The 72,089-nt window shown below is 42.4% G+C and overlaps 2 protein-coding genes and 3 pseudogenes across 5 annotated transcripts; 1 reads left to right on the plus strand and 4 right to left on the minus strand.

Annotated features, from left to right (window-relative positions):
- Positions 1-6,393: 6,393 nt before the first annotated feature.
- LOC130344029 (U2 spliceosomal RNA) lies at positions 6,394-6,502 on the plus strand (annotated as a pseudogene).
- Positions 6,503-16,140: 9,638 nt separating this feature from the next.
- LOC130343443 (U2 spliceosomal RNA) lies at positions 16,141-16,307 on the minus strand (annotated as a pseudogene).
- A 10,933-nt stretch (positions 16,308-27,240) lies between these two features.
- Positions 27,241-54,630, minus strand: MCIDAS (multiciliate differentiation and DNA synthesis associated cell cycle protein). 4 transcript variants are annotated; one of them, XM_056542374.1, is made up of 9 exons: positions 54,588-54,630; positions 50,814-50,964; positions 39,732-39,851; positions 39,578-39,656; positions 38,982-39,067; positions 34,307-34,379; positions 32,467-32,684; positions 32,248-32,358; positions 27,241-28,066 (listed from the first exon to the last, which is right to left on the minus strand). In XM_056542374.1, exons 3-9 carry the CDS (start codon positions 39,819-39,821, stop codon positions 27,599-27,601), a joined length of 1,125 nt encoding a protein of 374 aa, XP_056398349.1. In that variant the 5' UTR covers positions 39,822-39,851; positions 50,814-50,964; positions 54,588-54,630; the 3' UTR covers positions 27,241-27,598. The 4 variants fall into 4 exon arrangements, with proteins under 4 accessions (XP_056398349.1, XP_056398366.1, XP_056398375.1 ...); XM_056542391.1 differs by having other exon boundaries at positions 50,878-50,964; positions 54,602-54,621; XM_056542400.1 differs by having other exon boundaries at positions 50,878-50,964; positions 54,588-54,608.
- On the minus strand, positions 29,994-30,115 carry LOC130345136 (U2 spliceosomal RNA; annotated as a pseudogene).
- Positions 54,631-64,228: 9,598 nt separating the features above from the next.
- On the minus strand, positions 64,229-71,030 carry CCNO (cyclin O). Its single transcript, XM_056542414.1, has 3 exons — positions 70,451-71,030; positions 67,574-67,759; positions 64,229-64,840 (listed from the first exon to the last, which is right to left on the minus strand). The coding sequence occupies exons 1-3, from the start codon at positions 70,865-70,867 to the stop codon at positions 64,358-64,360; spliced, it is 1,086 nt and encodes a 361-aa protein (XP_056398389.1). The 5' UTR covers positions 70,868-71,030; the 3' UTR covers positions 64,229-64,357.
- Positions 71,031-72,089: the final 1,059 nt, after the last annotated feature.

Here is a 72,089-nt window from a genome sequence, read left to right on the forward strand (position 1 = left end):
TGGTGAACGGTGTAAACAAAAACAAAAAATTCTAAAATTGCTGCATTTTACATTTTATTCCCAAAAAAATTATGAAAAATGTATAAAAAGTTAAACCTAAGCAAAAGTGGTATTGATAAAAACTACAGATCATCGTGCAAAAAAATAGCCCTCATATCTCCCCAAATACAGAAAAATTTAAAAGTTATAGGTGGTCAAAATGGGGCAATTTCAAACATACTATTTTTCTTGTTAAAATAGTTTGAGATTTTTTTTTAAGCGGAAAATCGTATTGTATCGTAATCGTATTGACTCACAAAATAAAGAAAACATGTCATTTTTACCATAAAGTGTACACCGTGAAAACAAAACCTTCCAAAAAATTTAAAATTGCGGTTTTCTTCAATTTCTTCAATTTTCCCACAGAAATAATATTTTTTGGGTTGCACCGTACATTTTATTGTAAAACTGGTAAAAGTAAAATTGGTGATGCAAAAATTAAGCCCTCATATGGGTCTGTGGATGGAAATATAAAAGAGTTATGATTTTTAGAAGGCGAGGAGGAAAAAACGAAAATGCAAAAATATAATTGGCCTGGTCCTTAAGGGGTTAAATATGCTCTCCTCCTTTACCGTGTTGATTCCCTTTATGTATATAAAAGTTTCTAACATATCCCCTCTGTCTCGTCTTTCTTCTTTACAAGTTAAGGTCCTTTAACCTTTCCTGGTAAGTTTTATCCTGCAACCCATGTACTAGTTTAGTATCTTCTCTGAACTCTCTCTAGAGTATCTATATCCTTCTGGAGATACGTCCGCCAGTACTGCGCACAATACTCCAAGTGAGGTCTCACCAGCGGCATGAGCACTTCTCTCTTTCTACTGCTTATACCTCTCCCTATACATCCAAGCATTCTGCTAGCATTTCCTGCTGCTCTATTACATTGTCTTCCTACCTTTAAGTCTTCTGAAATAATTACTCCTAAATCCCTTTCCTCAGATAAAGAGGTCAGGATTGTGTCAAATATTCTATATTCTGCCCTTGTGTTTTTAAGCCCCAGGTGCATTATCTTGCTGAGTTCTGACCATTTTTCTAGTTTGCTTAAATCCTTTTCCATTTGATGTATCCCTCCAGGAACATCAACCCTGTTACACAACTTTGTGTCATCAGCAGCCGTTGGCTGTCCAGGTATGCTGGGAGTTGTAGTTTTGCAACAGCTGGAGGCATTCTGGATTGGAAACAGTGGCTCATGGAGTCCAATGGGCAGGTTACCTGCAGTAAACTCATCTTCCATATAATGTATTTTATGATGTTTACACAGAACTGCCGAGCTCTTCACAAAGATAACTAAGAACTAGGTAAAGGGATGAATGCAGTCGGCTAAAGTCAACATAGCTTAGCACTGTAAGTAGTAAAGGAAAAATTGTAACAGAGTGCGACAGATCTGAGCAAACAAATCACACCATGACTGTGCACTGATGTCAGGTTATATGCTTAGCTATGTACGAGACACCTGCTGAATACCAGAACTGAAAAGTACAGAGATCTTGCAAATATTTGACTTAATAGGTCAGTTTTGTTTGAAAATAAATGGTATGCAATATTTGATTATCCAATGTTAAGCACATTTTTTTATTGGAAGCAAACTATTTTTGGACATTTTGCCCCTCTAGGAATCAGGTCAGTTTTTATTCTTTTGACATGTAAATAAAACCTAAATTACTAAAAAAAAAAAAAAAAAAAAAACCTTATGCTCATATACAGTATTTTCTGTAGTAGATACCTGGCACAGTGCCACAATGACTCTTAGCACTTTATACAGATACCGGTGGAGGAGATCTAACAGTACCTGTTCAGAGAAAAAGTTGCCCAGTTGCCCATAGCAACCAATCAGATTGCTTCTTTCATTTTGCAGAGGCCTTGTTAAAAATGAAAGACACAATCTGATTGGTTGTTATGGGCAACTGGGCAACTTTTCCTCTGCATAAGTTTTGATAAATCTCCCCCACCATCTTTTCTGTTAAAAGTGTCAGGGCCTGTCCACACTGCTGGATTTCCTTTGGCAAAATTCTGCCACTTGCAGCAGAGTCCCATTGTGTTTAATGTGATTGTAGTGTCGAGGTGTGAGGTACAGGGTAGATGGAGGGCAGATGTTATGGCACAAGGGGCAGATGGTATTAACCCCTTCTTGTTGTGACGCCAGGGTGTGGTTTAGCCATAGTGGGACACCACATACTCCCTCACTTTAACAAAGTCGCCCTCGATGCCCAGTCCTGGAGGGCAGAGGAGCACAGGGGCCACATACAGTCCTGGGGCATTACACACAACGTCCATATCCAGGCTGAACTTGCTGTCCGTACATGCTCTGAACTTATAAAGACTACTGAAGGATATGACTATGACATTCTACACATGACTATGAAATTATATACACGACTATGACATTATGTATAACTTTAGACACAATTGTGACAGATTGGGTTGCCGGATGCTTTTTGCCCAATGCTTTGGCTACTGGGGTCCCTTAGCATAACACACTCCTCCCCAGAACACTAGATATATAGCTAGACTAGATATTTCTAGACAACAATTGACACTTGTTACCTTGACTTTTGGTACATGCGTAGTGGGTACAGGAATACCTTCTGGCCAGCAAAGTATCCTGAGCTCGTAAACACAAGAAGATATTAAACATTAGTTTTATGACAACTTAATGACATTTGAATGGACTGTTATGTAGTTAGTGCTAGAGCCCTATTGTAGTAACAGGTATGTGTACATGACTATATGTGTACTTAGTGACTAAGGGGGAGATTTATCATTGCTTTTAGAGCATTTTTTGTCTATGTTTTGGCGCAGTTCAGGCGCAAGCAGCATATTTAGCGACTTTTATAGACAGGTTCACTCTTTTTGCCTACCTGTAGAACTTTTTCTTTTTGACCATGCAGTGGTCACATATTTATCATTTGCGACTTTTGTCAAAAGCCACTATTTTGTGCGCAAAGGTACTTTTTTAGGTGCAAAACTACACCACCTGCCAGTAGGTGTGAGAATCACTTCTACCTTCCACAATTCAATTTTTAACCTCTTGTGGATGACAGCATCCCACTCCCCTACTATGACCCGCGCTCAGGAGCTGAGCGCGGGTCATAGCTGGGTTGTCCTGGCAGCTATCTGCCACCAGGACCCATCTCTAATGCCAGACATCACCGATCACGGTGATGCCCAGTTTTAACCCCTTAGACACCACAATCAAATTTGATTGTAGCATCTAGAATGCAAGTAAAAATGTCATGGCAACTCTGTGAAAGTAAGTAAAAGCACCTAACCTGCTAAATTCAGGACCCGAGAAAGTGTCTACTTCCCTTCCTCACAAGTGTCTAGAAAAAGTGTATGTGGTAGAGCTTTCATCATCCTGCGGCACCTTCTTGACAAATAAGATGCACGCTAGTCAAACCCACCACCCAAATAAACGTGGGAAAATAGCTCTACCATAGACATTCTTTGATAAATCTGGGCCTATGTGTAGTACATGACTTTACTTGATGTTTTATTCTTGGTGGCACCTTTACTGTATGTGGTACTGGTGGTGAGGTGGCAGTTTCATTTCTCCCGAACGGTCAGGATACCTCCTATAACAAATTGCCAGATACCAAGAAAACACTTTACACCTGGGCTTTTATGTACAACAAGTTATATACATTTTATTACATTATACTATAACAATTATAGTACAGGGCAAAAATATTCACTCATGCAAAATAGTGAGAAAAATATATTACTATGACAATATGTACACAAGTGTCCATGTATCGTTCAACAGTTCAGATACATTATAAAGTTCTTTTAGCAGGGAATCTAGGCTAAAAGCCTGGCACATACACTTCCGCAAAATGGTTGCAACAAAATGGTCTTGACAAGTTCGTCAGGCTCTATACTTGAATGTTGCTTGCAACCTGTAACAACAAAAGTGTTCTCACACAAAACACAGTTAGTCTTTTCGACCACAATGGTAAGTTACTTGACTGACAAGATGCTCCTTAATATGGCATCTTTCCATCCCAGCCTTGCCGCTCAGTTTGTTTTCTAGGTTGTGACATGAACCTAGGACCACGAGACTGGGCCCCCTCCATGGGGTTAATGTGAGTGTTCCAAGAGACCTGGGACAAACGGGACTCTGTGATGGTCGGGCTCACAGTGACCACCACCTGTACCGCAGCAGCTTGCGTCACTGGGGGATGAGCTGTCGGTGCCTGGGTGGCCGGCCAAACCTCTGCAACAGCTGGAGTAGGCCGAAGCACTTGTGTTGGTGTCCACTGGTTAGGCCAAACCTCCTCGACCATAGGAGTAGGCCTGGGCACATCGTCTGATGACTTGGGCATGTACTTTGGAGCCATAGCAGGCGCCTTGGGCAGATAGCCTTCCTCCTCTCGGACTGGGTCTCTGACTTGCAATGATAGTAATCCAAAATGATCTGCGTCCCAGCCATCCGATGGGAAGTAGGCAAATGGGATTTGTGTTGGATTCTTCGGACGGGTCGCGGCCCCCTCTCCTCTCATGTTCTGCACGGGCATGTACTCCACAATCTCTGTGTACCGCCCTCCGGTTCACTAAGTTGGTTCCCCCGTGGAGACAGTCCATAAGGGTGCCAAACCCCTAGACCTTGTAAAACTTTATCTCAGTTGCACGGCGGCGCTCCAGGGGTGGCTTACCCTCTCAGGGGTGCTCTAACTTCCTGATGTACAGGGCCTCCAACTTTTTAGTATCCTGCTGCTGCTCCTGTCGCACCTCAAACGGCAGCTGCTTAGGCCCATACCACTCCATCCTCTGAGCCCACAATTGCGGCAACTTCAGCATCTCTCTTGGTCCTTTCGGACTGGGCCAGAGGATCTGGGGGATGGGAAATCCCTGGTAGAGGAAAAAGGTGCTCCCTCATGTAATGGATTAAGTTGGGCTCATCCCCAAACAACCACCTAGGTAAGGGTTGTGACTGCTGACGTGCAGTAGACTCAACAGATTTTGGGGCCTGGGGGGTTTGCTCTGGGCTAGGGGTGGAAAGAGGGGTAGAAAACGCGGCCTCAGACAGGGTACTCACTTCTGATTCCTCTGTCTGGATTTCGGCGCAGGACCCCCAGGTCTGGTGATGAGGGGACAGCCTCACCACCGATGATACATCTGATGCTTCTGATGATTTGGAAGTTCCCCCTTCCGGGGTAGCTGGCCAGTCGTTGTCCTTCAGTAGCGGGATCAGGTGACAGGCCCCGAGGGACAACTGCTGCAATCGGTCAGCAAGATACTGAAATAGTTGTGCCGTGGCCGCAGCAACTTGCCGGGCCTCCTGTGCCATCTTAGTACTCTCCACACGTGCACTTGGCTGCTCCACCATTTTACTGTTCTCTGAGACTTCCGGCAAACTGAGGATCTTCGGCCCCATGGTCCCTTTTATATCGGGCTCCGGGAAAATGGCCGCCGGCTGGAAGGACGTCATCTGTGCAGCGCGGACTTCCGCTTCCCTGGCAACAAGGGGCGAATCTTCATAGTTCCACTTCAGCATGGACACAGCGAAATTACTTCCACGCCCAGGGGCAGGACGTTGACCAGTGCGGGACATTTTCGGGCGCTTCTCTGGTGCCTCTTTTACCCTTTCAGGTATCGGCACAGTGGAACTGCATAGCATGGCTTCGGTTCTGATTTTGCTGATTGTTGTAGTGACTTTCACAGTTTTCCAAACAGCAGGCAGCAAACTATTCTTCACCTCCCCCTTTATTTCACAAGTGCCTTTGTTAAAACACATTTACAGACATAGTCCTGTACACTTTTTCTGGTGCAAGTTCTGTCGCATGGACAAGCGATTTTTACTGACAGTTTCGTACACAGTTCAGACTAGGGGGAAGGGCTTGTGGTAAATGGCGCACACCTGTATCCGGTTCGTGATGCCAAAAAGATGTGGTGTTGGGGTGTGAGGTGCAGGGTAGATGCAGGGCAGATGTTATGGCCCAAGGGGCGGATGGTATTAACCCCTTCTTGTCGTGATGCCAGGGTGTGGTTGCAGTTCAGCCAAATATCCCGGGGAGGTGACCAGTGACTCAGGGGGACCTCGCAGGCTTGCTGGGACTACAGATGAAGACTACAGACTACAGATGAACTTGACAGAGATGGTGACTGACAATAAGATGACTTGACTTACTGATGACCGACTTGTGGCTGCAGGACTTTAGGCTTGAAGCCTCCAATGCTCTGGACACAGACACTGGAGCAACTTGACTGCACTGGACCTCAGTGGAAAGAGCATGGAAAGAGAGAGATTGCAGCCCCTCCCCTTATTATATAGGGTGGCTGTGCAAGGAGCCCATAGGTCACCTGGGGAGTCATCTGGTCACTATTGCCTCCTGGGCAACAATCACACGGTACAAACATATCGCTTCTCGGCCTTTTGGCTAAGGTCAAGTGTAGTATCTGTTCTTATCAGTTTCATGCCGGTGCCCGAATGATGCCGGTTTTGGGCTGGTGGGGATGGGTGCTGCATGGAGGGGGCGGGTGTACCAGGGCTTTCAAGGGCTGGTTCTGAGGAATAAGCTTGACGGCTGTATCGATGTGACCTGTTCCCTCCATGTCTCGCCATGAGGCTGAGAGGGTCTAGAGCCGAGGTACTTTTGTGCCTCGGGGAGTGGTGACCCCGAGGTGCCGAAACTCACTGGGAGGATGGACTCACTGAGTGGAAGCATGGGCACCATAATCTCTTCACGTTGTGGCACTCACCTCTTGATTCCCGGCCTTCTGGCTAGGATCAGAGAAATTTTTATAGATCCGGCCGGATGTCCGGGCAGTATATCTGCACACATTCATTTATTTATTTCTTTTTGTCTCACTGTGTCACTTTTTGCGTGTTGTGTGTCCACTGGATTTGTCAGGATACGGTAGCCCTTCTGGCGGTCTAGGGGAGGTGTGTGGCCATCAGGTTCCGCACCTCCCTGCAAACACCCCGGGTACTCCTGCTTTGGCAGGGTACCAACCGTTATCGGCTCTGCGGGCAGATACCATGGCTAACGCCAAGGGGGATGCCGGAATCATTTGTGGTCCCTTAGTAGCTTCGGCAAAAAGGGACATCGAACCTGGAACCTTGCAGGTACCTTTTGGTCCGGAGGTGAAGGGTAAGGTTTGTTGGGGGCCTATTGGAGAAGGGCTTGCGATAGACCGCATCCTCTGTGCACGTTTTTTTAGTGTAACACGTTTGCACTTTTTCTTGCACTTTGGGTGATTCGAGAGCACGTTCCTCGGCTCTTAGATAAAACAAACATTAAAGAAACAGTACACTTTTATAATGCAAACATATATACATTATGGTGATACTATAAGAGGGACTCTGCCTGACAGGGCAGGAGGACAGTATGGGGCCACACTATCCCGTTCTGGGACACCACATGATTCTGCTGCAGCGTTCACACTGTGGAACTTTCTGTAACGGAAAATTTCACAGGAAAATTCAAGATTCAGGACCTGCCAAAATAATTAACATATTCATTCTTTTAACGGAATTCTAATGGACTGCATTGCTGTCTATGAAGACAGCGCATGTCCAATCAGTCCTACCACCAATAATTTCATCAGCGCCCCATGCAGACAGAATCTCTGACCAGAATATCTCCAGGTGGAGAGTTAGCAGTGTGGAAGGCCCCTAATTTTTCCACAGTGCTCTCTGCTGACATCTCTGTCCATTTTAGGAACTGTCCGGAGCAGGATAGGCTTGCTATAGGGATTTGCTCATACTCTGGACAGTTCCTAAAATGGACAGAGGTGTCAGCAGAGAGCACTGTGGTCAGACAGAAAGGAAATTAAAAAAGAAAAGAACTTCCTCTGGAACATACAGCAGCTGATAAGTACTGGAAGGAATAAGATTTTTAAATTAAAGTAATTTACATATCTGTTTAACTTTCTGGAACCAGTTAATTAAAAAAATTTTTTTACTTTGGAGTACCCCTTTAAGCCAGCAGCAATTATCTGAGCACTTGCTTCATTGAGAACTGAGTGGTTGTGAAAGCCCAGTTGACAGACCAGGTTTCTCGGTTCAACACCATATTGAACCGCTGTGGAACGGTCTTTTCCCGGATTTACTACACATCTCTTAAGTTTTACCCTGTAACTCATTGATGTTTCAATAAAGAAGATTGGATTGCACACCCCAGTGCTGCTGTCTCTCTTTTACTAGCACTAAGCTCTATTAGAGGTCAGTTTTTGCTGTATATGGCATTAAAAGGCATGGGCTGTGCCCATTAAATGGAGCAGCTAATATGGGCATTATGTAGTGCCAACCACTCACATCTTTCAGTTAAACTCATACCTAGGTATACGGCCGTAATGAATGACCTATAATGGTGCATGGGGTCTGCATATATTTTTTGCGCCATACAAATGCATAGTTTTTTGTATGTCGCATCATGAAAATCTGCATCATGTTTTATTGAATGACATATTACAAGGAATTCTCCCATAGAAGCATTGCGTTAATGAAGCATTGTATGTTAGTATAATATGGATCCACAGGATGTGCTGTGTGCTGCTCTACAGACTTCTGCACACAGGAAAGTAGAGTACACAATGTTTTCAACCTACTGCACCTTTATCGAGTTACTATTCAAAGAATTCCACTGCAAAAACAAGCCGGTGACAACTTACTGAAGCCGGTGCTTTTGTTACTGTATATTTGAAAAATAAATGTTTTTTAATTGCTTCTTTATCAGGATCTTCAAGTATGAACACACAAGGCTCCTTATTCTACAGGAACACATGAGGTGTAGTGAGTAATCTTAGGGCATTAACCAGTTCTGATTTCTGGAGTATTTGGTTGATCAGAATAAAGCAAATATTGAAGCTAAACAGTCTTTAGCTATGAGAGTTTGAACAGGTGTCTAACACAAGGAAGGTTTAGCAGCTCTTCCTGGGATGCCTATGAAGTAGTTAATCCAAAGCAAACTACAACCTTCTTCAAACTTACTTTTGCTTTTTGTTGGAATTATAAATTGCAAAATGTAAATATCAGCCACTGACCAGAAGTAAGTCAATGTTTGGCCGACATGAAAGGCACTTTTCAGAACTGTCATTTCAAATCGGCCTTGATATATAATTTTAAGCGAAGAGCAGAAACCTGTTACTAACCTAATGCAGGAAAGTAACATAATTATTAAAATTATTTTCAATATTGAATTTGAATATTAAATATTATTTCCTTACTTTTGTTATTATTTTATTCTAAATATGTGTTGTTATTATTATCATTATTATTATTATTATTATCCCCTTTCCCCTGGATTTATTCTGGGCCATATTGATGAAGCTATTTATTTATTTATTTTTTATTATTTGTTTTCTTGGTGAGGGGAATTTTGTTAAATTATATTTTATTAAACTTAATTTTTTCCATTTTATTAGATCCACAAGGGGAGTTTGACAAGCAATCTTTAAATTGCTCATATATTGTACTGCACTGTTGATCATGAAATCAGGAATAACTAAGGCTGGAAGTCCCAGATATACACAGTGTAAAGCGGAATAGATGAGCTGCAATTGATCCACAATCCAATTACCTTTATTTACGGAAAATGGGGTCAAACAACACAGGTACGTTCCATTAAAAAGAGCAACGAGGTTTCACAGCGGCTTCTTCCGACTCTCTGTTCTGTTTCATATAACTAAGGTTGGGTTTACACACAGAGTTTGGGATTTTGCGGGAAAAAAAACCCTACCAACTCTCTATTTTACTCAGAAAACCTGGAAAGAGGGTGTGGCCATCAAGAAAGGGGAGCATGGTTGCCGATAAAGGGCTGTGTCTCTGACAGTTTCCAAAAATCCCAGCATATTTACATATGTTCCCACATAAAATGTGGTGGATTTGAGCTCTTGAAAAAACGCACGATCAGAGCAATTGAAACAAAACGTAGGGAAAAGCAAAATGTAGGGAAATATTAGTAAATACCGTGGAAAAATACCTGTCGGGAATCAAAACCCAAAAGAAAACTACACTCCACTCTTAGTAAATCAGGGACAGTATTTTGGTCAGTATTTAGGTCAGAACTGATACAGAGAAAAACTATAATGGACGTTTTTCTTTGTTTTGAACCCATTCCTGGTTTTGCCTAAAATGCTGACTAAAATACTATGAAAAAAAAGACGGGACAGGGTCAAAACCTATATATTTGTTAAAAAAGATTAAGAAGGGAAGTTCTTTTAATACAAAACTAAATAGAAGAACAAGGGAGGTTGATGAGAAGCAACATGAGAAAATATTATTTTACTGAAAGAGTAGTGGTTTCTTGGAACAAACTTTCAAATGAAATGTTATTTTTATTGTACAGGTTGTCGCAATTATTTTTAATTTTCTTCGGCTTTCATTTAATACAAACAGTTTTGAGTGAGAAAATGTTTTATTATTTTTAATTATTTCATTATTACATTGCATTTACCAAACTGTGAATAACTTTAATTTGTAACATATATTGCATTGTTCGTTTTTACTGTACAGTACAAGAAATAATATATAAATATTATTTCTTGTACTGTACAGTAAAAACGAACAGGCATCTGTTTTAACATAGCTCAGAAGATATGTAGTCTGCACAGTGTCTCAAAGACGAAGGACAGCCATTCCAAATATATTACTGCTAGAAGAAACAGATTGTGTCTGTATCAGATTGTATCTGTTGGATCTGATCATTTCCAACAACGCAGAGCTGGTTGGAAATGTAACTGTGCGGGAAAACCTTGGTAATAGCGACCACAATATAGTTACTTTTGACTTAAAATGTAGAAAACAAAGACAGGCGGGGAAGGCAAAAACATATAACTTTAAAAAGGCAAATTTCCCTGGGCTGAGAGCTGCACTACAGGACATAGACTGGGGGGAGGTGTTCTCAAATACTGATACAGAAGGTAAATGGGACATCTTTAAATCAACTCTAAATAACTATACAGCTAAATATATACCAAAGGGGAACAAATATAAACGATTAAAACTAAATCCTACATGGCTGACAAATGATGTTAAAAGAGCAATAAACAACAAAAAAATAGCTTTCAAAAAATTCAAATCTGATGGGTCAGCTATAACATTTAAACAGTACAAGGAGCTTAATAAAATCTGTAAAAATGTAATAAAAACAGCAAAAATTCAAAACGAGAGACAGGTGGCCAAAGAAAGCAAAACTAATCCTAAATATTTTTTTAGATATATAAATGCAAAAAAATCAAGGACAGAGCATGTAGGACCCCTTAATAATGATAATGGGGAGGTTGTCACAGGCGATCAAGAGAAGGCGGAGCTACTGAATGGGTTCTTTAGTTCTGTATACACTATGGAAAAAGGAGCTGACATTGGCCAGGTCAGTGCTGGTAACACATCATGTAATGTACTGAACTGGCTTAATGTAGAGATGGTACAAGGTAAGTTAAGTGATATAAATGTAAGCAAATCCCCAGGGCCGGATGGACTACACCCAAGAGTTCTTAGAGAGGTAAGTTCAGTAATATCTGTACCCCTGTTCATGATATTTAGAGATTCTCTGGTGTCTGGTATTGTGCCAATGGACTGGCGCAAGGCGAATGTGGTGCCAATCTTCAAAAAGGGCTCTAGGTCTTCCCCAGGAAACTATAGACCGGTAAGTTTAACGTGTATTGTGGGTAAATTGTTTGAAGGACTTATAAGGGATTACATACAGGAATACATAGGGGATAATTGTATTATAAGTGATAGCCAGCATGGGTTTACTAAGGATAGAAGTTGTCAAACCAATCTAATTTGCTTTTATGAAGAGGTGAGTAGAAGCCTTGACAGAGGAATGGCTGTGGATATAGTGTTTCTGGATTTTGCTAAAGCGTTTGATTCTGTCCCTCATAGACATCTGACAGGTAAGTTAAGGTCTTTGGGTTTGGAAATTTTAGTTTGTAACTGGATTGAACACTGGCTCATGGATCGTACCCAGAGAGTGGTGGTCAATGATTCGTACTCTGATTGGTCCCCGGTTATTAGTGGTGTACCCCAAGGTTCAGTACTGGGCCCGCTGTTGTTTAATTTATTTATCAATGATATAGAGGATGGTATTAACAGCTCTGTTTCTATCTTTGCAGATGACACCAAGCTTTGTAGCACGGTACAGTCTATAGAGGATGTGCATAAGTTACAAGATGACTTGGATAGACTAAGTGTCTGGGCATCCACTTGGCAAATGAGGTTCAATGTGGATAAATGTAAAGTTATGCATCTGGGTACTAATAACCTGCATGTATCGTATGTCTTAGGGGGGATTAAACTGGCAGAGTCACTGGTAGAGAAGGATCTGGGTGTACTTGTAGATCACAGACTACAGAATAGCATGCAATGTCAGGCTGCTGCTTCCAAAGCCGGCAGGATATTGTCATGTATCAAAAGAGGCATGGACTCAAGGGACAGGGACATAATACTCCCCCTTTATAAAGCATTGGTACGGCCTCACCTGGAATATGCTGTTCAGTTTTGGGCACCTGTCCATAAAAGGGACACTGCGGAGTTGGAAAGGGTGCAGAGACGCATGGGGCATGGAACATCTTAGCTATGAGGAGCGATTAAAGGAGTTACAATTGTTTAGTCTTGAGAAGAGACGTTTAAGGGGGGATATGATAAACGTATATAAGTGTATTAATGGCCCATACAAAAAATATGGAGAAAAACTGTTCCAGGTTAAACCCCCCCAAACGACGAGGGGGCACTCCCTCCATCTGGAGAAGAAAAAGTTTAGTCTCAAGGGGCGACACGCCTTCTTTACCGTGAGGACTGTGAATTTATGGAACTGTCTACCTCAGGAACTGGTCACAGCAGGAACAATTAACAGCTTTAAAACAGGATTAGATACATTCATGGAACAAAATAACATTAATGCTTATGAAGAAATATAAAATCCCATCCCTTCCCCAATATCGCGCCACACCCCTACCCCTTAATTCCCTGGTTGAACTTGATGGACATATGTCTTTTTTCGACCGTACTAACTATGTAACTATGTAAGAGGGTCCGGAAGAGTGTACAGATCTGGCTTCATGGAGGTGTGGTTTAGTATTGTTATAATGTTGAGCCTAAAGGGGTTGTCCAGTGAAAAATATTGTATCCCCTATCCACAGGATAGGGGATAAGTATCTGATCATGGGGTATCCGACCACTGGGACCTCCACAATATCCAGAATGGGGCCCAATCATCTCTGTCGTTCCAACAGAAATTAATGGAGCATGTGCCATCTACAGCACGCGCTTTCTCTCAGACAACCCCCTTAACTAATGGCATGCTTATGGTGGGGGGTTGTGTATGCAGACTCCTGCTAGCTGTAGCCCATTGGCATGTGTCCCATGTGTCCAGCGTGTCTGATGTTTGTTCTGGACTTGTCTGAGCTTTATGTCTGAAGTGTGTGTGTCCGTGTGTATTAATTGTACAATGTTTGTCACTTAAAGGGTACCTTTCATCAAAAAAAATTTTTTGATATATTATAGATTAATGTATGCAGAATAACTTTCCAATAGCATGTTATTAAAAAATATGCTTCTTTCTATTTAATTTTCCACTTTGAAAAAATGGCCACTAGAGGTCTCCCTACCAGTCCTTTTTTATAGATTTCAGACTCATGCAGGAGTCCTAAATCTCAGACTGCATTTGGAACACAGATAAACTCACCACTGCTCACTGCCAGGGAGCAGTGTTGAGCTTGTCTGTGTCCCGGCTGCAGTCTGACATTTAGGACTCCAGCACGAGTCTGAAATCTATAAAAAAAAGGACTGGTAGGGAGACCCCTAGTGGTCATTTTTTCAAGGTGGAAAATTAAATAGAAAGAAGCATATTTTTTAACAACATGCTATTGGAAAGTTATTCTGCATACATTAATCTATAATATATCAAAAGTTTTTTTGATGAAAGGTACCCTTTAAAGTGCAACTCCAACATTTGCTGGAAGTCCCATGCAAGTCTATGAAGCCATCAGCAATTCAGTAGACTACCCACATTATCAACAGACTACGGAGCTGGCTGCAGTTTTAAGGGTATATCCTGCCACCGCAACAAATTGACTTTAAAGGAAATGTGTCATCAGAGAATGGCCTTTTGTTTAAATCAAGTTTTTATGTTAAACCAGTGTCCTGGTACCATCTCCCAGCTGTTGTAGTCTAAGGTTGTTGTTTGGCCAAGTTACAAGGTTACAAGGACCGGATATGAGGTTGTGATACGAGGACTGGATATGAGATTGGGATGTGAGGACAGCATATGAGGATAGGATATGAAGACAGGAAGTGAGAGAAGGGATATAAGGTTGGGATATGAAGTCGGGATTTCAAGACACGAGCATCATTGTTGCTTTTCCTCTCCCACAAGGTTTATGTAGGAAGATTGGGCAATATCAGGTACTCAGCTAATGACCTATAAAGAAGGTGCTAAATGTTTCCAGGTGACCTTTAACACAAAAGCACATAACCTACAAAAAAAGATTACAACAAAGTTAGTTTTGACTCCTTTCGTAAGCAATATCTCTAAAACATTCATTCTCCCGTCTAAATCTAAAAATCTGTTAGTATAATCTGTTCTTGATGTCTTTATTGTTCAGTCTCCTCATTTTATGGTTATTTATACTTCTAGTAGAAGGTGAAACTTCTTCCATGTTCACTGATTCTCCTAAGTCGCCATAGTCATCAATATCATCAATACTCTTCACACCTCTTTAGTGTACATTACACTTGAGGATTTTTATTACACTTTTCATCCCGGTTCTAGCAAGTTTCATTTTGTGTCATACTTCTTGTGATTTTGTGTAACTCTAGTTTCATCAATACTCCCAGTGAAGCTTATCAGATCTAGGATGACAGCGGCACTAAGCCTGATCTGGTGTTTTTGTTTAAGTCCTTTCAAATATCTCACCCTCGTGATGTTTGCTTGAACAATATTGTTGTCAGAAGTGCGTGCTTTTTTCTTCCTCCACCCTCCCTATATACAATGTCTGGTAAGGATAAGTAATGTGAAGGGGAGGTAAGTAATCTTCACATTACAGAAAAAAAAGTAAAGTTTCAGATTTACGAGATAGCAGAACTGTTCATAATATTTATACCAATAAAGCTATGTTCATGATGTTTCTCTATTACTAAATTACTTATATTTAAAATTGTAATCCTTTCCAGTACATATTAGGCGCTGTATGCTCCAAGTTGTGTAGTTCTTTCCAGTCTGACCACAGTGCTCTCTGCTTACACCTCTGTCCGTGTCAGGAACTGTCCAGAGTAGAAGCAAATCCCTATAGCAAACATCTCCTGCTCTGGACAGTTCCTGACACGGACAGAGGTGAGCCTTCTGTGCAGATTCAAGTATATAACACAGACTTTTCAGCACAGATTGGAATTATACTTTTTTTTTTTTTAGAGTAGATCACTGTCCCTTTAAGAGTTGCTTTTGCAGCAGACATGCTGAATGGAAAGTCTCTGATGTGCTTTTCGCATGTGTAAGTGAAGTTACTACTGGAATACAGTTGCACAGAGGATATAGTCCAGTTATCCTGTATTCTAGTGCTAATGTAAAGACTGGGTGGTGCAAGTAATTTTTTTTTTCTTTTTTAAGAGCTGAGGCAAGTGCTTTCTATCACCCAAAGTGCAAGAAAAAGTGCACAAAGGATGCGGTCTATCACTAAGCTCTTCTCCTACAGGAGAGAGGCCCCCCAACAAACCTACCCTTCACCTCCGGGCCAAAAGGCAACTGCAAGGATCCAGGTTTGATGCCCCTTTTCGCCAAAGCTACTAAGGGGCCGAAAATCCTGGCTCCTTGCTTCAACCCAGGCGTTAGCCAAGGTATCAGCCGAGGAGCCGTATACTGATGGCATCTTGACCGAAGCCAAGATGCCCATGGGCGCAGTGACATACAAAAATAATAAATAAGTGAATAAGTGCAGATATACTGCCCGGTCATCCAGCCGGATCTATAAAAATTTCCCTGATCCTAGCCAGAAGGCCGGGATACCAAGGGTGAGGGCCAAAGGTGAAGAGTATGGTGCAGTGCGTTCACTCAGTGAGTTATAACACCCAGTAAGTTTTGGCACCTCAGGGTCACTACTCCCCGAGGCACAGAAGTACCTCGGCTCTACACCTCCCCCCCCAACCTCATGGCGAGACCCGGAGAAAACAGGTCACATCAGGACAGCCGTTGAGCTGGTTACCTGGCACCAGCCCCGGTAAACCTGCCTCCTCCATGCAGCACCCAGCCCCAGACTGGCGTGTCTCTCCACCAGCAGGAAACTGATAAGAACAGATACTACACTTGATCTTAGCCAAAAGGCCGAGAAGCGGTGGTTCAGGTAATAGTGTAGGGTGATTGAAAGAGCTTTATTGTCCGTTCAGTCATTACAAGTCATACAATAAATTACAATCACACAAAGCATGACAGTACAATACACAGCAAAGTTTCCCTAAGCTATACATCGCACATCATGCTACTCTAACACTCGGCTCAATCCTGTAATAGAGAAGCACAAAAGATCGAACAACAAAACAACACAATCTGTGATCGGGGTAGGGGTGTGGGCTACTATGTGGGGGTGGGGAGGGGGCGGATCACAGGGCCAAACTGCTGGGCTATATCTTCAGGGAGACATGGGAGAAGGAGAGGGGTCTTCACTCCTCTTCTTCCTTATCAACGGCCGGGCTGTCCAAGATAGAATAGTCTCTAAGCAGGCTCTTGTAGAACCTGCGGCAGTCCCGGACGGACATGTTTTCCCTGTTGATCACGAGGCGGTTCCTGGCAAGCCACACTGCGTCCTTAAAACAGTTCATAAGGCGCCAGGCCTCCTGGATGGCCTCCACGTCGTGGGTCCCAGGGAACAGACCGTAAAGCACCGAATGGTACGATAGGCAGCTCCTGGGTACAGAGTCTCTGAATTCATGTTCCAGGGCATCCAACAGACCCTGTGCAAAGGGGCACTGCCAAAACACGTGAAAAGATGTTTCCTCCATGTAGGGGCACCGGGGGCAGTACCGGGTTGTGCACAGGTTGTGGGCATGCATGAATGACCTGAGAGAGAGTCCTCCCTTGTCGGCCATCCACGACAAGTCCTTGTGTCCATTGATAAGCCGCTTTGAGGCCACATTAGTCCAAACTGTCTCTGCAGTGGCTGCGGGGAGTCCCGGAACCAGCTCGGTCAAGTCCTTAGCTCGGATAAGCTTGTAGATTGTCTTTGGCTTCCATAGGTCGGGTTTCAGTCCTTCCAGCTGGTGCTCCCTCACAAACCGGACAACATCCCCATAGAACCAGGGAGTGTTCCAGTTGTAAGGGATGGAGCTGTCCCACTTGTCCCAGCCCAGCTGTCTCCACAGGGGCATGAGAAACAAGCGAGACATGGACCTGCCCGCTGAGCCATTCTTTTCAACAAGAGTCCGCTGCACGGTGACACATGCAAAGGAGGCCCTCAGCAAAGTGGGGATATCGGGTATTCCCTTCCCACCCTTGCGGGGCTCCTTGTACATCACAGTCCTCTTGACTCTGTCCATTTTGCCCCAGATGAAGCAAAACACTGTCCGGGTGATGGCCTTGCAAACGGTGGTATGGGGAGGCCAGGCCTGTGCGGTGTACTGGAGCACAGGCAAAACTTCACTCCGCAGGACAAGTGCCTTGCCTTCAATCGAGAGCTTTCTGGAGCTCCACAGTCCGATCTTCGAGTTCATCTTTCCTAGTCGGTCTTGCCAAGACTTCCTTCCCGAACCACACTCCAAGAATTTGAATGAAGTCCAGCTTAACAGTAAAAGGGAAGGGGGCGGAAGAAGCCAGGTGCCATTTCCCGAAGAGCATGGCCTCCGACTTCCCGCAGTTGACTTTTGCCCCCGAAGCTCTGCCGAAGTCCTCGCAGGTCTGGACGAGTGCAGTCACCGAACGCAGGTCAGCGCAGAAGACGGTCACGTCGTCCATGTAGGGCGAGCACTTGACCTCGTAGCGATCTGGTCCTGGTGCGGTGATCCCTCTGATCTCTCCATTCTGCCGGATACTCTCAGCGAAGAGCTCTATAACACAAACAAAAAGAAGAGGTGAAAGAGGGCAGCCTTGTCTAACCCCGGAAAGGATGGGAAAGGGGTTAGTCTTCCAGCCATTCACCAACACCGTGCTGTAAATATCAAAATAAATGACGTTAACAAAAGAGCAAAACATCTTCCCCAGACCTAGCCTGCGCAAAGCCCTGTCCATGAATGCGTGGAAGACACGGTCAAACGCCTTCTCCTGATCTAAGCTGACCAGGGCGGCGCGGCCCCCACGGTCCTGGATGTAATGGACCGTGCCTCTCACAAGGACAAGGCTGTCAGCAATCCTGCGACCAGGAATGCCGCAGGTCTGGTCCGGATGGACGATCTGCCCCATGACAGGTTTCAGCCTGTTGGCCAGCACCTTGGCGAGGATCTTGTAGTCCACGTTCAGGAGAGAGATGGGACGACAGTTTTTCAGGTCACATCTCTCCCCCTTCCGCTTATACAAGATCGTGATCATCCCTTCCCTCAACGACGTAGGCAGGTAATAGTGTAGGGTCTGGTGGTATTAACCCTTTGTTGTCATGACACCAGGGTGCGGTTTCCTCAATGTAATGGTCCTACCGCCAACCGTCCCACAAACGGCAGGGAGAAATAACGGAATGCTCACAGCAGATTTTCTGAAGTAAACTTGAAGTAACTTTACTGTATATTTTATGCAACTGCAGATAACAGAACAGTCTTTGTATAGAGGACCATAGTTCAGGTTCCTCACAGGTTTGCTGGGACTTCTAAGTACAATGAGCTTTGATTTGCTAGGCACTGTGCTACTGATTTGAATATAATTGAGTTGCAGTAGTCACACAGGATTTTAGTAGTTTTGAGCTGGATGACTCACAGTTTAGTGGCTGTGGAAGATAAGGCGCCTAGCTTGAATTGATGATGAGATATGAGATGTGCTTTCTCTGATAGTCCAGAACAAGAGAGCGAATTAAGTGGCAGCAGCCCCTTATATATTAAGGGGGAGGGACAAAGTTCATTGGTCAGCAGAACCTGACCTCTGGGTACATCACATGACCCAAAGGTCCTTAAAAGAGTTCTCTAAGCTAAAACTTTTAACCCCCGCTGTGCCCGGACTGTAAAACTATACATAATAAACTTTCACTTACCTGCCTACGTTCCCCCGTGGTTCCGATATCGCCGTCCCGTTCTCTGGTCCCGGTCTCTTCCACTTCCTGCGGGTCGGTGACTTCACTCCGCGCTCAGCCTATCAGCGGCCGGTGCAATGTCCCATCACGGCCACTGATAGGCTGAGCGCAGAGTGAAGTCACCGACCCGCAGGAAGAGGAAGCTGACAGGGACCGGAGCACGGGTGGCGATATCGGAACAATGGGGGATCATAGGCAGGTAAGTGAAAGTTTATTATGTATAGTTTTACAGCCCGGGCACAGCGGGGGATAAAATATTTCAGTTGGAGAACTCCTTTAAACCATAGCATAACATAAATTAAAGGCACGTGACCTCTAAGGTCCTATATAGAGGTATCCTATATCAATTAAATATATAAATATATACATTACATATTAACATAGTGAGAGGCGACTAGGGGTTAGCACTTCAGGAGAGCCCATTAGCATGGAGGGACTCTGGCTGAGGGGACTCCAGACAAAGTGACAGGACCAGGTCCTGTACCGGGATACCACACTAAAAGCCCTCAAAGATTGGCTTACTGTATTGAAAATACTTGCACTTCTTATTCAAAGGTTTGTGGCATTGAAACATGTGATCTTGTGAAAGCATGAAAACTTATTGAGCACTGAGGACTAACTCAGACTGTAGGTCACTAAAGAGAGATTAGAATAGGTGGAGGGGCTCTTGTTCAGCTTTCTTCTTCTTTGATTAAGCAATGCTCCTTCTTGGAGGTGGAAACTTGAGTATGATTCTGTGGTGTCCCAGAGCCAGAGTGTGTCCTGTCAGGTAAAAATGACTTTAGGTGCCCTCGCTGGGCCCTGCTGCTCAGGTGATGCTTTGATACTTGTTATGGTCTTTGTCTGTTAATTTATATTGTTTTGCACTGTACCTTTAAGAAATGTACAGGATATCTGTAAGGAGGTATGATGCAGAGTACCCATATGACCCTGGTTGCCCAATGGGTGCCCCCCCCCCCTTCACAGTGCAGACTGGAGATGACATTTTGAGCAAAATCCTCCAAACTCCGTACAATGCCGTGATCTCTCTCTCTCTCTCTCTCTCTCTCTCTTTCTCGAGCTATAGCAAGGAGCTCCTAAAGGGCAGAACTTCATACGTAATGTAAACATGTAAGTTACATTTATTTTTACAGCTATTCACCAGCTGTCAGATTCTCTTTATAATAACGCCATATAATACCACATTTTCCCTGTAGTGGGTGCTGATCATCGCAGGTTCAGTTGATCATCTGAGCGGCTGCACTTTGATTTTCTCCATATATTCCATCACCTAGTTACATGATTTACCAAACACAAGTTATAGAAGAAATCTCTGACAGCATTAGATATGTAATTGTGTTGATTTTTAGCAGGGGAGATTTGTGCACCTGTCATGTAGAGTGACAGGTTCTGAGCAAACAAATGCAGCGGCGCATTCCTTTATACTTTGTAGTGTAACATTGCTCCATTAGATTAGCTTGTGTGATCTGCCCGTACAGCTATCGGTACTACCTATCATTCCATATAGACAAGAATGCTTCCAGATTACATATCCTGGAGCACTGCATGGATTGAGTAAAATTAAAGATAACCAAGAAATGAAACAAGCAGGACTTTACTTACAATACTGCCTGAACAATATTTAGGGTCCTATTAGATGCGCCCATGTGCTATGAAAACAATCGCTAATCCTGTAGATTGGTGCTTTGTTTACAGCCTATAACATAGACATTGCATGCAGAGGGATATACTGTATGATCGATCACTGGATTGCTTGTGCAGCCCCCTGCATCCATCATTTGTCTGCAAAAGATGTTAGCATACGGGAACAAAGCTAACAGCCAATGTGTTTTCTTGTTTTTCAGCTTATCACTGGCCCTATCACACAGGACGATATCAGCCTCCATGTAATAAATACCTTAGGCTATGGGTATTCTACAAAGTCAGAAGTCTTAAAGGGGTTGTCCACTTTTTACAATTCCATAGAAGGGCCTCAGTTGATGACAGGCAGTCCTGCTGTAGGAATCCCCTGTAATCTTTGTGTATTGTGGATCACCATTCTAGGGCTAACAAAACATTACACGGTTATTGTTGAAAGCAATAAGCTGGCTATATAATACACAAGAACTTGTTTTCTCCATAGAGAGATGCTTTTTATAGCTGCTCCCTGCTCTAGCTAATAGAGGTGCAGAATTTGGGACCGCTAGGGATTAGGAGGACCAGTCGGCAGGATTTTAGGGGTTTCCTCATTCAGAAAGAGCCCAGGTTCATCCTGCCCATATCCTGAGGCTGCTCGCCCATGCCCACCTGTGCTTAACCCCTTAAGGACTCAGCCCATTTTGGCCTTAAGGACTCAGACAATTTAATTTTTACGTTTTCATTTTTTCCTCCTCGCCTTCTAAAAATCATAACTCTTTTATATTTTCATCCACAGACTAGTATGAGGGCTTGTTTTTTGCGCGACCAGTTGTCCTTTGTAATGACATCACTCATTATATCATAAAATGTATGGCGCAACCAAAAAACACTATTTTTGTGGGGAAATTAAAACGAAAAACGCAATTTTGCTAATTTTGGAAGGTTTTGTTTTCACGCCGTACAATTTCTGGTAAAAATGACGTGTGTTCTTTATTCTGAGGGTCAATACGATTAAAATGATACCCATTATTATATACTTTTATATTATTGTTGCGCTTAAAAAAAATCACAAACTTTTTAACCAAATTAGTACGTTTATAATCCCTTTATTTTGATGACCTATAACTTTTTTATTTTTCCGTATAAGCGGCGGTATGGGGGCTCATTTTTTGCGCCATGATCTGTACTTTTTTTGATACCACATTTGTATATAAAAAACTTTTAATACATTTTTTATCATTTTTTTTTTAATAAAATGTATTAAAAAAGTAGGAATTTTGGACTTTTTTAATTTTTTTTCGTTCACGCCGTTCACCGTACGGGATAATTAACATCTTATTTTAATAGTTCGGACATTTACGCACGCGGCGATACCAAATATGTCTATAAAAAATGTTTTTTACGCTTTTTGGGGGTAAAATAGGAAAAAACGGACGTTTTACTTTTTTATTGGGGGAGGGGATTTTTCACTTTTTTTTTACTTTTACTTTTACATTTTTTTACATTTTTTTTTACACTTGAATAGTCCCCATAGGGGACTATTCATAGCAATACCATGATTGCTAATACTGATCTGTTCTATGTATAGGACATAGAACAGATCAGTATTATCGGTCATCTCCTGCTCTGGTCTGCTCGATCACAGACCAGAGCAGGAGACGCCGGGAGCCGCACGGAGGAAGGTGAGGGGACCTCCGTGCGGCGTTATGAATGATCGGATCCCCGCAGCAGCGCTGCGGGCGATCCGATCGTTCATTTTAATCGCGAACTGCCGCAGATGCCGGGATCTGTATTGATCCCGGCACCTGAGGGGTTAATGGCGGACGCCCGCGAGATCGCGGGCGTCGGCCATTGCCGGCGGGTCCCTGGCTGCGATCAGCAGCCGGGATCAGCCGCGCATGACACGGGCATCGCTCCGATGCCCGCGGTTATGCTTAGGACGTAAATGTACGTCCTGGTGCGTTAAGTACCACCTCACCAGGACGTACATTTACGTCCTGCGTCCTTAAGGGGTTAAAGAGTACCTGACAAATAAACTTTTCTAAACTAACTCAACCTATGTTCCATAACTACTCCTAACACCCCTCCCATCCTTCAAAAAAATTTCGGAGCTTTAAAAAGCTGTGTATCATACCTTTCTTCTTGCTCACAGTGCAATCTCCCAGCAGGAGAAAGTGGGCGTTTCCCAGCAGGCATGACATCACTGAAGCCTGCTGGGGGACAACTTCCACCCTCACATTGTTTCAGTGCTGTGATGAATAGAAGACCTCAAGCTTTGTGCAGCAGCTTTCAGTCTGTGCTTCTTTCAGTGAGGTTCTGTTCAGCTTTTATTCTGTACAGCTGCTTTCACTGAGGCTCTATGCATGTTTCACTCAGGCTCTATGCATGTTTCACTGAGAGGCTCTTTTGCAGCTGTCAATCAAGCTCATTGCAGAGAAACCTGAGTTTGGAGATCCTTTTGTGGCCAGAAGTATACAGCAGAAAAACTAACATAAAATGTTTTTTTTTATGGAAGGCAATTACAAAAGTTATTTATTTGGCATAAGGAATCAAATATTAAAAATCATGTTTAATGACAGTGCCCACAGCCTGTCTTCTTCACTTCACCTTTCCAGCTGTACCTAATGCAAGCACCATCCCAAGGTGGGGCAGTGCATGTACATTAATTAATTCTTTTCCTGGCGGCTTGAATGCTGTTCAGTGCTTGTGCAGTTCCCTAGTGCAGAACAGCGGGAGAAGACTACATTAATGCACATTACCCCTTAAATCCTGCTGACAGGTCCGCTGTAACTCAGAACCCTAATAGAGAACTATATTTTTTCTAAATCAGACAATTATAGCGTATAAAAGACCACTGATCTTCCACCAACATAGTTGCACAGAAAAATATCTGCCAATTTATGAACCATCTACATGTGTTATAACAGACCTTCCATGTTGTTTTACCTATTTACCTATTGGAATAGGTGAAGATGGAGGGCAAGAAAGCAAGCAACAGCATGTAACTCATGACGTTATCTTTACATGTTCCATTAGAACGGGAACAAACAGAGATTCCTGCATCATCTCCTTGGCCAGTGCGGATTTGTGATTTATCACTGAATATCACTTTTCTCCAATTCACACTCCTTGTTTTCCTCACTTTAAATACTAGTGCTAGTTTATGTTTGGCTAATATGTAATTCTACTTATCTAATTTAATTCACTTAATTTCTTGTAGTTCTTCCACCCAATTTTTTGTTTATTTACTTCGTGTATTTTCTTAGATTTTTTCTTAGCATATTGCTTTGAGTTTTCTACCCTGACAGTTTAACCCCTTAAAGGGGTACTCTTCCCCTAGACAACTTATCCCCTATCCAAAGGATAGGGGATAAGATGCCTGATCGCAGGGGTCTTGCCGCTGGGGACCCCCGCAATCTCTCCTGCAGTACCCGCTTGTCATCAGCTTCACGGAGTGAAGAAGCTGATGACTCACGATACATGGGCCGGAGTATGGTGACATCACTGCCCCGCCCCCTCGTGATGTCATGCCCCCTCCCATTGGCTTGCATTGAGGGGGCGAGGCCGTGACATCACGATACTCCGGCCCCTGTATCGTGAGTCATCAGCACGGAGCGATCTTTGCTTTGCGCAGCTGATGACAATTACTTTGTAATGAAATCAATCATTTCACCACTAAATCTATGGCGAAACCCCCAAGAAATTATTTGTGGGGCCACATAAAAATACACCATTTTGTAACTTTTGGGAGATTCCGCTTCTACGCAGTGCACTTTTAAGTGAAAATGACACCTTATCTTTAATCTGTAGGTCCAGGTCTGGAGATGAGAGAAGTTACAGTGATTCGATTCAACATGAACTTCTCAGCTTGGTAGTTGCTGACTTTATCCTGCATAAATTAGTTCAGCTTTCAGGTGCTTCGGTGGGCTGCAAAAGGTTAATACAGTCCTAGGAGAGAGTCTCCAGCCCACCGGAGCACCTGAAAGCTGAACTCATTTATGCAGGATAAAGTCAGCAACCGCCGAGCCGAGAAGTTCATGATGAATCAAATTACTGTAACTTCACTCATCTCTATCCAGGTCTATAAGGTTACAACGATTTATATATAATTATATAGGTTTGATTTTGTTTTACTTATTTTAAAAAATTATAACTTTTTGTATGAAAATTAGTATGTTTAAAATTGTCCTCTTCTGACCCCTATAAAAAAAAAATTCCGTATACGGGGATTTTTTTTATCTGTATTGTTTTTATGGGACTTTTTGATCGCTTTTTATAAATTTTTTTAGGGTATACAAAATGAGCAAAAATATGCAATTCTGGACTTTGGTATTTTTTTGGACTGGAAAGAACTACACAACTTCCTCTGTAGTATACAGCAGCTGATACTACAAGGATTAAGATTTTTTTATAGAAATAATTTACAAATCTGTTTAACTTTCTGGCACCAGTTGATTTGAAATTCTTTTTTTCCCCTTTAACTTGTTTGGTAAACTCATAAAGAGTCAAAAGCACGATGTTGTATATAAATACTTTTACTTGCAAAACGCATAAAAAATTAAACCATTTCATTGTCAAATCAATAACCTGTAAACAACTCCTTGTCAACTTTAAGTTACATTTACAATGGACACTGTTATCTTACATGGATATCAACATATTTACAAAATATAAGTTAACCTCTCTGCTGATACAATCACATCTCCTATGACACAGCAGCAGTTTTTTAGTTTTTTTGGCAATAATATTTTTTTTCCAATAATATTATTATAATTTTTTACATTAGTGTATAAATAACTCTTGAAATTAGCATCAGTGCAATGAATAAATGATTTCACTTGGATCCCTGTGGGGGGTATAGAATTTCCAGCCTGAAGTTTACAGGTATAATGTTGATAAGAACTTGATAAAATTCACATTGGCAGATGTGGTTGTGATGTTTAAATCAAGGCTGTCCAGGCATGCTGGGAGTTGAAGTTTTGCAACAGCTGGAGACACCCTGGTTAGAAAATGCTGTTCTAGCATGATCCTGCACCCAAAAAAAAATGCAGTAAAATATATATTCCCCATTCAAACAAAAGGCAGCAAGCTGAATATTTCCCCTAAATGTACGTTTACACGCTACAGATCTGCTGCAGATTTTCTGTATTCTTTATATACAATAAATACTGAAAATTCAGTGCTGTGTCAGCTCATTTAGTTACATTGATTTACACAGCATCAAGTCTTCAGAAGCAAATTCAAAGTGGGAATGCACCCTTAGGGTACGTTCACACGTGCAGATTTACAGCGTATTTTACGCTACAGATCCGCCGCTGAAGGACCTCTGTATGGTGCCCTTAAATGTGCCTGCTCGGAGCAGCAATACGCCGCTCTGAGCAGACACACACTGCAATGTGGGAGTTGCTGCGCATGCGCGGTGTACTCACACACATCACGGCCACTTCCCCTGCTCAATGAGCTAGGCCGAGAGCTGCCGCGATGTGCGAGTATACTGCACATGCGCGGCGACTCACACATCGCAGTGTGTCTGCTCGTAGCGGCGTATTGCTGCTCCGAGCAGGCACATATAAAGGCAGCATATAGGAGCTGCGAAAATCTGCACGTGTGAACGTACCCTTAGGGTGCATTTACATGTGGGTATTTTTGCTGCCCTTTGGCTTCAATGGGCAACAAAATCTGCTGAAGCAAATCTGCAGCAGAAAATACGCACATGTGAACGTACCCTTAGATTAAAAGCTGTGCTCAGTCATTAAGTTTACGTTGAAATCTGCAGCAGAAAATCCTGTGCATCAAATCTGTGTATGTGTAAAAGGGAAATTCTAAAGAGGGTAATCTCCGAGCAGTAGTAAATGCAACTATTGTGGGGGTTGAACCCCAATTTTTGTGTTTTACAGTCATTCTTCTAAATTCCAGATGTCTCTGCAATTTGACAGATTTTTTTCATTGGAATGTAATACTTGTACATGGTTCGTGTAGTCCATCCTGGTAGATCCTATTTGTCACTAGGAACACGAGTACATTTACACATATTGCTGTTTTATTGGGAAATGTGTAATTGTTTAAAGTGGTCCCCCCATCAGTTTGCTCCACCTCCAGTGTCCCCCTCTGATGCTCTGATGTTGCATACATTGTGCACATGGCACTGCAGCACTTCCAGCAAGGGAACCCAGAGCGGTGTCAAATTGATTTTTTTTTTTTTACCCCAATCCCAATTTATTTTATTATTTTTTTTAACTAATTGAAAACCCTTACACAATCCTTGTGTAAACTAGTGCACGGGGAATTATAACAGCAGCCCATAGATCCTATAGTCCAGTGTTTCCTAACCAGGTTGCCTCCAGCTGTTGCAAAACTACAATTCCCAGCATGTCCAGACCGGTTTGGCTGTCTGTGCATGCTGAGAGTTGTAGTTTTGCAACAACTAGAGACACTCTGGTTGGAAAACACTGCTATTGTACCATACAACACTGCATAAAAGAGGTATTCTCCCTACAACTACAACTCACAGCATGCCCAGACAGCCAAAGGCTTTTTCAACAGCTGGGAGAACCCTGGTTGAGAAACACTGCATTACAGTCTGGTCCCATAGACTTCTAGAAATACTGTATTACGGCTCTATACAACAGGTTAGAAAGAGCCCTAATACACCCATATGTAGCTATTTATTAGCTCAATAGTCCTTGTTATTAGGTTACAGTAGAATAACTGCTAGTGTTGCTCGCCCCCTGGTGGAATTCCTGATAACCAGCAGGGTGAGCAGAAAGAAATTCATGGAAGTGTAGTTAGCTGATTGCAGCCGGACTCAGTTGGGGACCCATCTAAACTTATATCCTCCTTCATTTGTCCTTATGGTGAAGGCATTTCCCTGGGGAAAAGCGAGAGTCCGAATGGTGCAGTGGTCTTTGATAGAGGTCCTGAAGGTAACGTCTTCTTCTAAATCGGTGTTACTCAAGCTCACCGAGCTGTGACCTGTGGAGGTCTTCAGTCCTTGAAATGCTCCGCACATTTTGATGGTGGTGGTGACCTCACCCTGGCCCTCTACGGGGTCCTCAGAAAACAGTTTAGGACGCTTGGCTTCACTGTGGGCACTCCCCATAAGGGCGGCCTTGCACTTCTCGGAAATTTCCCTTAATATTTCATCCACCTGGTTACATTCCTGTTCGGTGGTCTGTGGATAGAACTCCTCTAAACTTCTTTTTACCGGAGGCCGGCTCAGTAAGCCTTCAGAAGAAAGGCTGGGATTATCCGCGGACCGCTGGCTCATCAGCTCCTGTGTAGAAAAGAACAAATATTTTAGTTTAAAGAAACAAGAACCACAATGCCTATGTTATCTACATTTTTTTTGTTCAGGTGATATCGGCCATTTTGGCTACAAGAGGTTTGCTGTATATCAGAGGTCAAGTGTCTCCAGTTCTGAGGCCCTCCAGAGAAGGTGGCATTCATATATAGAAAAGATATTAGCAGGAAGAAGCTTTGCACAATTTAGGTTTATGGTAATTTCAACAACTAAGTGTTTTTTAGTGGCCTTATTCTACTGTATATGCATTTTTAGAACACAGCATAATAAGGCTGGGCTCACACATAGTATATTTTGCTCAGTATTTTTAACAAAAAACAGGAGTGGAATCAACACACAAAAAAAAAAAGGTACAAATCTTTCCATTAGAGTTTTTCTCTGTGTCGACTCCATTTCTTATTTTGGATAAAAAATATGATGCAAAATATGTGAACGCAGCCTAAATCCTGCAAGTGTGGGTGTTGAGGTGCTTGGGTGTCTTTTCATTACAGGAATACCCAATCCTGGCTGTTTAACCTCTTAGATTCTGCAGTCTATAGTGTTCTAAGGGAAAGAGATGTCATCATGGAGTGCACCAATGGGTTGATATCGCAAGACAGGGGACAATGTAACACTTTTCCAATGTATTAGAGAAACAGAGGGTCACCTGTTAAAAGTACACTATTGGAATTTAAAAAAGTAGAAAAAAAATAGTTCAAGAAAGTATTTTGTAAAATAAAAGAAGTTACAAGCAAATAAATCCTAAAAGATGTTCACTTTGCAAATGTGTTTTTTTTTTTTTTTAAACTACATGCATGTTGATTGACCTGAATTATAAAATATTATATTATAATATATTATGTTATTATGTGACTTATCCCACAAGGTGAATTACTGTCTAAAAAAAATATATATATAAGACTCATTAAAATAAATAAATAAAATTCCACATCGTGAATACTGTCTAAAAAAAAATAAGTAAAAAAAAAATTGAATAACTTTTTTTTTTTTTTTTGCTGATTCCACTTCCCAAGAGGCAGAATAAAAAGCAATCCAAAGGCTAGCAATGAAAACTACAAACTACTTGTAATCCTTCAAAAAATAAGCGCTCAACCAGTTCCATGGATGGAAAACTAAAAATTGCATGCGTCTTGGAACGCGGCAATGCAAAATCATTTTTTTTAAGGGTTTTTTTAAATTATTTTTTTTTTAATTGAAAGCCGAGGTACGTGCTCTCAAATCACCCAAGTGCAAGTGTTCACACAAAAAAAAACGTGCACGAGGATGCGGTCTATCGCAAGCCCTTCTCCGAAAGGAGAGAGGCCCCCCAACAAACCAAACCCTTCGCCTCCGGGACAAAAGGCACCTGCAAGGTTCCAGGTACGATGTCCCTTTTCGCCGAAGCTACTCAGGGACCGAAAGTGTTCCCGGCAGACAACTAGGCGTTAACCAGGTTGTCACCAAGGAACCAGTAAAACCGGTTTGGCATCCTGCCGAAACAGGATGCCACGGGGTATAGCAGGGAGGTGAGGAACCTAATGGCCACACACCTCCCCTAGACCGGCAGGAGGGACACCCAGAAGGGCTACTGCACCCTACCAAATCCTAGTGGACAAACGAACACAAAAAGTGGACACAGTGACAAAAAAGAAAAGAAATAAGTGGATGTGCGCAGTGTGTAATACTGCCCGGACATCCGACCGGATCTATAAAAATTCCCGGATCCTTGCCGGAAGGCCGGGATACTAAGGGTGAGTGCCCAAAAGAGTGAGAGAAAAAGTGCGTGCTATGTGCTTTCATTCAAATGGGGTTGCCAATCCCAAGTGAATTCCGGCACCCTGGGGGTCACCACTCCCAGGGCGCTTGTGCACCTCGGCCTTCACTCTACCCGGACCATAAGGCCAGATCCAGCAGGGAACAGGTCTCATCGGGGATGACTGCTGTGCTATACAGCCATCCCTGGTACACCCATCCTGCCAACTAATAGGAAAACTAACAGGAAAGGTACTACACTTGATCTTAGCCAAAAGGCCGAGAAGCGATTTTTTTAAGTGTTCTGACGGTGTAAAAATAGTTTAAAAAAAAAAATTATATTATAATAAATATATATATATTCTGGGCATTCTGGGTAAGGGAATATGCAAAGCAGCTCATTACATCACCTTTTCAGGTAATGTTCCCTGGTATCAGCTTAGCTCCTGTTAAGGAATATAAAAAGCTGATCGGGATTTTATGCCAAGCCAGACTACTCCCCAAAAGGGAAGTTTCTACCCATCTGCAGACAGCTGTTTCGTGGTTTTTGCCTGCTCTCAGGCCTCTTACCCCAGCCAAGCCAGATCACCCTGCCCTGTACTGACGAGTGGCAAAATCCACGAAACAGCTGTCTGCAGATGGGTAGAAACTTCCCTTTTGGGGACTAGTCTGGCTTGGCATAAAATCACGATCAGCTTTTTATATTCCTTAACCCCTTAACTATGCAGGACTTAAATGTATGTCCTGGTGATGTGGTACTTAACGCACCAGGACATACATTTACGTCCTGAGCATAACTGCGGGCATCGGAGCGATGCCGGCCTCATGTGCGGCAGGTCCCGGCTGTGGATCCCAGCCAGGGACCAGCTGGTAATGGCGGACACCCGCGATCCCACGGATGTCCGCCATTAACCCCTCAGATGCCGTGATCAATACAGATCACGGCATCTGCAGCATTGCAGTCACTTAACAAGATGATCCGATCATCCTGCACGGCAGACGGAGGTCTCCTCACCTGCCTCCACAGCCTTCCGGGAGTCTTCTGCTCTGATCTGCCTTCCTGCAGACCAGAGCAGAAGATGACCGATAATGCTGATCAGTGATGTGTCCTATACATAGCACTGAACAGCATTAGCAATCGAATGGTTGCTATAAATAGTCCCCTATGGGGACTATAAGAGTGTAAAAATAAAAGTAAAAAAAAGTAAAAAAAAATTTGAAAAAACCCTCCCCCAATAAAAACGTAAATTGTCCCATTTTCCCTATTTTACCCCCAAAAAGTGTAAAAAAATTATTTTATATACATATTTGGTATCCCCACGTGCGTAAATATCCGTACTATTAAAATAAAATGTAAATAATACCGTACGGTGAACGGCGTGAACGTTAAAAAAAAAAAAGACCAAAATAGCTGCTTTTTTATAACATTTTATTCCCAAAAAAATTAATAAAAAATGTAATAAAAGTTTTGTATAAACAAATATGGTATTAATAAAAAGTACAGATCACGGCGCAAAAAATTAGCCCTCATACCACCGCTTATACGGAAAATTGAAAAAGTCATAGGTCTTCAAAATAGGGGGATTTTAAACGTATTGATTTGGTTAAAAAGTTTGCGATTTTTTTTTAAGTGCAACAGTAATAGAAAAGTGTATAATCATGGGTATCATTTTAATCGTATTGACCCAGAGAATAAAAAACAGATGTCATTTTTACCGTAAATTGTACGGCGTGAAAGCAAAACCTTCCAAAATTTGCAAAATTGCGGTTTTCTTTTTCATTTCCCCCCACAAATAGTATTTTTTTGGTTGCACCATACATTTTATGGTAAAGTGAGTGATGGCATTACAACGGACAACTGGTCGCGCAAAAAACAAGCCCTCATACTAGTCTGTGGATGAAAATATAAAAGAGTTATGATTTTTTGAAGGGGAGGAGGAAAAAACGAAAACGTAAAAATAAAATTCTCTTAGTCCTTAAGGTCCAAATGGGCTGAGTCCTTAAGGGGTTAACAGGAGCTAAGCTGATACCAGGGAACATTACCTTAAAAGGTGATGTAATGAGCTGCTTTGCATATTCCTATATATATTTTTTTCTTTTTTTTTTTTTTTTAATAGCGCTCTTATTGTACTAATAGACTTAGAAATAGGTAAGAAAAGTCAACTTAAAAAAAATAATAAAATACAACTTATCAAAAATAAAGTAAAAATAAAAATATATATATATATATATATATATATATATATATATATATATATATATATATATATATATATATATATATATATATATATATATACTGCCTGCAATTTGGCAATGTAACAACAGCAGAAAAAAAAGTTGCGTGGTCACTTAAGGGTTAACACAATACTGCACTCAAGCTCCCCCTGTTGGCAAATCATAATATTACAGCCTCCACTTACATCAAGCACAGACGCCAAATGCTTTGCCTGGTTCGCGAGTTCTTTGAGCTGAACGTTTTTCTCTTTCAGGCAGGCGATCTCCTCCTGCTTTTCATTCAGGCTCACATGCAGCTGAAAGGGGAAGAAAAAAAATACGATAATAAGCGAAATCCTTATACAAGGATCAGATTCCTTTATTCTTATTGTGACAATGGGCATGAACCATACCGCCACACATACCTGATTGTTCTGCACCAAGGCATCTCCCAGCGCCTTTTGGTTCTGATCTGCCATATCCCTCCAAAATTGCTCTGTGCTAGGAATCGGCTGCACGTTGATGGGCGTAAGTTGGGGTGCATGAATATGGGGGACCATGCATGGCTCGAATGCTGGCCCATCAGGGGGTAAGAGAAGGAAGTTTGCAGCACCCATTCCTGTTTGCATGTGAGCTGTCTGGTCTGAAAAAAAAAGAGTCGGACATTAGTTAAAAATATCCAGATAAAACAGCATAGTAGTATCTAGATCGGTGTTTTCCAACCAGTGTGCCTCCAGCTGCTGCAAAACCACAATTCCCAGCCTTCGGCTGTCCGGGCATGATGGGAGTTGTGGTTTTGCAACAGCTGGAGGCACACTGGTTGGAAAACACAAATCTAGGTTCTAAATTAATATCTTTTTGGAACGTGGGAGAACATACAAACTCCATGCAAATGTTGCCCCTTAAACCCAATACCCCAGTGCTACCACTGAGCCAAAAAAACATTATAAAACACAATAGATTGATCAATAGAACAAACATGATATTTAAATGCAGCACAATTCCATGTCTAGTGTCACTGTAGTTTTGCAACAGCTGTAGGCACACTGGTTGGGAAACATTAATCTAGATTGTATATTAATGCCTTTGGAGTGTGGGAGAACATACAAACTCCATGCAAATGTTAAAGGCTTCAAAAGATGCATGGGGGTCTATGGGCACCTCCACTTTTTAAACTCCCAAGCACTGTCTCAAAACCCTAGCACTTAAGCTAGGTTTCCACTTTTTTTTTTTTCTTCTTATACCTCAAGAAACGCCAAAGTTATAACCCACATGATGTTTTTCTTGGCATTTTTTCACTCCCATAGACTTCTATGGGAGGAAAACGCCAAGATTTTCCTTTAAAAAATGCCAGTCTCAACAAGAGGTCGTTTTTGAAAAACTGCCAAGGAGCCAAAAAATAGCTTAAAAACGACAAACGACAAAAGGATTAAGGAAAACTCAAACTGAAAAACGCCAAGTGGCTAACATCTGTCCGCAGCATTTTTTCACAAAAAAAAAAAACGCCATGCAGAATGGGCATTTTTATTAGCGTTTTTGCTAAAAAAAATAAAAATAAACTAGTGGAAACCTAACCTTAGTCTGCCTCTTATACAATAAGCATTAAAGATTTCACAAGTGTATGAACATTTAGAACAAGTAGAAAAAAATATAAGGGTATGTTTACACCCATACTGTAAATTTTCTGCAGAGTTGGTTAAGACGTGCAACAAACCACCAGTAATTCTGCAACTCAAACACTAAAACTGAAGCAAATCTGCAGCAAAACACCAGTAAATCCGCAACTAAAACTGAAGCAAATCTGCAGCAAATCTGAAACTAAACTGAGCAAATCCACAACATGAGAACATTTTTTTTTCTATAATAAAAGTAAGTGTACAAAAAAAAACTGAGTCTAAAGTAAAAATATAGTAAAATAAAAAGTGCTACTTTTTACATAACTGATTACTGTCTAAAAACTTTACTTATTGGAGACGATATATTCCATGTAGCGACAGAGAACTCACATTAGTGCTGGTGGTACTAAAACACATGTACCAGGAAACAAATACAAAAAGGCAGCACAAATAATTCAGATATATTCTTGGTCCAGCTCAATACCAGAACCTGGGTGCTTTAGGGTGCCAGTGGTAGCATTGAGGCACTATGCACTATTGTTGCCAAATATGAGCAGGTAGACATAAGTTCAACTAGTGCGGACCTGCAAGTCCAGGTTGAGTGCATATAAATACTATAATATGAGAATAATCCAATACAATCACTTACCGTCAATAAAGCTGTCCACGGCATCCCTGAATTCCTGCAGATCAAACTCCGGCTCACTCTGCAAGCAAGGTCCCTGCAACACATAAAGGGAAAACATGGGTCAGCACCCCCGGCGCCGTAGATGTAGAGGGGAAAAACAGGTGTCCCTGCAGGACGAAGCGAAGCCACAAACCTGGTATTCATAGCCATAGGTTGAAAAATGAACGTGACCAGTGTGTACTGCCATATCCAACATTGTGATTGTGGCCGATTCCCAAAAAAAAGTGGAGGGGAGGGGGGGGTAGATGGAGCAGACTGTAGTGTAACGTTCACTGATGCCAGGAGCAGGTGCACAGGAGGTAGGACAAGTCACCTATCCTGATCCTGTCAGTCTACGCTGTCCCTTTACACCTTACGGTGGCTCCTGATTGGCCGATGGTCGTCCAATCTCTACCCCTCACCCATCAACATTCCTCCAAGCTCTTCAGTGACAGATTAACCCAGGCTGCTTGCTTCAGTGTGCAGAGCCTCACCTCAGGGCACCGGGCAAATAAACTGCCTGGGGAGGCTTAGCATCCATACAATGCAAAACCTGGGCGACTCCCAAGTGCTGCACTGACCACATTCACTACAATGCACCTCATACGGAGAGTAACAGCGGATTAAAGTCTATTCACTGCAGGTTACTGGATTACCTGTGTACACTACACACCTATGGGCAGACAGTACCAATCGCCCTCAATAGGAATAGTGCATAATACTGTCTGCTGGGACATGCAGTTCTATGGCACCTGCAAAACTACATTTGTAAGTGTATATTAGAGGTCTGCAACATGTGGTGTGAAATGTTGTCTCAGCATGCTGGGACTAATAGTTAAAAAAATATCTAGATTAAACATAGTAGTATCTAGATCAGTGATTCCCAACCAGTGTGCCTCCAGCTGTTGCAAAACCACAACTCCCATCATGCCCGGACAGCCGAAGGCTGTCCGGGCATGATGGGAGTTGTGGTTTTGCAACAGCTGGAGGCACACTGGTTAGGAAGGAAACACTTAATCTAGATTCTAAATTAAAGGGGTACTGCGCTGGAAAACATTTTTTTTTTTTAATGAGGGGTACTCCGGTGGAAAAAATTTATTAATTATTATTTATTTCTTTTTTTCATATCAACTGGTGCAAGAAAGATATAACAGATTTGTAAATGACTTCTATTTAAAAATCTTAATCCTTCCAGAACTTATCAGTTGCTGTATGCTACAGAAGAAGTTCTTTTCTTTTTGAATTTGCTGTCTGACCACAGTGCTCTCTGCTGACACCTCTGTCCATATCAGGAACTGTCCAGAGCAGGAGTAAATCCCCATAGCAAACCTCTCCTGCTCTGGACAGTTCCTGACATGGACAGAGGTGTCAGCAGAGAGCAGTGTGGTCACACAGAAAAGAAATCCAAAAATAAAAGACTTTCCTCTGCAGTATACAGCAGCTGATAAGTACTGGAAGGAATAAGATTTTTTAATAGAAGTAATTTACAAATCTGTTTAACTTTCTGACCTCAGTTGATTTAAAAAAAAAATAAAAAGAAGTTTTCCACCGGAGTACCCCTTTAAAAAAAAAAAAAAAATCAGCGGAGTACCCCTTTAATATGTTTTTGGAGTGTGGGAAAACATACAAACTCCATGAAAATGTTGCAAAGCTCTCCTGCTCAGGACAGTTCCCGACATGGACAGAGGTGTCAGCAGAGAGCAGTGTGGTCACACAGAAAAGAAATCCAAAAAGAAAAGACTTTCCTCTGCAGTATACAGCAGCTGATAAGTACTGGAAGGATTAAGATTTTTTTAATAGAAGTAATTTACAAATCTGTTTAACTTTCTGGCATCAGTTGATTTGAAAAAAAAAAAAAAAAGTTTCCCACCGGAGTCCCCCTTTAAAAAAAAAATTTCAGCGGAGTACCCCTTTAATATGTTTTTGGAGTGTGGGAAAACATACAAACTCCATGCAAATGTTGCCCCCTGAACCCCTTGAACTGATTTTCTGCTGAAGAATAATCTGCATTCTAGAATTCAGAAATTAAAATCCATTTTTATGAAGTGACACAGAAAGTAAGAATAGGTAAAGGGACATTACTATGGGAAATGCATTTTAGAGCTCAGAGGGGGTCATAGTACTGAATGTGCCCCTGTGATCACCAGATCTCTACATCAGGGAGATCCCATTCACTGGATCCCCTCCCCATCTCCTTACAGGGTATGAGCACAGTGACATCCCCTGTGAACTGTTGGCATCCAGCACAATCTCCCTGAAGCCTGGCATCAAGGTATTACTAATAGGGATCATCCTGTAATATAGAAAGGCTGTTTTTGTCACCGTGCCACGGGGTCCCCGGTCTGCGCATTGTGTATGCTCTTGGCAGAAACACAAACAACTGAATTCTGGTAATAATCCTCCTCCAAATACACTACAAGTGCCAGCCATTATGAAAGTGGTGAAGCTGCCAATGTCTATATATAGAGCACAATATGTGTGTCACTTCTAGGTAGGTGCCACTCATAGTAATAATACACTGGGAGAGAACAGCAAATAATGAAAAGAAATGTGAAAAACCACATCCAAACGGTCATTTTATAGGCCAAGCACCAACATAGTAATAGGTCAAATAGTAAGATAGATTCATAGATGAGACAGACAGATAGAGATGAGGTACATAGATAGATAAACAGATCAATGATAATAGATAGATAGATATGAGATACACAGATATGAGAGAGAGAGAGAGATAGATAGATAGATAGATAGATAGATAGATAGATAGATAGATAGATAGATAGATAGATATGAGATAGATAGATAGATAGATAGATAGATATGAGATAGATAGATAGATAGATAGATATGAGATAGATAGATGATAGATATGAGATACACAGATATGAGAGAGATAGATAGATAGATAGATAGATATGAGATAGATAGATAGATATGAGATAGATAGATAGATAGATAGATAGTTAGATAGATAGATAGATAGATAGATAGATAGATATGAGATAGATAGATAGATAGATAGATATGAGATAGATAGATAATAGATAGATATGATATAGATAGATAGATAGATAGATATGAGATAGATAGATAATAGATAGATATGATATAGATAGATAGATATATAGATAGATATGAGATAGATAGATAGATAGATAGATGATAGATAGATAGATATGAGATAGATAGATAGATAGATAGATAGATAATAGATAGATATGAGATAGATATATATATATATATATATATATATATAGATAGATAGATAGATAGATAGATAGATATGAGATAGATAGATATGAGATAGATAGATAGATAATAGATAGATATGAGATAGATAGATAGATATGAGATAGATAGATAGGAGATAGATAGATATGAGATAGATATATAGATAGATAATAGATAGATATGAGATAGATAGATAGATAGATAGGAGATAGATAGATATGAGATAGATAGATAGATAAATATGAGATAGATAGATAGATAGATAGATATGAGATAGATAGATATGAGATAGATAGATAGATAGATATGAGATAGATAGATATGAGATAGATAGATAGATAGATAGATAGATATGAGTTAGATAGATAATGAGATAGATAGATATGAGATAGAGAGATAGATAGATAGATATGAGATAGATAGATAATGCGATAGATAGATATGAGATAGATAGATAGATAGATAGATAGATAGATATGAGATAGATAGATAGATAGATATGAGATAGATAGATTTAAGATGGATAGACATATAAAGCTAGATAGATAGATAGATAGATAAAGCTAGATAGATACATGATAGATAGATAGATAATAGATAGATATGATATAGATCTTGAAATGACTTTTTATATACTTTAATAATCTCCCATCCAGTATGTCAGTGGTTAGCTGTGTGTACATGGATTTGCAGTGTTTGCGGTACCTATTATAGCATTTGGCTGTGCATGGAGACGTTACATCCATTTGACCAGTGTGTAACTTGCATTAGTTTCTGTAGTAACATCAGTTTCCACAACAGAAAAACACAGGCTGCACAGAAATCCGGCTTTGGACTTTATACCTGATTCTAAATCTATCGGCCACTTTAACCGTGGACCATCCTATTCTTACCTTTAAATCCCAAATTGCACGTGAAACCCTTACACACTAAAAACATGTCCTGGCATGCTCGGAGATGTAGTTTTGCAACAGCTGGAGGCACACTGATTGGGAAAACTGCAGTAGAGCAGTGTTTTCCAAACTATGTGTCTACAGTTGTTGCAAAACTACAACTCCCAGCATACCCGGACAGCCAAAGGCTGTCCGGGCATGATGGGAGTTGTAATTTTGCAACAGCTGGAGGCACACTGGTTGGAAAACACTGCTGTAGAGTGACAGTGACAGTGATCAGATCCAAAGCAATTCAACACTGAGGGATCCCAGATCACCCATAGTGATTATCACTGCCATCAGATGCTGTTCATCTAAGTCCATATAAATACTGTTAAGCTCTTTTACAAGGTATCAACGGCTCCATTATTTGCTTTGACACTAAGTGTGTATTGTCACTTCAATTAGCTTTCCATGTGCCCCTCTGCTGTGCCTACAGTCATGTAAAAAAGACATCAATAGTGGAGGAAGCTTTGAAGTATATGGTGCCTTACCTGCTGCGTTACACTGCCCCTATCGGCGTCCTGCTGTATGACACTGTTACAGTCGGCTAAATCCTGCCAGTCAATAGCAGACAGCGCTGCAGGGCAAGAACAGAACACAAGAACAGAACACAAGAACAGGTCAGTCCTTACATGTCAAGTTCAGACACACAGCAGCAGCAAGTGCATTTCTATCAGCCTTGAGATATATATATATATATATATATATATATATATATATATATGTGTGTGTATGTATTGTATATAAATGTGTGTGTATATATATATATATATATATATATATATATATATATATACTGTATATATATTAACAAATATATATGTATAGTATATAAGTGTGTGTATATATATATATTAATAAGTGTGTGTGTGTGTATATATATATATATATATATATATATAAATATATATGTATAGTATATAAGTGTGTGTGTGTATGTATATATATATATATACACATACACAAATATATATATATATATATTTTAATATACATATATTTTGATTTTATATATATATATATATATATATATATATATATATATATATAATTATTATTATTATTTATTTATTTATTTTATACATACCTGCATCTACAGTGTTTGGAGACTGGTCCACATAGATAGTCACAGGGCCAGGGGGGTCCCCAAATATCCTCCTTGACACCTGCTTATTATAGAGACATATGCATTAGCTGGGATCACATGAATGGCCATACATCCACTATACAGAGTCTCCTACCTTCCTCTCTGGCTTCCTAGTGCCCCTGTTAGATATAGCAGCTATCCTGTTTGGACACAGCTTATCGAAGGCTTTCCTCCTGTTCTGCATGGTCCCAGGTTAGGGAGATTGGTGACAGCTCTAATGTTCAGATGGGAGATCATAAGTGACTTCGAGCAAATCTTTATAACTGTAGTATGATGTCTGCGCCCAATCACAGGATCAGGGGCCCCTCTGGTTACCAGGGTGAGGCGTCCCTAGCAGCAGGCAGCAGCACTCCGGAGCCCGCCAGTGCCCGGGCTGCAGGCAGCAGTTACACCAGTGAAAGTGGGGAGTGGACGTAATCACCTGGGACAATAGGGTGCAAAAAAGGCGCAGGGGCTGGTGACATGTAATTAGAGGGATTAGAGAGGTGACACCGGCTCCTGCCCCCGGCACTGAGGACTGTGCAGCAGCCACAATAGCAGAGCCCTGCAGAGCCAGACGTGGGGTTACTATGGCTGTCAGCTGCAGAGGGAGACTGAGCGCCAAATGGGACCTCACCTCTGCCTGTGGGGGACACTTTCTGTTAGGCTCCTGAATACAACATAGATGAGAGCCCATATAAGAGGCTTCCCCTGTGATGTACAGAACTGTGGTCTCCAAAGTGTGCACCTCCAGATGTTCCAAGACTACAACCCCCAGCATCTCCAAAGTGTGCACCTTCAGATGTAGCAAAACTACAACTCCCAGCATTTCCAAATTGGGAACCTCCAGATGTAGCAAAACTGCAACCCCCAGCATCAGCAAATTGTGAACCTTCAGATGTGGCAAAACAACTCCCAGCATTTCCATATTGTGAACCTTTAGATGTGGCAAAACAACAACTCCCAGCATCTCCAAATTGTGAACCTTCATATGTGGCAAAACAACAACTCCCAGCATTTCCATATTGTGAACCTTCATATGTGGCAAAACAACAACTCCCAGCATCTCCATATTGTGAACCTTCAGATGTGGCAAAACAACAACTCCCAGCATCTCCAAATTGTGCATCTTCAGATGTGGCAAAACAACAACTCCCAGCATCTCCATATTGTGAACCTTTAGATGTGACAAAACTACAGCTCCCAGCATTTCCATATTGTGAACCTTCAGATGTGGCAAAACAACAACTCCCAGCATCTCCATATTGTGAACCTTTAGATGTGGCAAAACAACAACTCCCAGCATCTCCATATTGTGAACCTTTAGATGTGGCAAAACTACAGCTCCCAGCATCTCCATATTGTGAACCTTTAGATGTGGCAAAACTACAGCTCCCAGCATCTCCATATTGTGAACCTTCAGATGTGGCAAAACAACAACTCCCAGCATCTCCATATAGTGAACCTTTAGATGTGGCAAAACAACAACTCCCAGCATCTCCATATTGTGAACCTTTAGATGTGGCAAAACAACAACTCCCAGCATCTCCATATTGTGAACCTTTAGATTTGGCAAAACAACAACTCCCAGCATCTCCATATTGTGAACCTTTAGATGTGACAAAACTACAGCTCCCAACATCTCCATATTGTGAACCTTTAGATGTGACAAAACTACAACTCCCAGCATCTCCATATTGTGAACCTTTAGATGTGACAAAACTACAGCTCCCAACATCTCCATATTGTGAACCTTTAGATGTGGCAAAACAACAACTCCCAGCATCTCCATATTGTGAACCTTTAGATGTGGCAAAACAACTCCCAGCATCTCCATATTGTGAACCTTTAGATGTGGCAAAACAACAACTCCCAGCATCTCCATATTGTGAACCTTTAGATGTGGCAAAACAACAACTCCCAGCATCTCCATATTGGCCCTGATTTACTATTGCAAACCCAAGATGTTTTGTCGGATTGTGCGCAAGAGTCTTGCGAGAAATTCTGTCTGCGACAGAATTTGTGCTAGAATTGATAAAACCCGACTTTTGTGAGAAAACCTGAAAAAGGGGCGCGGCCACAGTGAAAAGGGGCATGTTCCCGACATTTTCACAAAACCCTACATATTTACTAAGGTTTCCACAGAAAATGTGGTGGATTTGAGCTGAGGTAAACAAGACAGATCAGAGCATGTGTAACAAAAAAAAAAAAAAAAAAAAAAAAGTAGGGAAAAGTGGAAAATGTAGGGAAACCTTAGTAAATACCGTGGGAAAAAAATTGCAGGGAATTAAAACCCACAAAGAAACCTACACAACACTCTTAGTAAATAAGGGCCATTGTGAACCTTTAGATGTGGGAAAACTACAGCTCCCAGCATCTCCAAATTGTGGACCTTAAGATGTTGCAAAACTACAACTCCAAGCATGCTCGGACAACTGTTGGCTGTCCGGGCATGTTGGGAGTTGTAGTTTTGCAACAGCTGGATGTCTACAGTTTGGAGGCCACCGGTATGGAACGTGACTAGCACACTAGGTCTACAATCAGAATAATAAAAATTTTAAATAATAAAAATAATGACAGTAATAATATTAAACAATAGTAATGCTAATAATAATGCATAATGATACAAATAAAAAGAATAATAATACTACATAATAACAACAACAATATAATAATAGCTATAATAATAATACTACATAATAACAACAACAAAATAATAATAGCTATAATAATAATACTACAGAATAACAATCAAATAAAATAAATAATAACAATAAAATAAATAATGGTAATAATGATTATACCACATAATCCTAACAATAAAAATAATTAATAATGATCATAAATAGTAATAATAATAATAATAATAAATATTTTACTAAAAGGGACCAACAAGTTCCACAGAACTTAAGGGTGCGTTCACATGGAGTAATTCAAGAGGAATTTACTCGAGTAATTCCTCTTGAATTCTCCGCTCCAAATTAATGCACATCTCCTCTGCCCATTGACTTAATGTTATTTCTGCTGTCCTGTTCACACATCGGAAATTCTTCTAGCAGAATTCCAACGCTGAATTCCGTTACGCTTGAAGAAAGAGCATGTTCATTCTTCAAGTGGAATCCGCTAGTAGAAATCAATAGAAGTCAGTGGTTAAAAAAAAATTCCGCCGGACATCATTTTAGCGCATAAATCTGCGCGGAATTCGCGCAGAATTCATGCGGAAATGGCTGAAAAACCCCTCACCTCTTTCTCCCCGATTTTTACGAATTTCCCGCAAATTTTGCGCAAAAATAAAATTATTTTTTTCCGCCCGTAAATTTTTCGGCGTGAATTACTCTTGATTTACTCCGTGTGAACGCACCCTTACAATTTTGAGGGTACAAATAAGGACATAACAATAATACAACACCAATTATTAAAAGAAAAGGATTGAGGGTCCTGCTGGAGAGCTTGCAGTCTATAAGGGACGTATTTTATACAATGTAATTTTTGACAGTGATTGTACGGTGAGAAGAAAAATAAATAAATTAATTAATAAATTATCTTGTTTTGAAAACATTATGAATAACAAACAACACACTTTGTGGAGTTTTCACATCTTTTTTTTTTTTGGGCTAACAACACAAACCAGTTTTGTTTGTTTGCATATATATATATATATATATATATATATATATATATATATATATATATTAAATACACATTGGGTGGGATTTATCAAGCATTTAAAAAAAAAAGGAGATTTGGCACAGTGAGGCTGGGTCTCCACTGAGTTTTTTGCAGTGTTTTTTTTTTGTCCAAAAAAAAAAACGCCAGCAAAAACTCCAGAAAAACTGCCCTGCGTTCTTGGCTTTTTTTCTGGCGTTTTTTCTTGCGTTTTAGGCTTAAAGGGGTAGTCCAGTGGTGAAAAACTTATCCCCTATCCTAAGGATAGGGGATAAGTTTGAGATCGCGGGGGGTCCGACCGCTGGGGCCCCCTGCGATCTCTCTGTACGGGGCCCCGGCTCTCCGCCGAGATAGCGGGTGTCGACCCCCGCAGGAGGCGGCGGCCGACACGCCCCCTCAATACATCTCTATGGCAGAGCCGGAGATTGCCGAAGGCAGCGCTTCGGCTCTGCCATAGAGTTGTATTGAAGGGGCGTGTCGGCCGCTGCCTCGTGCGGAGGTCGACACGCCCCCTTCCAGCGGGCTGTCGGGGCTCCGTACAGGAGATCGCGGGGGGCCCCAGGGGTCGGACCCCCCGCGATCTGCAACTTATCCCCTATCCTTAGGATAGGGGATAAGTTGCTCACCACTGAATCACCACTGGACTACTCCTTTAATGTGGAAATAGCTTTTTTTTGCACTTTGGCATTTTTTTGGCACCCTTAGTTGGGTACCAAAAAAAAAAAAGGATGCTGTAGGAATGTAAAAAAAAGTATGTTTTTAATAATGTGTTTAATAAAGTGTATTTGTGTTTTTTTTTACTTTTTAACCTTAATTTTTTACATTTTTTAGGTAGTACTACTACTCCCATCATGGAACACACTGTTCCATGATAGGAGTAGTAGTACTTTGACTAACTGTCAGATCGCCCCGGCTGTCACATTTGTCAGCCGCGGTGATCCTCCTGTATACTGTATAGGCTGGCCGCTCTTCTCTGGTCCCCTGTACTGCCGTATAGTTACTAATATTCATATTTCCCGCTGAGATGTGATTGGCCAGAGGGTTCTAGCCAATCACAAATGTCGGGGAAATATGAATATTAGTACAGATACGGCAGGGACCTTAGAAGAGCGGCCGGCCGGCTGCATCTATACTTTAAACAGGATGATCGCAGCTGATGTCTAGAGTGACATCAGCTGTGATCATTGCTACTACTACTCCCAACATGGAGCACACTGTGCTCCATGATGGGAGCTGTAGTACTTTTACAAATCGCAACAGGTGTCAGAGGTGACGCTTGTTGCGATCTATTAATGCAGGTACTACAGCTCCCATCATGGAGCAGAGTGTGCTCCATGTTGGGAGTAGTAGTAGGCTGCAGCTAGGGACATATCACAGCGGGTCACTCCTGACACCCGCTGTGATCATCCAGTCTCCCTGAGACACTAAATAATTCATATTTCCCGCAGTGAACTGTGATTGGCTGAATGGTTTCTTTTTTTTTTTTTTTTTTTTTTTTTTTTTATCTAAAGCCGAGGAACGTGCTTTCGATTCACCCAAAGTGCAAGAAAAAGTGCAAACGTGTTACACTAAAAAAACGTGCACAAAGGATGCGGTCTATCGCAAGCCCTTCTCCGATAGGAGAGAGGCCCCCCAACAAACCTTACCCTTCGCCTCCGGACCAAAAGGTACCTGCGAGGTTCCAGGTTCGATGTCCCTTTTCGCCGAAGCTACTAGGGGACCACAAATGCTCCCGGCATCCCCCTTGGCGTCAGCCAAGGTATCTGCCCGCAGAGCCGATTACGGTAGGTACCCTGCCAAAGCAGGAGTACCCGGGGTGTTTGCAGGGAGGTGCGGAACCTAATGGCCACACACACCTCCCCTAGACCGCCAGGAGGGACACCCAGAAGGGCTACCGCATCCTGACAAATCCTGTGAACACACAACACGCAAAAAGTGACACAGTGAGACAAAAAAAGAAATAAATAAGTGAATGTGTGCAGATATACTGCCCGGACATCCGGCCGGATCTATAAAAATTTCTCTGATCCTAGCCAGAAGGCCGGGAATCAAGAGGTGAGTGCCACAAGGTGAAGAGATTATGGTGCCCGTGCTTCAACTTAGTGAGTCCATCCTCCCAGTGAGTTTCGGCACCTCAGGGTCACCACTCCCCGAGGCACAAAAGTACCTCAGCCAATCACAATCCCCTCTCACTGCAGGAAATATTAATTATTTAGTATCCGGCCAGAGTACAGTGCTGAGATGCCGAGCGCAGGAGATCTCCACATCTCAGGGAGAATGGATGATCGCAGCGGGTGTCAGGAGTGACCCGCTGTGATATGTCACTAGCTGAAGCCTATTACTACTGACACCTGTTGCGATCTGTAAAAGTACTACAGCTCCCATCATGGAGTACAGTGTGCTCCATGTTGGGAGTAGTAGTAGAAATGATCACAGCTGATGTCACTCTAGACATCAGCTGCGATCATCCTGTTTAAAGTATAGATGCAGCCGGCCGGCCGCTCTTCTAAGGTCCCTGCCATATATATGTCCTAATATTCATATTTCCCCGACAGTTGTGATGGGCTAGAACCCTCTGGCCAATCACATCTCAGCGGGAAATATGAATATTTGTAAATATACGGCAGTACAGGGGACCAGAGAAGAGCGGCCAGCCTATACAGTATACTGGAGGATCGCCGCGGCTGACAAATGTGACAGCCGGGGCGATCTGACAGTTAGTCAAAGTACTACTACTCCTATCATGGAACAGTGTGTTCCATGATGGGAGCAGTAGTACTACCTAAAAATGAATAAAAAAAAGTTAAAGACACTCACATACACTATATTTTTTATAATTGTCGGATACATTTTAGTGCCCTGCCCGCCCACATAAATTGCTTACTGTTTCAAAATTAAATAACATTTCTTTATAAAAAAAATATACATTTCGTTAGATACAATTTTTTCTAACACTAATGTATATTTTTATAAGTCCAAAAATTTTATAACCCCACATAGCATTTTTCTTTGCGTTTTTTCACTCCCATAGACTTCTATGGGGGAAAAACGCTACGTTTCTGCAAAAAAAAACGCCCGACCCTCAGCAAGCAGAGGTTTTTGAAATCCAGCGTTTTTGCCCAATGTCACTAAAAAACGCCAAAAGGATTTAAAAATGCCAAACTCAAAAACGCAAAGTGGATAAGGGGTTTTGCAGTTTCCTATAGACTTGCAGCTAACATCTGGCCGCAGCATTTTTTTGCAAAAAAAAACATCGCGGCAAAATGGGCGTTTATAGCAGCGTTTTTGCGAAAAATTACTCAGTGGAGACCCGGCCTGATGGTTTTGCAAGACTTTATGTCCTGAAGTGTTTTGTGGTTTTTTGCCAAATTTGATAGATTTTGAGGGGTATTTTTTTTACCCCATTATTTTGGCTGTAATTTTGTGCAGTTTTTGGTGCAGTTGTTTTTTGCGACAATGTTTTGTGCCAAACCAAATAGAATATTTTTTACAAAGTGATATTGGAAGGCGTGATTTCTGGCGATATCATGCAGTGGTCATGAATTTATGATTTGAGACTTTTCAGTTTGTCGCATATTTTGGCGCAACTATGCTTATTTAGGCGCAATTCTACACCAGTCTTGACATGCCTTAGAAACTGTCTGTGGACAGCATAATTAAAAAGTCACACATTTGTCGCACGTGTTAAAAAGTCGCACAAAAAGTCGCAGAGAAATGTGATCAGCACCAGATTTATCACATGACCTGCACCATGTAATACATTTGATGCAGGTACACAGTTCCCACCACATGAATTAATGGAGTAAAAAGTCGTGCACCTCCTTCCCTTTTCATGAATACCCCCCTTTACTATTTGCAATGATTGTGAATTTATCATTTTCTCCAAATGTCACAAATTTTGTGGTAAAGCGCTCCAAATGTCGCAAACCAATCCCAACGATCTTTCAACTTGCACAGAAACAAAAATCCTTCATATGCGCACGTGCACCAAATTTATTACACTGCGTGCAACCTTTGATAAATTTGGCGCATGTAAACATAACTTAAGCCTTATAAGTTCCTTTAAAATCATAAGGCTAAGTTTCTACTTTTTATTTAATTTTTTTGCAAAAATGCCACAGAAAAGCTAAATCTAGTGTATAAAATCTGCAGCAAAATATGCATCAAAATACACACAAGGGCTCTTTTACATGGGCAGATTTTATTGCAATTTCGCAACGTGTTTCCCGCTGCGAGTTTGAATGGGGACGGGCTCCCCAGATTTTCGGTAGCGGACTGTGGAAAATCACTGCACTGCACTGACTACAATGGGGTCTGTTGCGGATTTCTGCAGCGGATATTTTGCTACTGAAAATATGTTGCAGAGAGCCCGTCCCCATTTAAACTCGCAGTGGGAAACACGTTGCGAGTGTGCAATAATATCCTTCTGTGTGAGCAAGACTTAAGGGTAGGATCACACGTACCAGAAATGCTGCAAATTTTCCATATGTAAGTTCAACACCGAAAATCTGCAGCATTTAGAGTAGCAGGAAAAAAAACACCGAAAATCGGTCTGGATAATTGACCTGGCAAGTGACCTGTGCAGATTTGAAATATATATATATATATATATATATATATATATATATATATATATATAGATAGATATAGATATATATATATATATATATATATATATATATATATATATATATATGATGGCCGTCATGCCCCCTCCTATAGACATGAATGGAGGGGTCGTGGCGTGACGTCACGTCCCCAAAACCCGGAGGTTTCCGAAACTAGAGACGCAGTCCCCACATAGAATGCAGGTGCTGCAGGGAGATCCTTGGGGGGGGGGGAGGGATTGGGGTCCCAGCAGCGGGTCCCCTGGGATCAGACATCTTATCCCCTATCCTTTGGATAGAGGATAAAATGTTTTTGCCCGGAATACACCTTTAAGTAATGTAATAGACAGACCCCTATTTTTAATATTCAGGGACTCTATAGTAACAGGGACTGTTCCCCAGGACTGGCGCATGGCAAATGTGGTGCCAATATTTAAAAAGGGGTCAAAGGGTGACCCTGGGAATTATAGACCTGTTAGTTTAACCTCTGTTGTATGTAAATTGTTTGAGGGTTTTCTAAGAGATGCTATTTTGGAGTATCTAGATAAAAATAAATGTATGACTCCATATCAGCATGGCTTTATGAGGGATCGGTCCTGTCAAACTAATGTGATCAGCTTTTATGAGGAGGTGAGCTCCAGACTGGACCAGGGGAATCGCTGGATGTCGTATATATGGATTTTTCCAAAGCATTTGATACGATGCCACACAAAAGGTTGGTGCGTAAAATGAGAAGGATGGGGCTGGGGGAGAATGTGTGTAGGTGGGTCAGTAACTGGCTCAGTGATAGGAAACAGAGGGTGGTTATTAATGGTACTTATTCTGATTGGGTGACTGTTACTAGTGGGGTACCACAGGGGTACGTCTTGGGTCCTTTCCTATTTAATATATTCATTAATGACCTTGTAGAGGGGTTGAATAGTAAAGTAGCAATCATTGCAGATGATACTAATCTCTATAAAGCGGTAAACACTATAGAGGACAGCGCACTGTTACAAATGGATCTGGATAGGTTGGAGGTTTGGGCTGGGAAGTGGCAGATGAGGTTCAACATTGATAAATGTAAGGTAATGCACATGGGGAGGAAAAATCCGGGCTGGGATAATGTATTAAATGGGAGCACACTTGGGACGACTGACGTGGAAAAGGACTTAGGAGTCTTAGTTAACAGTAAATTTAGCTGTAGTGACCAGTGTCGGGCAGCTGCTGCCAAGGCTAATAAAATCATGGGGTGATTCAATAGGGGCATAGATGCCCACGACAAGGAAATAATTCTACCACTGTACAAATCACTAGTCAGACCACACATAGAATACTGTGTACAGTAATGGGCACCAGTGCACAAGAAAGATATAGTGGGGCTGGAGAGGGTTCAAAGACGGGCAACCAGAGTAATACGGGGAATGGGAGGACTACAGTACCCAGAAAGATTATCAGAATTAGGGTTATTTAGATTAGAAAAAAGAAGGCTTAGGGGAGACCTAATAACTATGTATAAATATATCAGGGGACAGTACAGAGATCTCTACCATGATCTATTTATACCCAGGACTGTATCTATAACAAGGGGGCATCCTCTACATTTAGAGGAAAGAAGGTTTCTGCACCAGCACAGACGGGGGTTCTTTACTGTAAGAGCAGTGAGACAGTGGAATTCTGTCCCGGAGTAGGTGGTCATGGTGAGCTCTGTAAAAGAATTTAAAAGGGGTCTGGAAGCATTTTTGGAGAGTAATAACATTGCTGGTTATGGATTATAGCTTTATAGGAACAGAACGTTGATCCAGGGATTTATTCTGATGACATATTTGGAGTCGGGAAGGAATTTTTACCTCTAGTATGAGAATTTTTTGCCTTCCTCTGGATCAACTCAGTAGGGACTCATTAGGGATATAGGTTGAACTTGATGGACTCTGGTCTTTTTTTGATCTTATGAACTATGTTATTATGTTAAATATACAAAAAAGAAATGATATGAGGCCACCTCCGTGTGGTGGATGGGGGGGGACACATTTTGATCAAAAAGTGCGCTAAGAGCCTCCATTTTTTGACAAAGAGTGCTGTTGCAACTGTCTTTTTTGTACATTTTGTATTTGCCACAGCAGCGGGCACCTGTGTACTAGGTTGTTGTGCTGGCTATTTTTCCTTTTGTTTTTACCTTGTAAGTTGGGGGGTGTGGCACCCTCTTTAGCCGTGCACCCCATCCCTCTCAGACTGGAGGTGGTTTAGTCAATGGCTAATCCAGCATGTCACAGTCAGAGGCTATATGCACAGCAGAGGTGAGTTATCATGTTAGGGTCCCATCCGATATGAGGCCACCTCCGCATGGTGGATGGGGGGACACATTTTGATCAAAAAGTGCGCTGAGAGCCTACATTTTATTATCTAGAGTGCTGTTGCAACTTTCTTTTTTGTACATTTTGTATTTGCCACAGCAGCGGGCACCTGTGTATTAGGTTGTTGTGCTGGCTATTTTTCCTTTTGTTTTTACTTTAAAATGTTAAATAGCATATAGTGGTGGGCCCTGTGATTTTTAGGGTTCAGTCGCTTTAGGTTATCCCTTGTTTCTACAGTGCTGAGTGTACTCTGTGATCATGGACAAGGAAGCCATATGGAATCTGGTTTCTCATATGATGTCAGTGCTCAGGACTACCCTCTATGATCAAGAGAGCCATGAATGGCAGTTTTCACTCTAGTAGACTCCGCACAACCATGTACTGTGTTTAGAATTGTACCATGAAACACTGTTACAGTTCTCCTGCAGTGACTGATGTCAGTAGATCAGTGGGATATTGTTGAAAACAACCCCTTTAAAGTGTACCTGTCACATGTCACGTTGATTGGTGAGGGCCTCAACCAATCAAAACTTTTGACATGTTTCTGATGTCAATTTTTTTAATGACAGGTACACTTTTACAACAACTCACAACACAACATGTGGTTTTGGGTCTCTGTAAGGTCCTGTTCACACCACAATTATAGTTACTGGACCTGTCGATGGGTGCCCAACATCGACTGTGCCCGATGGATCCTTATTGACTTGTAATGGTGTCTGACGGAACCTATTACTGCTGAAGCCTGCAAGAAACAATGTATGAAAATCTGCAAATGGTAGCTCTCTTCATGCCCATTATCACTTACTCTGGATCCTTAGAACAGTGTTTTACAAACATGGTGCCTCCAGCTGTTGCAAAACTACATCTTTCACCATGTTCTATACTTTAATATACTAAGCACATTTTCCCACTACTGTGACATCACTGTTTGCATATTGAGTCATCCCCACTGTAAGTTTTCTGTGGGTACTATCTATATGCTGTGACATCACTCTGTGCATTATCCCTACACTGTGACATCACTGTTTGCATATTGAGTCATCCCTACTGTAACATTTCTGTGGGTACTATCTATATGCTGTGACATCACTCTGTGCATTATATGCAGTGTAGGTGGAATTTATACAAGCGTTGTATGTTCTGAACTCTTTACTGAAGTTGGCCCCTATTCCAAATGTGTTACACCCCTAGTCATGTGTCCTGGTGATCGTAGACTGTATCGTCCCCTGTCCACCTCTAATACCGTACCTTATAACAATAACAACATTATTGATATGAATTAAAGAAGTATAATGTAAAAACGTATCCCTTATCCCAATCTTCGGCTCTCCCATAGAGCTATATGGAGGAGGCCTTGCGGCCCCTGCTTTGGGCGGGGGTCCTGACGCGCTGCTGTGAAGGAGAGCTGGGGATCCAAACAGGAGATGGCAGGGGGTCCCAGTGTTCGGACCCCCACAATCTAAAACTTATCCTCTATCCTTTGGATAGAGGATAAGATTTTTTTACATAATACTTCTCCTTTAATGTTATTATCGGTTGTCTGTGTTGTAGACTGTACATCAGTAATAGAGGGGTCTATGTTGTAAATTGTTGTCAGTAATGGGGGGGGGCTGTACTGTAGACTGTATATCAGTAATAGGGGGGGGGGGGCTGTGCTGTAAACTGTATATCAGCAATAGGGGGGACTGTGCTGTAGACTGTATATAGGTAATGGGGGGGACTGTGCTGTAGACTGTATATTAGTAATAGGGGGGCTGTGCTGTAGACTGTATATTAGTAATGGGGGGGCTGTGCTGTAGACTGTATATTAGTAATGGGGGGGGCTGTACTGTAGACTGTATATCAGTAATAGGGGGGCTGTGCTGTAAACTGTATATCAGCAATAGGGGGGGACTGTGCTGTACACTGTATATTAGTAATGGGGGGGCTGTGCTGTAGACTGTATATTAGTAATGGGGGGGCTGTGCTGTAGACGGTATATTAGTAATGGGGGGGGGCTGTACTGTAGACTGTATATCAGTAATAGGGGGGGGGGCTGTGCTGTAAACTGTATATCAGCAATAGGGGGGGACTGTGCTGTAGACTGTATATTAGTAATGGGGGGGCTGTGCTGTAGACTGTATATTAGTAATGGGAGGGCTGTGCTGTAGACGGTATATTAGTAATGGGGGGGCTGTGCTGTAGACTGTATATCAGTAATGGGGGGGCTGTGCTGTAGACTGTATATCAGTAATAGGGGGGACTGTGCTGTAGACTGTATATTAGTAATGGGGGGGCTGTGCTGTAGACTGTATATTAGTAATGGGGGGGGCTGTGCTGTAGACGGTATATTAGTAATGGGGGGGCTGTGCTGTAGACTGTATATTAGTAATGGGGGGGGGCTGTGCTGTAGACTGTATATTAGTAATGGGGGGGCTGTGCTGTAGACTGTATATCAGTAATAGGGGGGACTGTGCTGTAGACTGTATATTAGTAATGGGGGGGCTGTGCTGTAGACTGTATATCAGCAATAGGGGGGGACTGTGCTGTAGACTGTATATAAGCAATAGGGGGGGACTGTGCTGTAGACTGTATATTAGTAATGGGGGGGCCGTGCTGTAGACTGTATATTAGTAATGGGGGGGCTGTGCTGTAGACTGTATACTAGTAATGGGGGCTGTGCTGTAGACTGTATCAGTAATAGGGGGGGACTGTGCTGTAGACTGTATATTAGTAATGGGGGGGCTGTGCTGTAGACTGTATATCAGCAATAGGGGGGGGGGACTGTGCTGTAGACTGTATATCAGCAATAGGGGGGGACTGTGCTGTAGACTGTATATTAGTAATGGGGGGGCTGTGCTGTAGACTATATTAGTAATGGGGGGGCTGTGCTGTAGACTGTATATTAGTAATGGGGGGGCTGTGCTGTAGACTGTATATCAGTAATAGGGGGGACTGTGCTGTAGACTGTATATTAGTAATGGGGGGGCTGTGCTGTAGACTGTATATCAGCAATAGGGGGGACTGTGCTGTAGACTGTATATAAGCAATAGGGGGGGACTGTGCTGTAGACTGTATATTAGTAATGGGGGGGCTGTGCTGTAGACTGTATATTAGTAATGGGGGGGCTGTGCTGTAGACTGTATACTAGTAATGGGGGCTGTGCTGTAGACTGTATATCAGTAATAGAGGGGACTGTGCTGTAGACTGTATATTAGTAATGGGGGGGCTGTGCTGTAGACTGTATATCAGCAATAGGGGGGGGGACTGTGCTGTAGACTGTATATCAGCAATAGGGGGGGGGGGAGACTGTGCTGTAGACTGTATATTAGTAATGGGGGGGCTGTGCTGTAGACTATATTAGTAATGGGGGGGGGGCTGTGCTGTAGACTGTATTTTAGTAATGGGGGGACTGTGCTGTAGACTGTATATCAGCAATAGGGGGGACTGTGCTGTAGACTGTATATTAGTAATGGGGGGCTGTGCTGTAGACTGTATATTAGTAATGGGGGGGCTGTGCTGTAGACTGTATATTAGTAATGGGGGGCTGTGCTGTAGACTGTATATTAGTAATGGGGGGGGGGGATGTGCTGTAGACTGTATATTAGTAATGGGGGGCTGTACTGTAGACTGTATATTAGTAATGGGGGGGGCTGTGCTGTAGACTGTATATTAGTAATGGGGGGGCTGTGCTGTAGACTGTATATTAGTAATGGGGGGCTGTGCTGTAGACTGTATATTAGTAATGGGGGGGCTGTGCTGTAGACTGTATATTAGTAATGGGGGGGACTGTGCTGTAGACTGTATATTAGTAATGGGGGGGGCTGTGCTGTAGACTGTATATTAATAATGGGGGGGGGGCTGTGCTGTAGACTGTATATTAGTAATGGGGGGGGCTGTGCTGTAGACTGTATATTAGTAATGGGGGGCTGTGCTGTAGACTGCATATTAGTAATGGGGGGCTGTGCTGTAGACTGTATATTAGTAATGGGGGGCTGTGCTGTAGACTGTATATTAGTAATGGGGGGGGCTGTGCTGTAGACTGTACATTAGTAATGGGGGGGGCTGTGCTGTAGACTGTATATTAGTAATGGGGGGGCTGTGCTGTAGACTGTATATTAATAATGGGGGGGCTGTGCTGTAGACTGTATATTAGTAATGGGGGGCTGTGCTGTAGACTGTATATTAGTAATGGGGGGGGGGCTGTGCCGTTGACTGTTATGGAGTAATAATGGGGGGGGGGGGGTAATTTTGTGTTCTAAACAGTAATAGAGGGGGGTGGGTCTGAGTTGTAAACTGTATAACTGTAATAGCCCCCTCGCCCCCTATTACTATCAGTCTTCATCAGACCCCCCCTCCCCGCTATCACTGCCCATTAGTACTGACAGTTGGTCAGTTACAGCGGAGGCGTCATGGCTGCAGACTGTCGTCAGTAAGCGCGATAGATGGCGCGCTCAGTCCGGCCACTAGGGGCGCTCAGCCTCCCTTCCCCGGGGACACCGCGCTCCTGTTCTCTTGCCTCCATACATTGGCGCCCTCTGTGCTCTCGCCCCGTTGCCAGCTGTGCTCGGTATCATTAGTGTACACAGAAACCAACGTCTGGAGGTGCGGCGGCGGCAATGGCTGTCCCCAGGAGCCGGCAGGGTCTGTGCGGGGGACTGATAACCCTTTACTTACCGGTCATAGCCCTGAGCCATAGATATATACGTCTCTATATAAGATGAATTTATATATATATATATATATATATATATATATATATATATATATATATATATATATAAGATAGGGAAGTTTGTCCCTATTATTTACGGGGGCTTAATTGAGTCCCTAGGTCTCCTAACTGAGGACCTCCAAATGTTGCAAAACTACAATTACCAGCATGCCCGGACAGCCGTTGGCTGTCCGGGCATGCTGGGAGTTGTAGTTTTGCAACATTTGGGGGTCCACAGTTTGGAGACCACTGATTTAACATATTTGACTCAACACCAGTCACAGTGTGGTGCTACCTGCCTTACACCAGTGAAAGTGAATGTGACCCTGACCAAACAATCAATAGTGATCCAATTGGGATGGATTTCTGGGGACAGTCATTGCAACTTGTGTCGCAACACGACCACATTCCCTTTTATTAGTTGGGATGCTGCAATCCAGGGCTGCTTGACTGATGTCATGACTAAAGTCCCTGTATATGCCTAATCCATATAGGCAAAATAGGCAGCTGCCTAGAGCGCCCTCTTTATGGGGGCAAATATACGGAGGAGGTTTGTTACAGTGTGTCACCCCAGTAGTAAGAAGATTACATGAGGAGGAGTTTTGTTACAGTGTGTCACCCCAGTAGTAAGGAGATTACATGAAGAGGAGGTTTGTTACAGTGTGTCACCCCAGTAGTAAGGTGATTACACGAGGAGGAGGTTTGTTACAGTGTCACCCCAGTAGTAAGGAGATTACATGAAGAGGAGGTTTGTTACAGTGTGTCACCCCAGTAGTATGGTAATTACATGAAGAGGAGGTTTGTTATAGTGTGTCACCCCAGTAGTAAGGAGATTACATGATGAGGAGGTTTGTTACAGTGTGTCACCCCAGTAGTAAGGTAATTACATGAGTAGGGGGTTTATTACAGTGTGTCACCCCAGTAGTAAGGAGATTACATGATGAGGAGGTTTGTTACAGTGTGTCACCCCAGTAGTAAGGTAATTACATGAGGAGGGGGTTTATTACAGTGTGTCACCCCAGTAGTCAGGAGATTACATGAGGAGGAGGTTTATTACAGTGTGTCACCCCAGTAGTAAGGAGATTACATAAGGAGGAGGTTTGTTACAGTGTGTCACCCCAGTAGTATGGAGATTACATGAGGAGGAGGTGTATTACAGTGTGTCACCCCAGTAGTAAGGAGATTACATGAGGAGGAGGTTTGTTACAGTGTGTCACCCCAGTAGTACGGTGATTACATGAAGAGGAGGTTTGTTACAGTGTGTCACCCCAGTAGTAAGGTAATTACATGAGGAGGAGGTTTATTACAGTGTGTCACCCCAGTAGTAAGAAGATTACATAGATTACATGAGGAGGAGGTTTGTTACAGTGTGTCACCCCAGTAGTAAGGTAATTACATGAGGAGGGGGTTTATTACAGAGTGTCACCCCAGTAGTAAGGTAATTACATGAGGAGGGGGTTTATTACAGTGTGTCACCCCAGTAGTAAGGTAATTACATGAGGAGTTGGTTTGTTACAGTGTGTCACCCCAGTAGTAAGGAGATTACATGATGAGGAGGTTGGTTACAGTGTGTCACCCCAGTAGTAAGGTAATTACATGAGGAGGGGGTTTATTACAGTGTGTCACCCCAGTAGTAAGGTAATTACATGAGTAGGGGGTTTATTACAGTGTGCCACCCCAGTAGTAAGGAGATTACATGATGAGGAGGTTTGTTACCGTGTGTCACCCCAGTAGTAAGGTAATTACATGAGGAGGGGGTTTATTACAGTGTGTCACACCAGTAGTAAGGAGATTACATGATGAGGAGTTTTGTTACAGTGTGTCACCCCAGTAGTAAGGAGATTACATGAGGAGGAGGTTTATTACAGTGTGTCACCCCAGTAGTAAGGACATTACATGAGGAGGAGGTTTATTACAGTGTGTCACCCCAGTAGTAAGGAGATTACATGAGGAGGAGTTTTGTTACAGTGTGTCACCCCAGTAGTAAGGAGATTACATGAAGAGGAGGTTTGTTACAGTGTGTCACCCCAGTAGTAAGGTGATTACATGAGGAGGAGGTTTGTTACAGTGTCACCCCAGTAGTAAGGAGATTACATGAAGAGGAGGTTTGTTACAGTGTGTCACCCCAGTAGTATGGTAATTACATGAAGAGGAGGTTTGTTACAGTGTGTCACCCCAGTAGTATGGTAATTACATGAAGAGGAGGTTTGTTACAGTGTGTCACCCCAGTAATAAGGTGATTACATGATGAGGAGGTTTGTTACAGTGTGTCACCCCAGTAGTAAGGATATTACATGAGGAGGGGGTTTGTTACAGTGTGTCACCCCAGTAATAAGGTGATTACATGATGAGGAGGTTTGTTACAGTGTGTCACCACAGTAATAAGGTGATTACATGATGAGGAGGTTTGTTACAGTGTATCACCCCAGTAGTAAGGAGATTACATGAAGAGGAGGTTTGTTACAGTGTGTCACCCCAGTAGTAAGGTAATTACATGATGAGGAGGTTTGTTACAGTGTGTCACCCCAGTAGTAAGGTAATTACATGAGGAGGGGGTTTATTACAGTGTGTCACCCCAGTAGTAAGGAGATTACATGAAGAGGAGGTTTGTTACAGTGCGTCACCCCAGTAGTATGGTAATTACATGAAGAGGAGGTTTGTTACAGTGTGTCACCCCAGTAGTATGGTAATTACATAAAGAGGAGGTTTGTTACAGTGTGTCACCCCAGTAATAAGGTGATTACATGATGAGGAGGTTTGTTACAGTGTGTCACCCCAGTAGTAAGGAGATTACATGAGGAGGGGGTTTGTTACAGTGTGTCACCCCAGTAGTAAGGTGATTACATGATGAGGAGGTTTGTTACAGTGTGTCACCCCAGTAGTAAGGAGATTACGTGAGGAGGAGGTTTGTTACAGTGTGTCACCCCAGTAGTAAGAAGATTACATGAGGAGGAGTTTTGTTACAGTGTCACCCCAGTAGTAAGGAGATTACATGAAGAGGAGGTTTGTTACAGTGTGTCACCCCAGTAGTATGGTAATTACATGAAGAGGAGGTTTGTTACAGTGTGTCACCCCAGTAGTAAGGTAATTACATGAGTAGGGGGTTTATTACAGTGTGTCACCCCAGTAGTAAGGAGATTACATGATGAGGTGGTTTGTTACAGTGTGTCACCCCAGTAGTAAGAAGATTACATGAGGAGGAGTTTTGTTACAGTGTGTCACCCCAGTAGTAAGGAGATTACATGAAGAGGAGGTTTGTTACAGTGTGTCACCCCAGTAGTAAGGTGATTACACGAGGAGGAGGTTTGTTACAGTGTCACCCCAGTAGTAAGGAGATTACATGAAGAGGAGGTTTGTTACAGTGTGTCACCCCAGTAGTATGGTAATTACATGAAGAGGAGGTTTGTTACAGTGTGTCACCCCAGTAGTAAGGTAATTACATGAGTAGGGGGTTTATTACAGTGTGTCACCCCAGTAGTAAGGAGATTACATGATGAGGAGGTTTGTTACAGTGTGTCACCCCAGTAGTAAGGTAATTACATGAGGAGGGGGTTTATTACAGTGTGTCACCCCAGTAGTCAGGAGATTACATGAGGAGGAGGTTTATTACAGTGTGTCACCCCAGTAGTAAGGAGATTACATAAGGAGGAGGTTTGTTACAGTGTGTCACCCCAGTAGTATGGAGATTACATGAGGAGGAGGTGTATTACAGTGTGTCACCCCAGTAGTAAGGAGATTACATGAGGAGGAGGTTTGTTACAGTGTGTCACCCCAGTAGTAAGGTGATTACATGAAGAGGAGGTTTGTTACAGTGTGTCACCCCAGTAGTAAGGCAATTACATGAGGAGGAGGTTTATTACAGTGTGTCACCCCAGTAGTAAGAAGATTACATAGATTACATGAGGAGGAGGTTTGTTACAGTGTGTCACCCCAGTAGTAAGGTAATTACATGAGGAGGGGGTTTATTACAGTGTGTCACCCCAGTAGTAAGGTAATTACATGAGGAGGGGGTTTATTACAGTGTGTCACCCCAGTAGTAAGGTAATTACATGAGGAGTTGGTTTGTTACAGTGTGTCACCCCAGTAGTAAGGAGATTACATGATGAGGAGGTTGGTTACAGTGTGTCACCCCAGTAGTAAGGTAATTACATGAGGAGGGGGTTTATTACAGTGTGTCACACCAGTAGTAAGGAGATTACATGATGAGGAGGTTTGTTACAGTGTATCACCCCAGTAGTAAGGAGATTACATGAGGAGGAGGTTTATTACAGTGTGTCACCCCAGTAGTAAGGACATTACATGAGGAGGAGGTTTATTACAGTGTGTCACCCCAGTAGTAAGGAGATTACATGAGGAGGAGGTTTGTCACAGTGTGTCACCCCAGTAGTAAGAAGATTACATGAGGAGGAGTTTTGTTACAGTGTGTCACCCCAGTAGTAAGGAGATTACATGAAGAGGAGGTTTGTTACAGTGTGTCACCCCAGTAGTAAGGTGATTACATGAGGAGGAGGTTTGTTACAGTGTCACCCCAGTAGTAAGGAGATTACATGAAGAGGAGGTTTGTTACAGTGTGTCACCCCAGTAGTATGGTAATTACATGAAGAGGAGGTTTGTTACAGTGTGTCACCCCAGTAGTATGGTAATTACATGAAGAGGAGGTTTGTTACAGTGTGTCACCCCAGTAATAAGGTGATTACATGATGAGGAGGTTTGTTACAGTGTGTCACCCCAGTAGTAAGGAGATTACATGAGGAGGGGGTTTGTTACAGTGTGTCACCCCAGTAATAAGGTGATTACATGATGAGGAGGTTTGTTACAGTGTGTCACCACAGTAATAAGGTGATTACATGATGAGGAGGTTTGTTACAGTGTATCACCCCAGTAGTAAGGAGATTACATGAAGAGGAGGTTTGTTACAGTGTGTCACCCCAGTAGTATGGTAATTACATGAAGAGGAGGTTTGTTACAGTGTGTCACCCCAGTAGTATGGTAATTACATGAAGAGGAGGTTTGTTACAGTGTGTCACCACAGTAGTATGGTAATTACATGAAGAGGAGGTTTGTTACAGTGTGTCACCCCAGTAGTATGGTAATTACATGAGGAGGAGGTTTGGTACAATGTGTCACCCCAGTAGTAAAGTGGGGCATGTCAAAAGGCGGGACCAAGGGGCAGCAAAATTAGCTTTCGCATAGGGTGGCAAAAATCCTTGCACCAGCCCTGGCCTAGTCCTAGACATGACTTTGTGGTCTACATTTGATGACCATTCACTAATTTATTAGGAAACTTAGGGCCCTATATGATACTCCAAGCAAAATACTCCAATGAGAAATCGCAAAATTATTTTTCCACTTGCCGTTTTTCAGTTGTTTTTTCAGGCTTTTTTAGAATCCTTTTGGCGTTTTTTCACTCTTATTTAGCGTTTTTCAGCTCCTTGGTGGTTTTGCAAAATGCAGCATGTGGAGTCTATGGCATTTTTCTCCCATAGAAGTCTATGGGAGTGAAAAAACGCCATGTGGGTTTTAACTTTGGCGTTTTTTCAGGTGTTTTTTATTCTCTTTTGGACTTTAGCGATCCAAAAAAGCGATCCAGATGGTTCCAGCCAATCACAGCTCTCTGTGGGAAATAGGAATATGTGTATATATACGGCAGTGCAGGGGACCATAGAAGAGCGGCCGGCCGCATCTATACATTATACAGGAGGATCACAGTGGGTGTCAGAAGTGACATCCACTCTGATCTTTCCTTAATTGCAGGTACTACTGCTCCCAACATGGAGCACACTCTGCTTCATGTTGGGAGCTGTAGTACCTGCATTAATAGACAGATCGCAACAGGTGTCAGAAGTTACACTCGCTGCGATCTGTCTATCAATGCAGGTACTACAGCTCCCAGCATGGAGCAGAGCATGCTCCATGATGGGAGTAGTAGTAGCTGCAGTTAAGGACAGATGACAGTGGGTATCACTACTGACATCCGCTTCGATCGTCCTATCTATTGCAGAGATGCGGAGCGGCGCTCGCATCTCTGCTCTGTACTCCAGCCAGTGATATGAATAGAACATCACTCATTCATATTTTCATCACTGGTTGCAGCCAATATGCATGAGTGATGTTCTATTCACATCACTGGCCAGAGTATAGTGCAAAGATGCGAGCGCTGTATAGAGCCGCTCTGCATCTCTGCTATATTATGGACGATCGCATCGGGTGTACAGAGTAACACCCGGGGCGATATGTCTATTAGTACAGGTATTACTCCCATCATGGAACAGTCTGTTCCATGCTGGGAGTAGTAGTACTACCTAAAAAATGTTTTTTAAATATTGAGAAAAAAAAGTGAAACACACACACACTTTATTAAAAATTAATTAAAAGTTCATTGTAAAAAATTAAAATTTCCTTAAATTTTTCCCATCCCTACTGTATCCTTTTTTTGGTACCCAGCACATTTTGAAAGAAACGCCAAAGGGGCCAAAAATGCAATTTCAACTCAAATACAAAAATACAAGAAAAAACATCAGACGCAGGAGATTGCACAGGCATTTTTTTCTGTAGTATCACCCGCACTAAACCTGTAGGTTTGTAGTGCGGGTGATGATGATGATTAAAACGGTACTCACATTGTGTAAATTCGCCCAGCCGATCCAAATTGCGTTTTTCTATATATGCTAATGAGGGCCTTGGGGCACGGGCGGAGCTCCGATCCGAGCTTCGGGCACCCTGACGTCATCTTTGCCGGCTCATCAATATTCATAAACCCCCTTCCTGCTCCTTTGGCCTTATAGTACTGCTCATGCGCCGCTTACTGTGCAACTACACCTGCAGCTGTGAAGCCTAGGGGAACGCCGTTTCCGGGAGGACACAGAACATGTTCATTCTTCTTGCGGAATACGCGAGCAGAAGTCAATAATAAATTCTGCGTGAAAAAAGAAAAATGAAATGGGAAATTCTAATTGGTTGTTGTAGTCCTGCAAAAAAAAGTTTTCCTCCTATATTCCGTGCAAAAAGAAAATTCAGCAGCAGAATTTTTACGCGAGGATTCCTCTCCAATTCCTGTGAACGCACCCTAAGGATCCACTTAGATGGCTGGACATACACAGTAAATGAGCACCAATCTCTCAGAACTGCACTCATTTGCAGAGCGTATTATGAGGATTGACAATCGTATGGGCAGGGCTGGATTGTTTGTGGCCCTTCACTGCCATCATTCATTGGCCCCACATCCTCTATTATGCTTTTTTTTTTTTTTTGACAGGTCAGAATTTAGCAATCAGCCTTGCTAGTTCATCGGCAGATGTCTGACCCTATTATAGGAGGAGATATGAGCCTGTTCAGATGATAATCACCCTGTGTAAGAGGGCCCTAAGGGATACATTTTTCAAACACTTTCCACTGTGTCTGGAACGGGTTCCTCCCTTCCATTTAAGGGGTTATTCATATGACTACAACCCACCAACTACTGACCAGTATCCAATTGATTGGTGGAGGTCCATCCAATGGACCCCTATTAATGGTGAGAACGGGAGTTCGACTTGTTTCTTCGATATCGAGTGATGGAGCGGAGTGTCAGTGTAGCATGTGGTACGGTGAATAGCTTAGGGAATTTGTGCTGTATATTGTACTGTCATGCTTTGTGTGATTGTAATTAATTGTATGACTTGTAATGACTACTGAATGATGAATAAAGCTCGTTTAATACCTTGTTCCCCAAGTGAAGCTGCAGCTTCCATTCAGCCAAGCACTGTATTTAGCCGACTTCAGCAGTCCCATAGCATGCATGCTCAACCACCACTTAAAGGAGTAGTCTCGTGAAATATAACTTATTTGGATAGGAGATAAGTTATATATCACCAGACTACTCCTTTAAATGGAATACTTTGGCCAAAATGTACTTATCCACAGGATAGGGGACAAGTAGCTGATCTCCTGAACAGACCCAGTCCCCCTCAGTCAGGAGCACATGTCTACCTCTAGACAGCACACGCTCCATTCATTTCAATGTAGTGTGCGCCATCTAGAGGTAGACAACATGCGCTCCCGACTGAGCAGGATGGGGTCCCGTTAAGGAGATCACTGGGGGCACCAGCAGTCAAACCCCCTGCGATCAGCTACTTATGTCCTATCCTGTGGATAGGGGATGAGATAATTTTGGCCACAGTACTCCTTTATCTTGCTTGGGGAACAAGGAACCCCTATTTTTGTGAAATCTCAGTTAAACAAACCACATACAGCATTTCTTTCCATTAGTTTTATTTAGCTTTGACAACTGCTAGTTCATTTTATTACATCATTGTTTAATATAAACAGTTCATGTATAACACTATATACAAATATGTTGTGAGTACATAAATACTAGTGCAAAATAAATGCTACATTAGTAGCAATGTAAAAAAAAGCAACAGTACAATTTACACTTTACAAGTGTTTTGTTTTTCATGATTTCTACACAACAGAGATTTATTGCACCATAAATACAAAATAAATTCAAGTGTTTGCCTAGAACGCAATACTGTTAGAGAAGAAGAACATCACTATCCTTCTGTAAAACAAAGTACTTCATTGACTGGTTAATAGAAATAAATTAGTTGACTTAGCAGCCATTTTGCATTGTTACAGTTTAGCTAGTCAGATGTTCACTTAAAGGGGTACTCCGGTGGAATATTTTTTTTTTTAATCAACTGATGCCAGAAAGTTGAACAGATTTGTAAATTATTTATATTAAAAAATCTTTACCCTTCCAGTACTTTTTAGCAGCTGTATGCTACAGAGGAAATGTTTTTCTTTTTTAATTTCTTTTTTTGACCACAGTGCTCTCTGCAGACACTTCTGTCCATGTCAGGAACTGTCCAGAGCAGCATAGGTTTGCAATGGGGATTTTCTCCTGCTCTGGACAGTTCCTGATACGGGCAGAGGTGTCAGCAGAGAGCACTGTGGACAAGACAAAAAAAAATAATTCAAAAAGAAAAAAAATTTCCTCTGTAGCATACAGCTGCTTAAAAGTACTGGAAGGGTAAAGATTTTTTAATAGAAGTAATTTACAAATCTGTTTAACATTCTGGCTATAAATGAGCGAACTTACAGTAAATTCGATTCGTCATGAACTTCTCGGCTCGGCAGTTGATGACTTTTCCTGCGTAAACTAGTTCAGCCTTCAGGTGCTCCGGTGGGCTGGAAAAGGTGGATACATTCCTAGGAAAGAGTCTCCTAGGACTGTATCCACCTTTTCCAGCCCACCAGAACACCTGAAAGATGAACTAATTTACGCAGGAAAAGTCATCAACTGCCGAGCCGAGAAGTTCGTGACGAATCGAATTTACTGTAAGTTCGCTCATCTCTAATTCTGGCACCAGTTGATTTAAAAAAAAAAAATGAATAAATAAAAGTTTTCCACCGCAGTACTAGTTTAATGTAAACGTAAGAATTAAACAAAGAAAGCAAAGAGTTAATTCTCCACCTCCATAGCCATCTCAGGCATGTCAGTGGGCAGGAGCTGCTGCAAGGAATCCTTATTCAAGGATATAAGCAGCTCAATCTTGGTCATGCATTCTTGCAATTCGCTGTCAGAATATCCACTGTCCTGCATATCTGTGTCCTGGCATAAAATGCGCTTTGCAAGCACTAAGCAACAGAAGGCCATCAGGGATGGCGGATGAGAATTGAAGGCGTAGTCAGCCAGGCTCAGTTCTGCTATGCCTTTCGCCAGTGCAATAGACTTGGAGGCCTGACAGAGGTCCAGCTCTGAAGGTTCTCCGATCGTCAGCTGGAGGAAACAGAAATGCTGCAGGAAGAAGTTGATGGTGGGTGCTCCCAGCTGGAATCGAAGCTTGAGCAGGATGATGCACTCCAGATTACAGAGCTGTTCACGAGAAAAGTTATTACAACACAAGGCGAGCAGCTGCTTTACTCTGGGAGGTCGCGTCTCAACCTGAAGAGGGGAAATAAATGATTTTTGAGTAAAAGAAGAACAGGATGTAAAATTTTGGATAACGAAAACTAAGCTGATGTTTTATTATATAAAGGACAAGTATGGATGACCAGAGAGTATTAAAGCAGATATCGATATAAGCCAGTGTTTCCCAACCAGGGTGCCTCCAGCTGTTGCAAAACTACAACTCCCAGCATGCCTGGACAGCCGAAGGCTGTCCAGGCATGCTGGGAGTTGTAGTTTTGCAACAGCTGGAGGTTGGGAAATACTGATAAGCAATAATTGTTCAGTCACAAATTAGGTGCAAAGTGTTGGCGGTCCAGGCATGCTGGGAGTTGTAGTTTTGCAACAGCTGGGGGTTGGGAAACACTGCACCTAATTAGTGACTGAACAATTATTGCTTATATCAGTGTTTCCCAACCCCCAGCTGTTGCAAAACTACAACTCCCAGCATGCCTGGACAGCAAACACTTTGCACCTAATTAGTGACTGAACAATTATTGCTTATATCAAAGTGTTGGCTGTCCAGGCATGCTGGGAGTTGTAGTTTTGCAACAGCTGGAGGCACCCTGGTTGGGAAACACTGATCTAAGCAACAATTGTTCAGTCACAAATTCGGTGCAAAGCTAAGATGCGCAGTGTCAGACTAAACTTCATGACACGGATCTGACAGATGTAGCAATTGTCCCAGTGATACATTGTTATTGACACTTAGGTTCTGTTCACACTGGCTTAACTGCTTCTGTTACTATAAAAGTCATGCTGCATCTATTGAGCAATGAATTGTAAAAGATCCAATTAACTTTCATTAAAGGGGTACTCTGGTGGAAAGAATTTTTTTTTAATGAACTGATGCCAGAAAGATGCCAAAACAGATTTTTAAATGACTTCTATTAAAAAAAATAATAATAATCTTTACCCTTCCAGCAGCTGTATGCTACAGAGGAAGTTCTTTTCTTTTTGGATTTCTTTTTTGTCTTGTCCACAGTGCTCTCTGCTGACACCTCTGTCCATATCAGGAACGGTCCAGAGCAGGATAGGTTTTCTATGGGGATTTTCTCCTGCTCTTGAAAGTTCCTGATACAGGTATCAGGTGTCAGCAGAGAGCACTGTGGAAGGGTTAAAAAAAAATTCTAGAAGTAATTTACAAATCTGTTTAACTTTCTGGCACCAGTTCATTTACCGGAGTACTCCTTTAAGTCATGTTTCCTTTTTTAATAAGTATTTTTTTTAATGCTGCAGAATAAGTAATAAAAATTAATACAGAACAGACCCAAACGCCAGAGTGAACAGAGTTTTGACGTTTTGATGGAAAGCATAGCACCTGGTCCAGCACTATTCTTACCATTAGAGATGAGCGAACTTACAGTAAATTCAATTCGTCACAAACTTTCCTGCATGAAATAGTTCAGCTTTCCGGTGCTCCTGTGGGCTGGAAAAGGTGGATACAGTCCTAGGAGACTCTCTCCTAGGACTGTATCCACCTTTTCCAGCCCACCGGAGCACCGGAAAGCTGAACTAATTTATGCAGGATAAGACATAAACTGCCGAGCCGAGAAGTTCGTGACGAATCAAATTTACTGTAAGTTCGCTCATCTTTACTTACCATCAAATATGATGATTAGTATTAGACTAGGTTTTCACACAGGTTTTTTTCTGGTGTTTTTTGGAAAGCTGCTACTGCAGTTTTTGAGCCAGAGCCAGAAGTGTATCTAGTATAAATCCTTCCTTTATATTCCCCATTATGACTGAATCCACTTCTGACTTTGGCTAAAAAAACAAAACCTGAGTGGAAACCTAGCATCAAAATCATAGAGCACATTAAAGCGATGTACACACCCAAAATTTACATGAGCTGAGATACTCTAACCCAAATCCCTGCACGCTGCGCTAACTGCAGATGGAGCAATACGCACGAGGATTTGCTTTGCAGTATAGTATCTCAGGTCACGTATACTTTTATGTTACCTTTTTGTTCTTTTTTCACTACACTAAAAGGGTTTCTCTTCGCATTGATATCCTACTGTCACAGCAAAGGTATCTTCCCATCTCATAGTGATGACTATCGCTAGGATATGCCATTACTTTATGATTGGTGGGGGTGGCAGAAAGAAGATGAAGTGCTCCTGACCCCCCGGGTATACAGGAAACTGCTGACGGCCCTTTTCATATAAATAGAGCTGCGTCCTCTTCATGCTTATGATCAGTGAAGTGCTATAAGATTGGACGTCTACTGATCATAAAGCGATAGTATAGCCTAGCGATGTGTCATCATTCAATATGGGCGTTCCTATATACAGGATGGGGGGGGGGGGGGGGATAACAAGCTGATTGGTGGGGGTCTGACAGCTGGGACCTCCACCAATTCTAAACACGGGAACATAATTGTCCACGGAATTAATGGCGCTGTTGCCACTTCATTCATTGTCTATGGGGCCACCAAACATAGAAAACTGAAATGTGGCCCTACAGAGAATAAAAGGAATGGTGGCCGTGCAGGCACCATTTATTCCAGGGATAATTATGTCCCCACCAATCTGCCTGTAATCCACCATCCTTTGTATACAGTGGGAGCATTTTTATCTTAAATGGGTGTTATTTTTGTATGTAGCAAGTTCAATACTGTATTAAATAAATGTAACAATATTATGATTACTTTTGGGTGTGCAAATACTGAGGAAATATCCATTAGTGATGCGGTTAAGAAGTGGCTATAGTATGGCTATCACGTACCTGTTTACATGCGATGAGTAGAGACGTGACACCCACGAGCTGAAAGCAGTCGATTGCCACAGGGGTGCGAGAAAGGAATCTGTCGAGGATACTGACAGTAAGACACAGGGACTCGAAGCCCAGGTTGAAGTGTCTGTGCACAGGGATCAACCAGCTGATCAGCTTACACCGGGACTCAGGCCTCAGCTGCAAAAACAAAGATGGTGGTCACACCTCTGCAATGTATGACGACTGACACACAAGGGAATACCGGGCTATGTGCTTATCTTAGTCGGGATTCCTGGTTTTACATAAGTAAGGCTTATAGGGGACATTTATCACAGCATTTAGTAGGTTTTTTTTCTTTAAAAATGTCGCAAAAAAGTCGCACGTGCGACTACGCTCTTTTTTCTGCGTCTTTTTGCATGTTCAGTGTCCTAAGCAAAAAATTAAAATCTTGCTTACCAAAGCAAAAAGTGATTTTTGACTTGCAGGGGTCAGAGATTTATCAAGTGCGAAAGTCGCAAAAAAGTCGCATGGCATGAAAAAAAACTACTAAATTTACTCCAGCTCAGACATGGAGCAGAAAAAGCCACTAACAAAGCAAAAAAAAGAAAAGTGCTTAAGTGAAAGAAAATTTATCAACAGGCTGAAAGCAGTTGATGAATAAGTCACACATAAGCAAAAAAATAGTAAGGAAAAAATAACTAAAAAAAAAGGAATACATAAGCAAAGATTGATAAAAGTTCCCCATAGTGTTCCCGTTGCTTTAAAACTTGTCAAATGGTTTTGATCGGATCGGGTCTAAGTGTTCAGACCCCGACCAATTGTTAGAACAAGCAAGATACAGTGCAGTATAGAAGATAACCCCATAGACTTTCATTGTAATTTTGGCTTGCTTAGTGTGCTCTTTTGCCAGTTAGTATTATCTATCGGTCACAGTCACAATACTCACACCCCGACTGATCAAAACTATACAGATGTCTCTACAACATGTCAGTTTTAAAGTGACAATTTCCATTTAAATGGACACTGTCACTTAAAAAAAAAAAAGCTTTTGAGGTGTCAAAAGTTTAGTTTTTGGCGTTGCGAGTGTTCAGATCTCAACTGATCAGTACAACAAGCCGAGAGATGTGCTCGCTTAGTGCATTCTCTCCTGGCTTTGTGTCATGTGACCAAAACAGTGTCATGTAAATCTAAGGGACCATCTCACACAGACACAAAGCAAGGAGAACTGTGCATTACAGCTCACTTATCTTCCCACTCGTTCTAGTGATTGGTTGAGGCAATTTTTTTATTTTTATTTTTTTTACGACAGGTGCCCTTTAAAGGAGTTTTTCAGCACTTTGATGACCTATTCTATCAATCAGATCAGTGGGCTGATTGAAAGGGCTGCAGTGTGGGGCGAGAATTGTGGCCTCTTCATCGTTTACCAGACACAGTGCCATTTATTTTGTAGGACACATGTATGGTATTACATGTAGCTGAGAACCATTTACTTGAATGGGACTAAGCTGCAATACCAGGCACAGCCACTAATAAATATAAGGCGCTGTACCACATAAACAAAGCTTCAGTCAGCTGATCAGTGAAGGTGCCAGGAGTTGGTACCCCACCGAGCTGATGATGATGGCCTTTCCTAAGCAGAAAAAAAAAAAACATTAACAAGTCCCCAAAAAACCTCTTTAAGAATTGAGTATTATAATCTGTTCTTGTTTCAAGTCCTCTCTATTGCCACGATCTCTGCTTGCTGTCAGCGAAGGGAAACAGCAGCTCAAATCTTTTTTTGTTGGAGTATTCATGGATGTAAGGCTATGTTCACATTACATTTTCCCAGTGTTTGGTGTTATACGTTGCCAACCTGTCATAAAAGGGATACCGACGTATACCGCAGCATTCCAACAGCAGCCACATTGGGCCAATTGTAGTCAACATAAGGCTACATTCACACTGACGGTTGTCTCAGGCAGAGTGAAGCACGTTATTTTCGGATCGCGAATAGCGGGAGAAAAAAATAGTGCTTGCACAGTCTCTCTCTCCCACTATTCTCTCTGAAAACGACGGCGCCCGACGGACCCCACTGACTATAATGGGAACCATTGAGACCCGTTATGACCCGTCAAAATGACGGCTGTCAAACTGCAAAAGATTTTTATAAATAAATGTAAAAAAAAAAAAAAAATGGAGAGAGTTTGATGGCCGTATTTGACGGGGCATACCGGTAGCGTGAAAGGGACCTAATTTAGGTCTGGTTCACACTACGTTTGTAATGTACGGGTGCCAGATACAGCTAGGGGGGGGGGGGGGGGAAGAGTGAAAGCCGACCGCTCCCGTATCCCAGCCGGATCCAGCACGAAACCCATTCATTTCAATGAGCCGACCAGAGTCAACCGCTGACTCCGGTCGGCTCATTTTTGCCCCGTATACGTTTTTTCCACCGGACCTAAAACCGTGGTATACCACAGTTTTAGGTCCGGTTACAGAACCGTATACGGGAAAAAAGGAGCCGACCCGAGTCAGCGGTTGACTCTGGTCGGCTCATTGAAATGAATTAGATACGGGCCGGATCCGGCTGGGATACGGGAGAGGACGGTTTTCGCTCCCGTACACTACAAACATAGTGTGAACCCAGCCTAACTCAGTCCATATTCCCAAATGTACATGCTCGCATTACGTATACGCTTCAAATGTAAGTGGAAAATGTCATGTGAACATAGCCTAAAATGTATCATTCTAGATGCTCAGTGTTTCCCTAGGGTGCCTCCAGCAGTTGCAAGACTACAACTGCCAGCCAACGGCTGTCCGGGCATGCTGGCACTTGTAGTTTTTCAACATCTTGGAGACCACTGCTTTAAACATCTGTCCTTGTCACCCAGCTGAGGAGGAAGTCTTGTGTACCTGGGGCTGGTTGTCCATGCAGTGAGCAGTCAGGTACTTCTTCTCCAGCTCCTTCTTGAACCTGTAGCATTCCTCCCCATAGTCTCTGAAGTTCTGCAGGCCCAAGCGGTCTGAGATCTTAGGGCACAGTTCACACGCAGCTGGCGCAGGTCTGCGGTTTCCAGGGCTGGGGCTGGGAGTCTCATAGAGGTCACACACCCCGGAGTCGCAGCTCTTCACCTCCAGGGATTGCTTCCTATGTCGCAGGTACTTGGCTTTCTTGACGTCCCTGTGGGATCCGGCGCTGCCGCATAAGGCGTCATCTCCTCGGTCTTGCGGGGTGACTTCTCCCCGCTTCCTCTTAATGGGACACCCGGACTCCTCCTCAGCCATCAGCCGCTGCTCCTCCTCTATGTGTCTGGGGCTACAGGTCACCATGTTTGCGGACTGTTCACACGTGTCCGACACTACTCTGTGTTCACAGGCGACATGTCCTGGCTTTTTATATCCAGCTGTGCTGCGCGCTGATTGGTTGGCTTAGGGAACCTCTGGACGTGACGTCACCGTGAGAAGCTTTCCCGGCGAAAGAACCGCTGATTGCTTCTCCCGCGGCTCGGAGTCGCGAGCGCCGCCTGGTTGCCTGGGAGACCGTCTGGCGCTTATATAAAGGGGCGCGCTGAGCCGTGGCGGGCAGTGTGTGTGTCTGGACCCCCTGGGGGGTTGTGGACACTGTGTGAAAGACGCATTAACAAGTGCGATTAGCTAATGAATAGGTGTAAATAGGAGTCAAAGTTAAACCCCTGCAGACTATAGTGAAAGCCGCGTGACGTCAGGTGTAGTTTACCTCATGACTGTATATATATATATATATATATATAGATAGATAGATAGATAGATGATACATATATATATATATATATACAGGTGTTATCAGCCCCAGGTAGCAATAAAAGCACAACTAGGCACCTGGGTAGATTCTAAAGCAATAAAGGGTTAATTGTTTTCCCTCCCTCTCTCAAAGAAGATTGTTGAGAGAACTATTTAACCAAGTGCTTCCCCGCTAGGGTGCCTTCAGCTGTTTAAAACTGTCCGAGCATGCTGGTAGTTGTAGTTTTGCAATAGCTGGAGGCGCCCTGAATGGGGAAACACTGGTTTAACCCATTCACGTCCCTTTTTTTCCTCCTCACTTTTTACCCATGCACACTACCGATAACTCAGCGAGGAATTTCCTCACTGAATTCCGTCAGAAGATCTGCGCCGACCGCAGAATCAGGGTTACATTTTGCGCAGACGGAAATGAACCCCAGCAATTTTGAAGCCCCAACTGGCAATTGATTTTTCTGGGCACAATTCTGCTGGAAGAGTGAACATGTTAAAGGAGTAGCCCAGGATTGGAAAAGTATTTTCTATGCTTAGGATAGGGATAAGTTTCAGATCACGGGGGTCTAACCGCTGGGACCCCCGCGATCTCCCTTATGGGGCCCCAGCTCACCAGCCTGATAGCGCGTGTCGATCACTGCATGAAGCGACGGCCGACACGCCTCCTCAATACAGCGCTATGGCAGAGCAGGAGATTGCCCTAGGCAGTGCTCCGGCTCTCCCATAGAGTTGTTTTGAAGGGGCGTGTCAGCTGCCGACACCCCCCCCCCTCCCGTGGACT

This window comes from Hyla sarda, chromosome 1 (genome assembly GCF_029499605.1).
Source record: "Hyla sarda isolate aHylSar1 chromosome 1, aHylSar1.hap1, whole genome shotgun sequence".
Taxonomy (NCBI): domain Eukaryota; kingdom Metazoa; phylum Chordata; class Amphibia; order Anura; family Hylidae; genus Hyla; species Hyla sarda.

Coding starts and splice junctions, on each gene's coding strand:
- MCIDAS (XM_056542374.1), bottom strand. CDS start 39,821: ATGCAGAACAGGAGGAAAGCCTTCGATAAGCTGTGTCCAAACAGGATA. Junction 34,380..38,981: donor GGGGCAGTGTAACGCAGCAG/GTAAGGCACCAT, acceptor TATGTGTTGCAG/GGACCTTGCTTGCAGAGTGA. Junction 32,685..34,306: donor CGTGGACAGCTTTATTGACG/GTAAGTGATTGT, acceptor TTTTTTTTTCAG/ACCAGACAGCTCACATGCAA.
- CCNO (XM_056542414.1), bottom strand. CDS start 70,867: ATGGTGACCTGTAGCCCCAGACACATAGAGGAGGAGCAGCGGCTGATG. Junction 67,760..70,450: donor GCATGGACAACCAGCCCCAG/GTACACAAGACT, acceptor TTGTTTTTGCAG/CTGAGGCCTGAGTCCCGGTG. Junction 64,841..67,573: donor TACTCATCGCATGTAAACAG/GTACGTGATAGC, acceptor TCCCCTCTTCAG/GTTGAGACGCGACCTCCCAG.